Source organism: Sapajus apella, unplaced genomic scaffold, assembly GCF_009761245.1.
Source record: "Sapajus apella isolate SASKATOON/1434 unplaced genomic scaffold, GSC_monkey_1.0 scaffold33, whole genome shotgun sequence".
NCBI lineage: Eukaryota > Metazoa > Chordata > Mammalia > Primates > Cebidae > Sapajus > Sapajus apella.
Genome location: NW_022436973.1, coordinates 16,186,247 through 16,258,335, shown reverse-complemented (window position 1 = coordinate 16,258,335; position 72,089 = coordinate 16,186,247). Strand labels below are relative to the sequence as shown.

At 36.8% G+C, this 72,089-nt stretch overlaps 1 long non-coding RNA gene across 1 annotated transcript; it reads left to right on the top strand.

The window, feature by feature from the left end:
• The first annotated feature begins 30,455 nt into the window (after positions 1-30,455).
• Positions 30,456-50,711, top strand: LOC116562918. Its single transcript, XR_004274134.1, has 2 exons — positions 30,456-30,937; positions 50,145-50,711. It is a non-coding gene; the product is annotated as an uncharacterized LOC116562918 (long non-coding RNA).
• Positions 50,712-72,089: the final 21,378 nt, after the last annotated feature.

The following is a 72,089-nucleotide window of genomic DNA, read 5'->3' as shown; positions in this document are numbered from 1 at the left end:
ATTTAACAGTAAGTCCTAGTTTTGCTCAAATATTCTTTCTATAATCATTTCCATTATTCTAATTCTGTATTATTCCTATGTCATGGAATTGACTTGGCACTATTGTTATGAGAATATGAACTGTACATAAGTTACTGAAGGAAAAGTCATCCATTCACTCTTAAAATGATAAGATGATAAATTTTATGTTATCTGCATTTTACTACAATCAAATTTTTTAACAGTGAAAAAAAGGAGAGGATAACAAATAGTGTCAAATGCTATGACAATGTCTCTAAAGATAAAAATTGAGATATTTGTGGACTTGGCAAAATTGGGGTGCTGGTGAACTTAGAAGAGAGGTTTCATTGTGGCAAGGATGACACAGGTTGAACAGCAATTGCCTGAGCTGTAATTGGAGGAGATTAGCTTGTAGGAATGTTTATATGAGGGGTAGGAGGAAATCAGAGAGAACTGCTTCTTGAATAGTCTTATACTCCTATGAGGAAACATAAAATGTTCCTGAATTAATAGATAACCTAGTTATGTTGATCTCCGTGGCATTGTCATTTTTTCATTCATTCTATAATCTAGTGAGAGAGAGAGAGAAGGAGCCAGTAAATGAGAGTGAGAGCGAGAGTAAGAGAGAGAGAGAGAGAGAGAGACAGAGACAGAGACAGAGAGAGAGAGACTGTGCAAGAGAAGGATAATGGTGAGGAAAACCAGGCATGGCTCCTGCACCTAGCTTCTCAGCATGTAGCAGTCCAGTGAGGAGAATGGAGGGTAAGCAAATGCTTCTGAAACCTAATAATGAAAATGAATACTCAAACAAACAGCACCAGTGATTAATGCTTTGTGAAACAGAGAGAAATATGATTAATAAATCCATAGAATTGCAGCTGGACATATCCAGGCAGACAATGTCAAGTTTGATGGTGCAGGATGAGTAGAAGTTACCTGAAGAAAAGGAAAGTGGAGGAAGTGGATTTAAGACAGAGAGGAGAACATGTCAAAGGGACTGTGAGGGGAGGAAGTATGACAACGTATGAGCCTGAAAGAAAACTCCCATGACTGAAAGAGAAAAAGCCCAGTTCAAGAGCTAGCAAGGTGTGCAGGGGTCTAATGGTACAGGCCTTGCTGATCATCTTACAGAGCACTGACTTCATCCTAAGAGCAAGAGGGTCTGGGAATCTTTCACGTGGGGTGGGGATGGGTGGTTGTTAATGTGGGAAGTATAGAGGGAGGCTGGGCAATAGTGGATGAGATAAGTCAGGAGCATCCAGCAGCAGTCCTGGTGTGAGATAACAGTGGCTAGAACTGGGGTGATATCAGTAGAGATTTGAGAACATGGAAGGGTTCAAGAAATACTTGGAGATGCAAGATAATCAGGGTCTCAAGTTTCCTATGAAGAAGTGAACTTAAAGAGTCCCAACAGGATGAGGAGTAAATTAGGCAGAATCCAGAGGTCACCCAGACTAGACTAGCAGGGTCATCAGACACATGTCATCACATATTTCGGTGTTAGGATGGGATGGGATTTAGGAGAGATGCAGGCAGTTGAGTTGGTACAAGTATAGCCTCCAGGTGAACGAGGTTAATTAAGATCTTTATAATTACAGGAATGGAGGGCTGCACTAGGGCAAGTCAAGGCCCACTTAGTGTCAGATAAGTGGGAATTCTCAATGTTACAAAATTATCATGGCTCTCAAAGAATCCAACATCAGAAAATCTACCATCTAGACCCATTTTCTAACTATTGGCCCTGTGTCATTCATTCATTCTAGTAGTTGTCCATTAATTCATCAATTTATTCACTTATTCACCAAATATTTATTGAGTGCTAATATGTGAAGACTGTGTGCTAGACACTCAGGGAATGAGGAAAAATACACACCGCTGCTGCTTTCATGAGAGTATGGCCAGAATGAGCTAACAAAGGTTTAACATCTGCCTCTCTTCACTCACCTCTCCCCAAATCAAAGAACTGCTTTGCAGTTCATGCCACTTTCCATAAAGTAAATCACTTATTTTAAGTTACCATGATGTCAACACTTCACTAAATTCCTGGAAATTTACCAACTGGTTCTCAGGAACTGCTCCAAGCCAGCTCCAACATCATTGGAACTGACTCTAGTGAGGAAAACAGGAAAGATCAATAACCAAATGGGGAAATAAATATTATGATAGATTATTATTTCATTATTGGCAGAAAGCGAAGGGTGTCAAGGGGTGCTGTGATAGCAAACCACAAAGAGGGAGAAGTGTCTTTATTTAGCCAGGGTGGTGAACTAAGACCTTTTCAGGGGAGAGCATGCAAACAGACCTGAGTGAGATTTGAGGCTATTTTGGTGAACAACATGCCACACTCATCTAGCATGCTGCTGTCACCTTTATTTTCATGAGATCTGGCATCCCTGTGGTGATTAACATAAGGACAGTGTAACAGAATCCAGAAACACCTGGGAATTAATGCCCAATGGAGCAAATGTAAAGCAATGGGAGACAGAACATGTAAAGTGGCTGGCAGATAAATCATTTTTCTCTTCCTCTTCTTTGACAACCTGTTTTAAGATTATGTGTCTCTATTAGGTTCTTCCAGATGACATCTGCTGTAACCCAGCTACCACATTTTTTAAAATCTTTGGAATGCGCCTCCTTGTATTTTTTTTTTCACTTTCCTTGCCTCTGTTTTCCGTTTTTTCTTCATTCTCATTGCACTTGCGCTTCTCAATAAAACATGGAAAGATTAGTTTTTGCTATATAACAAAATACCCCAAAACATAGTGACTTAAAACAGCATGCATTTATTTAGGTCACAATGCTATAGATTGGCCTTCGGGAGGTGGCAGGCTCGCTTGAGTCCAGGAGTTGGAGGCTGCTGTGTGCCTGTGGTGCCACTTCACTCCAGCCTGAGCGACAGAGTGTGTGTGTGTGTGTGCTTGCGTGTGCGTGTGTGTGTGTGTGTATGTGTGTGTGTAAGAAAGATTCTGGGGGAATATACAATCTACTGCTAACAATGATCATTTCAAGATAATGTGATTGGAAGGGAGACATTTTGATTTTTTACCCCGTATATTTTTGCAGAGTCTGAATATTTTACAGGAAGTTACAATGCTCTTGTAACTTAAAAAATGTCTGATGTACCAAGGAAAATGCTGTCAACAGCTATTCAAACTGTTATACCATCACTTAAAACCCTCATTCCAAATGCTGTCAACAACAATTTCCAGGTTTATCGTCGCAGAATATCCTAGAGGCTTAAAAACTTGCGTAGGAAATATTCCGAGAGTGTGTCTGTCTAACAGTTGTCAAAATTTCAAGTTAAATTAATTGATCTTGATACCACTCCTAGGGCTTGCCCACACAATCTTTGCCCATTATAGAACTTTGTTTCCAGTGGTTATAGATGTCATGTGCTAATGATGGCTTCTAGTAAATTCCAATCTAATAAAAGCCTGCTCAGGACCTTACCAAAATGAACTAAAAGTGTGAGTTCCCAAAGGAATTATATTGGTTACTCTTTGGCCTAAAACAACTACAACAAAAAACAATCATGAACTGCAATTGTGCCAGACACCTAGAGTTAATAATAAAAATAGCTTATGAGGATGTACTTATTATTGCTTTATGTAAGTTGCCTGATTTCTCTGCAGTAACGTGAATAAAAGTAACATAATACAACTCTGGGGCCATTTGTGCCTTTAAGTTACCAAACCCCAACATAAATGGAAACAATATGGCCTATTATATTACAGACAAATATTCTGCTTTCATCAAAGCTCACAGGCTCAAACCAAAAGTGAAAATTTGTTTTCAAAGAGCAACATCCCAGTTTTGTTTTGCACAAAATTTCTTTACTCTGAAGCTGATTAGAAGAGCTGTCCAAACCATTTAGAGTTTAAGAACTACTGGGATAATCCCAAGCCCCTAAGGATAAGCCTAGGAGAAAAAACCCTCAATAAATTAATTTCTGAATTAAGTGAAACTCAAAAACATGCCACTTAGAGAAAGACAATTATCACCACAAATGAGGGAGAGTTTAAAATTAAAATATCATATTCTTTCAAATAGAAATGTATTCTTTCAAATAGAAATGTATTCTATCTCCTGAAATTCTACAGTATAAATAAACATATTCTTTAGAAATAAATGTTCGCTGAAATCATATTTTTCCTCCTTTGCAAACAACAGTCATCTCAAGCAAAGAAGCCTTGCTCTATCTCGTTTTCATGCCTTCATTTTTTAACTCTGTTCCCCTTATTTTATCTTTTTGTTATTTTAAGGGAAATCTCAAAGTAAAAACAAGTTGTAATTCCCAAACTCTCAAGTTTTCCCTCTTCTAATCCTGATTTAGAAGCAAGTTTCCCATACAATCTTGCAAACTGAAGTAATTAGCTGGGGGTCCTCAGTAGCTTGGAGACCATTCTAGCGGATTGTTTCAGGCAGAAGAGGCTGAGCATGGAAGAATGCTAAGTTTCTGATGCATTTGTTTCCATCAGGAGTCATAATCACCCCATCACATATGTACCATTCCAGCCTCATTGGCTTCCTCCCTATTGCCAGAATAAGAAATTTAATTTCTGCTCACTTTCTCACTCTTCTCTCCTTTTCCCCATTAACCCAGTTCCCACTCTTCATTTACAGCCAATCTAAAACTGACCAATACTTTTAAGTTTTCTCAAGCTTTTCTGGTCTGGAAATCCCTTCTTGCCTTATCAATCAAAATCTGTAGGCTTCGAGAGGTGCTTAGCTCAATTACATTCACATCATCACTGACTTTCTAACAACAGTATTTTCTCTCCAAAAGTATATTGAAAACTCTTAGCCCCATTAGGTTAATGTCCTAACACTACACATTTTTCTAGTTTTAAGAATTAAGGTATAATTCTTCCTTTTTTGTATACTAATTCTACAAGTTCTGACAAATGACATATGGCATTGTATGTGTATACCACAGTTTATTGACTCCCGAGTTGAAGGACTTTTAAGCTATTTACAAGTTGAGTAACTATGAATATAATAACTTACAAACATTTAAGTAAAGGGTTTTGTGTGAATACAAGTTTTCATTTCATTGCAGTAAATACCTAGGATTAGGATTGCCAAGTCCGGTAGTACATGCATAACTTCTACTGTATTTTCTAATGTACCTGAAATCTGTTTTATGTAACTCAGACAGCTGGGCTTCCTTCCTCTAGTGATCTGAGTAAAATGGTTCAGACCATAACCAGCATATAACCTCAAGAAGTTTAAAGTTCTCCCCTAATGAAAACTTGCATTCAGGAATTTTCACTTTAAAGGGCATCATTGCATCTGATTAGGACCTTTCATGATGTCCTCCTTCACCACCCCACAACTTCACCAATAATAATCTGGATACAAAATTTGCAAGACCTTCCAATTACTTATATTTTCCAGTCACGTAGAAACATGAGTAAGTATCATAAATTTTACTGAAAGTTTATCAGGGCATAAGTTGTGTAGGTGAGTGTTACATTTTACACCCCTCAAAAAACAAACTAAAAAATTTCATCTTAAACATCCCTGTTCTTTCGTGAAATCCCAACTTGGACACTCATCATTTCAAATTCTTTGTTTGTCCCCTTTTATGAGCTTCTCTTGTCAACTTCTCTCCAGCTCTAAAGTGACTTTATTTCTTCTATATGTACGGCAACTCAGCTCTCTCTCTGCTACTCCCAATGGTGCTATGGACTTTACATTCAGATAAAGTCCTCAGCAAAACAGAAAAGTTAAGGTTATTTTCCCTAATTAGAGAGCATCACGACAGTTTCTTTTTAAGTTTTGGTTCTTTGAAAGTTGATTCAATTGTAATTATTAATAATTACAGTTATTAATAATGCTATCCACAACTGAGCCACATGATATATTTTTTTTCACTTCTTGCAAACTTTTTATCTGAACATATGGAACAAGTCGATAACTATCAGTTAGCTAGTATTGTGTAGTAACCATTCTAAAATTTAATGTGTCATAGAAGCAAACATTTCTTTTTGCTCACAGGGTTTCTTAAGGTCAGTTGGGAAGTTCTGGTCTCAGCTTGTTTCACTTGTGTCTATACAGTCAACAGTTCTTGGATAGATAGCTCTGTTGATGGAAGCTGGGCTTCCTCAATACTTGACTGTAAGATGTTTTAACATAGCCTTGGTTAAGACTACAGAGTTCTCATCTATGTTGTCTCCCATTTTCCAACCAAATAGTCTCTTATTTGCAATGCAATGTGGGAGTCCAAGAGAAAGTTGTAAGAATGTGCATGCACCCCTCAGAACTAGAATACCATCACTTCCAAACCATTCTGCTAGCTAAGCAAGTCACAAGACCAGCCCAGATTCCAGGGTAGAGAAATAGACTCCACTTGTCAATGGGGGCTGCTACAGAGTCACATTATGTAGAGGATGCATATATGAAAGACAAAGAATTAGGGACATTTAAAAAATCAATCTACCATACCCACATAAGTAGAATATTCTATTATTTAGAAGATCTAATTTCCCTATAATTCTAAATAAGTGAAAGTTTCACTTTTTTTTAGCTCATGAACACAAATCTAATTAAAGTAAACTTCACATCTAAAAATGTATTTTCCCCAGTGAAAAGTTAAGATCACATGACTGGATTCCTTTCAATTTAATCAATTACCCATAACCTAAAACTTAGTACCTCTATGGGTTTCTGTTGATTGTTTTAGTCGGTACCATTGAATTTATTTAAATAAAGAATATTTAAAGGATTGTGTAGAAAAAGCTTTTAAGGAAACCATTAAATAAAAAGAAAGCTGGGTTACTTTGAACTTAGAACTTCCCTAATACGTTTCCCTTTGGGGAAGGGAAGTGTTGTTATGATGTTATACACGTACACAGTTAAAAGATTTAAATATTCTCCAAATATTTGTTATGAAAAACATCAGTCCCCTACATCCCTCCAGCTACCCCCCAATGCCTTCTTTCAACAGACAAGCATTCCAAACCTTTGACAACTATTCTTTTGGTTTAGACATCCTTATTTCTTTTTTTTTCCCCCATTTATTTATTTTATTGCATTTTAGGTTTTGGGGTACATGTGAAGAACATGCAAAATTGTTGCATAGGTACACACGTGGCAGTGTGATTTGCTGCCTTCCTCCCCATCACCTACATCTGGCATTTCTCCCCATGCTATCTCTCCCCAGCTCCCCACCCCCCATCGTTCCTCCCCTATTTCCCCCCGACTGACTCCAGTGTGTAGTGCTCCCCTCCCTGTGTCCATGTGTTCTCATTGTTCAACACCCGCCTATGAGTGAGAACATGCGGTGTTTGATTTTCTGCTCTTGTGTCAGTTTGCTGAGAATGATGGTTTCCAGGTTCATCCATGCCCCTACAAAGGACCCAAACTCATCGTTTTTGATGGCTGCATAATATTCCACGGTGTATATGTGCCACATTTTCCCTGTCCAGTCTATCGTCGATGGGCATTTGGGTTGGTTCCAGGTCTTTGCTATTGTAAACAGTGCTGCAATGAACATTCATGTTATTTCTTATAATTGCATGTTTCTATTTATCTCTTTGTATTTTCTGTCTTGGGCATCACCTATTGTCTTCCTGATATGAAAAATAATGACTCCTGCATGATCTCTCTTGCATCTTCCAGCTCTCCCATGTAATCCCCACCCGGAAATATATCTTTTCCCTCTCCTCATCCCCTTAGGATAGTTATATTACAATTTGAACTAGAATAATGTATAATTACTGCAATTATTAATAATGCTATCCACAACTGAGCCATATGATATACTATATTTTTTCATTTCTTGCAAACTTTTTAACTGCAATTGTCTGTCTAGTTTATTTTCTTAATTCCACAAGTATTTTTTAAATAATTTAACACCAAATTCTCTACCAGTTACTTAACTCCTCTTTAAATGTTCAGATATACTGTTATCCAATAATTTCATTTTCTCAAATACATTTCTCCCAAGCCTTTCTGGCAAGCTTTCATCAGAAGAGCTGCTGTGAGTCTGGTGAATCAATGTCCATCTGATAATTGTCTTTCTCTTTTCCCAATTTTGAATTCTCTTTTTCTTAAACCGTGCCTTATTTTTTCATGGTTTATTTATTCATTTTGGTATGCACATCCTCTGGTAGCTTCCAAAGAAAAATTTTGGAGGGCTTGAGTTGTCTGGAAATATTCTATACTTACATTCAGCGATGTGTTGTGAAGGTATAGAATTTTAGGTCAAAAAGACATTTCCTTTGGAATTGTAAGCAATGTTTCCATTATCTATAGCTTCCAGTGATATCTATAGCTTCCAGTTCTGGTCATTGGAAGCCTAAGACCATACTCAACCTTTATTCTTTAATTAAAACTTTAAAAAATATATTTGAAGTTTGCAGTATCTCCTCTTCATCCTATGCCTTTGATATTTCTCCATTGTCTTGGCACAGGAATATTTTCAACGATTGCTGAAAATAAATGAAAATTATTCACTTTGCCAGGCTCTTTCAATCAGGAAACTTATCAGCCTCCATTTTGGGAAATTTCTCATATCATTGTTTCTCCTTATACCTGATATTTCCCTAATACCTAATATTTCTTTGCAACATTCTCACTTTTCTTTCTTTTTTTCTTTCTTTTATTATTATTATTTTGCTTTTAGATCTTGTGGAATTATTTCTTTTTTTTTTCTCTTTCTCTCCTATTTCCATTTCTATCTTTACATTCTTTTATTTGTGGAAATATTTTCAACTTTATTTTCCAATACTTTCATGGAGTTTTTAAATCTGTTCTCACATTTTAATTTCTAAGAGTTTTATTTCATTATTTAAAGTTTTCTTCTTAATAATATCTTGTTCTTTTGTTCATAAATACAATCTTTTCCTTTATGACTTTGAGCATATTAATGTAGGTGTTTTAAAAATTTCTTCTTATTGCATAATGTGTTTTCTCCCAAGTAGATTTTCTTGTCTAATTGTTTTGATTTTAATCTTTTATGCTAAAGAATTTCCTAAATGTCTAGTGATCTTTAACAGTCTGCTTATATTTAAACCTAGAACCCTAAAAGCTCTTTAGATGCTCCGAACCAGTGGATGGACTTTGTCAACTCTGAGCTTTACTGTAGAGGTGTCTGAGGGAGGTTTCTGAGATACTCTTTAAAATCAGAGTTCTTAGCTCTTTCTCCTTGGGCTGCTCAAATTCCCCAGAGGAAAACTTCTAATTTCACACCAGGAGGATACAGGCCTTGCTGCCTGCACTCTAGAAACTAGGAAAAAAAGGCTGGAAGTCTCAGAGTTAAATATGCAAATACAAGACCACCACTAACCTGGAAGGATAACCAAACATCATGGTTTGTCATGGACTGGGGACTCTGCTGGGATGTGAGACTTTTAGTGCTAAAACCTGTATGGTCCCAGGCAAACCAAGACAGTCACTTTAGTCTGGACAACATTCTTTAAAGGATCTTTCTCTGGCCCTTCTTTGTTGATGCCTTTTCCCACAGCCAAGGGCACTACCCTAGTTTGTAGACTGCCAAGTTGCCTCAAGCCTGCTTCCAGGGAATGTGTGGGCCTCTTCCTTCAGTCTGTCCTTCTGTGGGTGAACAATTTTAGCCACCTGTGTATGCACCCCTGAAACCAAGAGATATACAAGAGTGGCCATTTGTAGGAGTTTGATAGAGCTTGCACAGGAGGCCTGGGAGTGCATAGGTGTTCATTCAAGGTCCTAACAGCCAAGAAAGAAACCAGGGTGTGAAGGCAAGGAAGGGAGGCCAGGTCCACGGCCGCCATGAGTACTCTTGCTCTAGGCTCTGAAAACGCCGGATGCAGGCCTGGACCTTCCTGTTTTCACCATACCTCCAACCCTCCAGCCCAGAGACCTTTCAGTTACCCTCTCTCACTGCTAAAGTTCTTGTATTTTACCAGAATGCAGAAAGATGATTCCCCAGCTACGTAAAATGGACTGTAGGATCTTGCAATCAAACCTCAAGAGACTTCCAGCCAATCCCCTGTTTTGGACCCACCTTCTTCCCACTTCCAGGGATACCCAATGCTGCCAACTTCTGAGCCTGCTGGAGGTCAGCAGCTGCCAACTGGACTGCGTTTCATCAGTCCGCACTTCAGGCTTATCACTTTGCCTTCTTTGGTTTGCTAAGTCACGTTCTTCTGATTCACCCATTTTCTGGCTTCCAATATTTTATGTTGTAGCTGCATCCCCTGTCCCTTGTAGTAGTAGGCCTTATTCCTTTTTGTCATTGTTTTTAAAATTAGCTTGCTGTTGTATGAATAGGGTTTACAGAGGGACAGAAAATGAATGTGTTCAATCACCCATCTCTATTAGGAAGTTGAAATGTCAAAATATTTAAAATGTAAATAGGAGAAAAAATAAATTTGGGCAAAGATATGGGTGAGAAAATGGGAAACAGTCAATCCTTGTTTGACCCACTAACGAAACAATATCCCAAAATTACATGAGATAACATCTACCAGTTTATTTGCCGCCAAATGCATTGTATCAGACAATCATAAAGCTGCTCTGGAATGGGCAGAGAAAGCAAAGGGAATAAATTTCTTTCCAAGATATTTCCAACCTCACCTAGTGATAAGCTGCGGTGATTGTGCTACTTTACGTATGGATGGAGGATAAGAGCAATTGCAAGCTCTTAAATAACACGTACGTCTAAAAAATGTTTTAATTAAGTGTTTGAGTATGGTATTGAAAAGACGGCCCATAGCTTCACTTTAGCCTAAGTTCCTGGGTAGAGAAGACAGTTGGCAGCACATTCAGGGCTAGAATCCTCATGAGTGTGGTGGGACAGAGGATCAACAATGCACTCACTACAGTCAGCACCTTGCATCATAAAGGCAGGCCCTGGCCAAAGGGAGTGGCAGGTATTGCCCTCAAGGCCAAGCCAAGCCTTCACTGGCTCAAGGAGAAGGAATGGTATTGACAATATGCCTAGTATGGATTCATGTAGTGCATTCTTTCACTGAAAATTTTTAAATCTCATCTTACGTGCAACAAATGAAGTACCAGAGAGGTTAAGTAATTTACTCACGGTAGCTAGTCAGTGGTTGAACTGGTTATCCCATCTGATTTTGTCTAGTGCTTTGCAACTCTCCACATAAAAATCATACTGAATCTAGACAGGGGCAGGGGATTTTACTATGGTTTTCCAGGAAGCAAGGTGAGGGGCCTTTGGACACAGCTTTTCTTCATCTGGGTACAGTGCACTGGGTCTGCCTTTGGCAACATGGTCTAGACAGTAGAGTGTGTCTCTGGCAGATGGCTTCTCTTTATTAGGCAGTGCGCTTGGCTTCCCTCACATGCAGGACCCAGCTGACTTCTGGATTTCAAATCTTCTCCCTGGGGATGACCAGACAATCACTATCCTATAATTTTAGGGAGAATAGACCCAAACTATGAAATGTACTGACATTTCCTGGCTCTTGGCACTCTGCACTTTGTGTTGCTGTTGTGGTAATTGTAGAATGGATATGTCTATTTCATATCAGGGGCCTCAACCAATTGAGATCAGCTGGATGGTAAAAGTAGGGGATCTTTTCCTTCCTGGGTTTAGAATTTTTTTTTTTTAATCATTTTGAACTACTTTGAATCCAATATTCTTCCACAAAGCTCGCCGAGTTAGGCTTTTTAAGAAAAGACAAATAGAAGTCATCTTAAGTACAAGAAGACTTAATAAAGTATTTGAAAGAAAATGCCCGTGGACATATGAACTGTCATCTCAGGCATTCATCCAGGCCTTGTTAAGAGTACAAGAATTGAGAATAGCTTCAGGTCTTCTGTAACACAGCTCAGGGGCTACAAAGTCAGGCAAGCCTCCAGAAAAGAGGACAACTGCGCAGCCACTGACACTTGGCAACACAGGCTGGTGAGTGCACTGGCCCAGCCAGTAAAGGACACAAGGCCTGATAGCGTCCCCTCCCAGGCCCTTGAGTGCAGATAACAGCCTGACACAGTTCCTCTCTGTCTCTGCTTCTTTCTGTTGGTCTTTCTCATCTGCTTCCTCTTCAAAATAATTTACTTCATTTTTAACTGTATTTAAACAGAAAATTGTTTCTCTGCTTACAACATTTCTCACACCAAATTTGTGTGTGTGTGTGTGTGTGTGTGTGTGTGTGTGTTTTCTCACCAACATCCAATTCTCCAGCTCTCTCCAGACACCAACAGGGAGCCCTACAATTTAATTCAATTCTGACATTAACTACCCAGAGTTAATGCAGACCCCACAAATCAAGGACTAGGTCCCACGAGACTTCCCCCAAATTCAGGTGCCAATCACAAGTAATGGGTCCCCAGCTCATCCATACTTCTGTCTGACTTGGCTACTAATAGAGAATTTTTGTAATAAGGGCTAATAGAACTCAGGGAAATACTTGATTTACTGTTTTTTATAATGTTTACTATAAATGATACAAAAGAACAACCAGATGGGGAAGGTCACAGACTGAGGTCAAGCGCAGGCATTTCTGTGCCTATAAAGCTGGAGTGCACCACCCTCCCTCCCAGCATGGCGGCACATCAACAACCTGGATGCCCCTTGAAACCCTTTGCTTAGGGTTATTATGGAGCCTCCTTTACATAGACATGATTGAGTAAATCATTGGCTCCATGGTGATTAACTCAATCATCTCCAGCCCCTCTCCTTTGCTTGGAGGTCAGGAGTGAGGTTGAAATTTCCAACCCTTTAATCACATAGTTGGTTCCTGGGGTGACTAGTTCTCAATCTTAAGATTCACCTCATTAGAACAAAAGTTGCTTCTGTCACCCAGGGTTACAAGGATTTTAGGAATTCTATGTCAGGAAATGGGGACAGAGACTATGTATATATTTCCTATTATGTCATAGTAATTATTTTATTTTTAATTTTATAAATTAAAAGTTATTAAATATGATTTTTAAATAGTAAAAATGTCCATATAGTTATTATCCAGAATTAGCAACTGTTAATATTTTATTATATTTGCTTTCAGAAATAAATATAACATTACAAACATGGTCTCTTTCAGTCAGAAATCCCCCGGGTTTTTTCTAACTCTTTCCCCAGTTGGAAAACAGGTTAATAGTGGATTTCTTTCCACTCCATGTTTTACACCATAAACAATAAATACAATAGGATATGGAATATATGTGTTTATTATTTACATAAATAGTATCAAAGTATATCTTGCCTCTTCTCATTTTAAGTTACATTTTGGAGATCTAGCAATTTGATTTTCATATATTTATACATTTACGTACATACACATAACGGTCATTTCTTTTGGTTTCTATATAGTATTTCACTATATAAACAAGTTACATTTCATTTATTTTCTCATTAATGGACATTTAGATTGCTTTAATTTTTCTGAATGTATAGTTGTTGCAATAAATATTCTCCTAACATCTGCTTATGCATATATGGAATCATGTATCTACTATGAACTTGCAGAAGTGGAATTGTTAAGTCAAATGCCAAGCACATTTTCAATTTTATTCTACCAAATTGCTCTCTAAAATGGGTGTCTCATTTGACATTCTCAGAGTAATGCTTGGAAGTTTCATTGTTTTCAGTACTTTGCCAAGACTCAGTTTTAGCAGATTAAAAAAAAAAATTCCCCATCAGATGGATGAATTTAGCATTTCTTTGTCTTTCCTTTTTTTTAATTATTGAATTTTTCTGAAAACTAATCAGGTTGAATTTCTTTTGAACTGTTGATTGGCCATTTGAGTTTCATTTTCTGCTTTTTTCTTAATTTTTAGTATGTTTGCTCATTTGCACAAGCAGCCAATATGTATACATCATCTACCGTTGCCAGGCCCTCTTCTATGCATTATGAGTGCAGGTGGGTGGTGAACAAGAGGGACAAACACCGCGGCTCCCTTAGAGCTTGTATTCTGGAGAACTGGGAGAGGCAAGAAATAAACTAATAAAAGAACTAAGAAATTTCAAAAAACATCCATGAGAATTTGAGACAATGAAGAAAATTAACATGAAATGTGATAGTAACAGAGAAGGGGCAGTGAATTCTAGTGGATGATCCACCAGGGAGTAGCTTTCTGAGGAGGATACAATTAAGTGGAAATTTGAATGACAAGAAGGAACCAGATACCTACAAGCTGAGAGTGGAGATGGAGCAGAGGAAGCCGCAAGTGCAAATGCCCGCCGCAAGTGCAAATGCCCTTCGCAAAGGTGATGTCTTCTAAGGGTAGAATGAAGCCCTTGGTAGTTGCATTCCGGGAAGAAAAAGGGAAGCAAGTAAGGGGTTATTTAAGAACCCAGATGATGCAGGGACTTTCATTTCATGCCAAGACTTTGATGTTAATCTAAGAGCAACGTAAGCCTTTGGAGGAAGCAGGGGTGCATGATGTAGTCTGATTCACTTTTTAGAAATGTTCCTCTACCTGCTGGGTAGAAAATGAGTTGGAAGGAAGAATTAAAACAGTTAAGAGGCCATTGAAATGTTCCAGGATAGACATGATGGAGACTTGGATGAAGCTGTTAGCAGAAGAGATGAGGAGAAGTGGACAGATTTAGGATATACCTTGGAGAAAGAGGTTACAGTACTTTGCGATAGATTGATTGGAGAACAGAAGTGGCGAGAACCAGAATAATCAAAAATGGTTCCACCACCCACTCACTTGTTAAAGTCACAGAAGAAAAACCACAGTGTGTAAGAGAAGGCGGTTAGGGCTTCATTCATTAGTTCATTAATTTCACACTGCTTCTACGGGCTGGATGATTCAAAGTGGTATCAGGCAATGCTTCTGTCATCAAGGAGCTTTCAATCTAGTGGGGCAGGATGTGGTGAGCAGACAAGTAAATTTATTATAGGAATGTGTGTCAAAGTCAAAATAAAGTACAGAGACATATCTCTAAATTAAATGTTTTATCTGAGAATCACAGAATTGCAATTTGGGGTATACATACAGACCAGGTGGTCTTCAGTACCCCGGAAGAACAAAGAGAAAATTGGGGGTTTTATTAGAAAGAGAAATGTTACACACTGTTTTGAAGGAAAGCTCATTGGCACTAGGGAATCTTTTGGGAGGTGGCAAGTTCTGAAAGGTAAGTGATGGTGATAGGTAAAACTAGTCTTAGACTCATGGCAGGTAGTTCCAGCAGCTACAAGGTAAAACTGGTCTTAGAGCTACAGCAGGCTGTTTCAGCAGCTGGGCCTGTGGAAAATAAAATTTTTGGATCAGGTGCTATGTGTCTTATGTGCTTTTAATTCCTGGCCCCTCAACTGTGATTTTGTTGGGTATGACAAGAATGGCCCAATTTGTATAATCAACTTCCACATGTGTTATAAGAGAAACATTCTAGATGCTTCTGAATGCCCAGAGCTGGTGGAATTTGGAAAGGCAAAACATCATGCCATATAAGAAGCACCATCAAAACCATGGTGGAGATCAGGAGAATTAGGAATAGATTTGAAGGACAGTCTATATACCAGTCTATCTCAAATAAAGTGTTACTAGAAAACCCTGAATAGGTATTTGACTCCAATAAGAACTCCATACAGAGTGCTAATTTTATTTTACTTCAAAATATTTTCTCTTTGTCATTTTCCTGTCAATTCTCATATGATTATTGCAACATAATTCCTAATACAAGCACTGTGGTAGATTACTTGACAAATTGTCCCAATTTTTCACCCCTTCCTATATCCACACCACGTGAGCATGCAGCTGGCTGTGCTCTTTGTCCCCACAAAATTAATAGATTGAAATTCTAACCCCTAAGGTGGTGTTATTAGGAGGGGAGGCCTTTGGGGAGGTAACTAGGGTATGAGAGCAGAGCCCTCAGGGATGGGATTAGTGGCCTTCTAAAAACAGGTAAAAGGAGTTCAGTCAGGCTATAACTGCCTGAGGGGTTCTTCCTGCCCACTACATAAGGAAAGACCAGGCATTGTAGTAGAGAAAGAGTTGAATAGACAGGAGGCTGGCAACGCCACATGGGAGATGGAGTTCGTACTCAAATAATCTTGTTCAAAGTTCATAGGTTAGGGATTTTTCAAAGGCATTTTGGTGGAAGGGGTGGAGGCGGCCAGGTAACAGGTGCTTGCTGCTGATGCGTTGTGGAGGAGGTGAAATCACAGGAGTTTGAAGCTGTCCTCCTGATGACTGAATGGCTTCTAGGGTAGAGCCGTAGGAGCTGGGTTGGCAGTCCAGGTGGAACCACGATGTCAGGCATGCAAAAAATGTGAAAACGTATCTCAAAAGGTCAACCTTCAATAGCAGTGATATTCACAGGTGTAGTTACCGAAGATGCGTATCTTATAACCTCAGTAATAATGGCTGATAATTGTTTATGTCTGCATCCTAACAGGACTCAGACTCCACTTCTTCCCCCAGTTTGATGGCTTCCCATTTGCTTTATAAAAGCAAGGCCTATTATTATTTATACTACAGCCTAAATGTCTTCCAAATTTAGGTTGGCCCAATAGCCGAGGAATAATTAAGGGAAGGCAAGATAGGGGTTGGGTTAGCTTAACTTACTGTTATAATTTTCTCACTGATATAGGTTTTGCAAAGGTTGTTTCAACCCCTTTTACCATAGGAGGACATGGTGAGAAGACAACCTCTCTGAACTAAAAGGTGGGCCTTCGGCAGACACGGAGTCTTTTAGTACCTTGATCTTGGACTTCCCACCCTCCAGACCTGTGAGAAATAAATTTCTGTTGTTTATAAGCCACCTAGACTACAGTATTTTGCTGTAACACCCACACAGACTAACATGCAGCACCTCCCATCAGAAGGTGGAGTCTATTTCTCCATGTTTTGAATTTGGGCAGGGCCATGAGACTAGTTTGAACCAATATAGTGTAAGGAAGGGATGGTGTGCCAGGTCTAAGCCCAGGCCTCCAGAGAACTTGTATACGTTTTCTGTCTTTTGAAAGCCTGCCTTTGCCATGAGAACAAGTCTAGGTTAGCTTGCTGTAAGATGAGAGGCTGGCCATGAGAAACAGCAATAAAGTCATCCCAGCCAAGATCCTGGACATGTCAAAGAGCATAGCAACAATCAATAAAGCTACCTGGCTGGCCAGCAGCTAACCAAAATGAGTAAGTGAGACCCACCAGGTCTACCTCAGATCGGCAGAACCACCCAGTTGACCTGAAGATTCCAGAGAAATAATAAATGGTTGATGTTTTATGTTACTAAACATAAAAGTATCTTACTATGCAGCAATAGCTAACTGAAGGATTTGGGAAAAATAATCAAAGTATTATGGGAACATAATGGAAAATGAGAATAAAATGCTGTGTCATAAAAGTCAAAAAGCCCTCTATTCCCAGCTCTATTGTTAACTGACTGATACCCTTCAGCAATTTATGTAAGCTTTTGGATTTTGGTTTTCATATCTGTGGTTTAGATAAGATAAGGGTATTTCTGACTAATGATGGAAAAGTAAAAACATTTTTATTTCAATTCCCTCTTGAAACATATCAAAAAGAATAATAAACAGGAAGAAAATGTTCAAAGTATACAAGAAAGCTAAAACATATCCATGCAAAAATGTGTACACAGATGTATACTATTTATAATAGCGAAAAAATGGAAACAACTCAAATGCCTATCAAAAAATGAATAGATGAATAAAATGTGCTATATTCACACAATGGAGGATTATTTGGTAATAAAAGTAAAGCACTGATACACGCTACAATGTAGATGATCCTTGAAAACATGCTAAGTGAAAAAAAAACAGACACACACACACACACACACACACACACACAACATATTGTATGATTCCAGTTATACAAAATGTTCAGAATAAGCAAAGATGCAGAGACAGTAAACTAGTGGTTACCAGAAACCAGGGGGAAGAGGGAATGGGGAGTAGCTGCCAACAGGTATAAGGTTTTGCGGGGCCTAACAAAAATGTTCTGGAATTGGATAGCAGTGATGGCTGTACAACATTGTAAATATTCTGTAAAACACTGCTGAATTGTACATCTTAAAAGGGTGGATTTTATAACATGCAAATTGTTTCAATTTCTTAAAATATATAAAAAAAGAAAGAAAAAGGGGCTACAACCTCAAATCATGGAAATAAAGTTGCCCCAAAATGAAATCTGCACAAAAATGGCCATGCCGTTACCAGTCTTAAAGTGATATACAAGAACTCTGGTTGCAATGCTGAAAAGTGATTGTCAATTTCAAATGACAGCTTGGAATTAAGAAATATTGTTGTGAACCATACCAATTTCTTGAAAGATGTAAGCAGAGATATACATTAAAGGCCCAAGGGAAAATCATATGTATTAAGAGGATGTCAGAAACAACGGATTTTATTAGAGCCAGACTGTCACAGAGCATTCCTGAATTACTCCCTTACAAATTATGCAGCATATAGCTGTACTCATTCGAAATGTGTACTAATTAGGTACCAGATTGAACTTGTTGATAGACATCACCAAATAAAAATAAGGTAAGGATATAATGTAAGTAAAAGGTAGAGGAGGAAATTATGGATATACAACAAGAGGAGTCCCAGAGAAACTTATAAGTCTTCATATTTTCAAAGAAATGGCATGCACCACGATGACTCCAAAAAAAAAGAAAGAAAAATGAGAAAACATCACCCCTTTTGGGGGATGGCATCAAACAAAAGATAAGAATTCAAACAACAACCTTGTAAGACAAAGTACATGAAAAATCAACCTGCAGAGCCTAAGGAAAAAACAGAATGACAATATAAAAGCATTCCTGACATAAAGGGCCCATTAGTAATAACAGGTATTGAAACATCACTCTGGAAAGTGTAATCAGGATCATGATGGATAGGTCTGAAAAAATCGCACAAAACAAAAATGGAAAAGAACCATGAAAATTATAAAGTAATTGATAGTTACAGAAGACACACAAAGGGAACTATGGGGAACTATGTTTCGGTGGACTCTGTTGGTTTCCAATTGCTTCTGTGATAAATTATTACAAACTTAGTTTAATAGAATATAAGTTAATTATCTTGTAGTTCTGGAGGCTGGACATCTGAAATGGATTTTACTGGGCTAAAATCAAGGAGGCAGCAGGGCTGCTTTCCTTCTAGAGGCTCCAGGGGAGAATAATTTCCTGCCGCTTCTGGCTTCTAGGAGCTGCCTGAATTGCTTGCCTGGGATCCCTTCATCTTCAAAGCCAGCAATGTAGCATCTTCAGATTTCTCCCTGATCCTGCTCTCATCTCTTGTTTTTTGTTTTTTGGTTTTTTTTTAAGGCCACTGTGATTACACATCCTAGATTAATCTAAGACAACCTCACTATTTCAGGATCCTTAACTGCATCTACTAAGTCCCTTTTCCATGTAACGTTACAGATGCAGAGATTTTAGGGATTAAGATGTGGCTATCTTTGGGGAGAGGGGGCATCAGTCTGCCACCCATGGACACTGATATGATTTGGCTCTGTCCCCACCCAAATCCCACCTTGAATTGTAATAATCCTCACGTTTCAAGGGTAGGGGGCAGGTGAAGATAATTGAATCATGGGGGCAGTTCCTCCATACTGTTCTCATGGTAGTGCATAAGCCTCAAAAGATATGATGATTTTACAAAAAGTTCCCCTGCAGAAGCTCTGTTGTCTGCCACCATGTAAAATGTACCTTTGCCTTCCTTCATGATTTTGAGACCTCCCAGCCTTATGGAACTGCGAGTCCATTAAACCTCTTTCCTTTATAAATTATCCAGTTTCAAGTATGTCTTTATTAGCAGCATGAAAATGAGCTAATACAGACACCAACATATATCCTGGTGAAATTACAGAGGTTCAAGGATAAAAAGTTTATATGGGAATCATAGACAGAAAAAGGAAGTGATACACATGGGGAAAAAGCTAGCTTCTGTCTCCCTCCAGAAATAATAAGTACCAAAAGATTAGACTAATATTTATAAACTACTGAGAAGAAAAAAGTGTGACTAAGAATTTTATACTCCCTAAATTTCCCTTCACATGTAAAGATAAAACAAATTTTTCAAGTATATAAGCTGTCATGCCTATGAGTTCTTTTTGGAAAAAAAGAAATTCCTGAGGATTAAGTTCAGTCAATTCAGAGTTGAATAAACATGAAGAAGTCAGGAATAGAAATTTAAATAAAATGATAGATATTAAATCTTGAATGCATTTAAGCATGAAACTAAGATGAAATTGCTATTGACATTATGATTGCCAAATAGATTATAAATATAAAATTTTTAAATGTCATCTCCTAAACTCTGGAGATAAAGTCATGTTTTCTACACTAATTTTCTCATTTTTGAAAACAAAGAATCAATAGATACTGAAAAAGTTGGAAAAATGTGGCTCGTAATTGAGGAAAGTTCTAAAGATGTTCAAGCCAATGCTCTCAAGTGTTGATGGCAAATGCTTATTATTTTTAGTTCCACAGAATCTCCTATTAAACAACAGCTTCCTAAATCAGAAGGGGCTTGGCAAGAATACTAATAAACAACAGCCAAGTCACCACTATCCCATATATCAATAGCCCTCTATGGATTACAAAATGCCTTGGTGCCCATGATTGAAGTTTGGATCTGGTGACACCTTGGTAATCGTGCCTTACATCTTCCATTTGCCCTCAAGATAAAGATCTTCTCTCTTCCTCTCTCATCCTGCTCTCCTCCCCAGAAGTCAGACCTATGCTGGCTGCATTGGTGGAACTGCTGTGCCCTCTGACTTTGTTTGCTCTGGGTCAATTGGGATCCCCAAAAAATTGGAGGGAGAGAAGAGACAGATTATCCTGGGCTAGCTCTGTCCCTCTACTGAATGTCACCATTCCTTGCAAGGCAGCCAGCTCTACAGGAGTCTCTCCTTCTATGTTTTGGGAACCACTCACTTCCTGCCTCATTTGGCCTGCAACCAGCTTCACCCTCTATTGTGATCCCTCATACCCACACTTTTGTAAACAACCCCTTTGTTAACAAAACTTGTTGGAATTATCCTATTGTGAGAATATCATTTGGTTTATGTTGGGACACTGATTAATACAGTTTTCTTATGTCCGTTTTAAATTGAGCTAGCCAAGGGTGAAATAAGTTATGTGATTCTAGACCCAAGAGTCATTCTTCTATGTTGTCTTGCTTCCTAGCCTAGGATTAAACTTGGTCCGGAGCTATCAGCAAAAGAAATGGTTGGGCACGTGTTCATGATCCTTTGGCAGGAAAAAATTTTAATTAATCTCTGGGGTAAGGGATTCCATCTCTAACTAGTCTGGTTAAGTTAGAAATAAGCTTGCAATGAATTATACATGTAGCTTCAAAATTTCATTTTAAATCTAACTGACTGATAATACACAGTGGACCCTTGAACAACATGGGTTTGAACTGTGCAGATCCACTTCTATCCATACTTTTTAAATGAGGGTTCTACTGAGCATGCCTGCCTCTTCTGCTTCCCCTTTCATCTCCTTCATCTCTTCCTCCTCTGCCATCCCAGATAGAGCAAGATCTATTCCTCCTCTTCTTTGTCCTCTTCATCCTATTCAGTGTGAAGATGATGAGAATTAAGGCCTTTATAATGACCCAGTACCACTTAATGGATAGTAAATGTATTTTATGTTCCTTAGGATTTTTTAAACAACATTTTCCTTTCTCTAGCTTACTTTATTGTAAGACTACAGTAGATAATACACATAACATAGAAAATACTTGTCAATCAACTGTTTGTGTTATTAGTAAGGCTTCTAATCAACAGCAGACTATTAGTAGTTAAGTTCTGAGGGAGCCTAAAGTCATACACAGGTTTTAGACTGTCCAGGGGGTCGGTTCCCCTAACCCCTGCTTTGTCCATGGGTTGGAAAGAATAAAAATTAGTTGTCTCTCCCATCAGTCCTTTCCTATGTCCTTTGCATTTAATGCCTTCTTGTAGCTCATCAGCAACAGCCTGGGTTCTTTCCACTTGTACCCTCGTCTGAAGTCTACCCTCAGTTCCTAGGCATTCAATAAGCCCATCACTCAGTTGCTGTGAAGGTTAGATGCCAAATAGCTTCCAGCTGCTTGGAACCCCCAAGTAACCCCCAGAGGGCTACTTTCAGTGTAGAAGGGATGTCTTGCCAGGAAAGTTATATCTTCCCTCTACACAACCAGGGACAAACTTACAGTCAATGACTGAGTGATATGGGGACATAAATCTATGATAGGGCTTATGCTTTAGAGCTTCCCCTCACCCCGTCATGGGATCTTCCTGAGGCTAGACCTACCTGAGACCACATTCTTGCAATCCTTCCCCATCCCCCTTAATCCCCCTGGGGACTCACCCTGAAGAGTGCTTCCTCAGTACATCACACACACAGGGATGCCTGTCCTAGGCTCTGCTTTGAGTCTGGACTTCATGTGCTGTGATTTGATAGTCTCTGTACTAACTCCATCTTCTCTTCCCTTGTTTTTCAAACATTTAACATCCCTTATTGTGTGTGAGTCATTGCTTTTACGTAGCCAAGCATCAGGAAGTTGTGGGTAAGACTACTAGCACTCACTTTAATTATTTCTTTAGAAGCTATTCTGGGTCTGAACATCATTACACCCAACTTCAAAACAGTCTTGACTCATATTGCATCCAGTCAATTTCACAGTTCAGCAAAAGTAGGAATAAAACAGAATTTCCATGCTTTCTCCAATAAGGATCTTTAAATAAATACCATATTCATAAAACTCTCCCAAGATTCCATTGTACACAAATACCAAGTACAACTTGTAGTTGCATTTAAAAAAGAAGTTAACATCAACTCATAACTCTATCATATCTATTCCTGAAAAGAGAAACAATACTTGAGATTAAGAAAATAAAACAGAATTAGGTTGGTTAGTTAGTTAGTTAGCTTGTGTTATTAAAGTTAACTTTATGTTGCTCCCAAGATGAATCACTTATTCACCCTCTACTGTAACAGGAAAACTGATAAAAATTTGTTATCTATGGTACTTACGCACCTTGTTATTTTAAAGAAGAGAGAGTTTAGGAACTAAGAAATGGCTTATTTTTAAACATCTTTTTAACAGTGGTGAGCTTTTGAGCTAACCATAAAACTGCTATACAACAAAGATGCTCATTAAGATAACAAGGGTAGGATGAGAAAAGTGAAACTGTGAAATACATTCTCCCTATTATCTGTACATGAGTCTTTACCAAAATCGTCATGACAGCAAACCAACAGAATAGACAGTAGGTGGTGCTGTTGCTATGTGTAATACCAGCAAAAGACAAGATGACGCATGGGGGAAAATATTTGCCAGAAAGAGCACAGGACAAAAACATACCCCTAACTTCTGAATTCTCCAAAAGATGGCAAGTGTCATTTCTTTGTCTCTCTTGTCTGAGCTCCACCACTTATCATTGAACTGAAGTGTTCAATTTTTGTGTTCCAGGCCAAAGCTATGGCCAACGTGGCATTTTCATTTGAAGGTTGCAAGGATTCGATAGATCTCTGACATTACTAAGCTGATCCGAAAAGACATCCACATGCAGAGAAGATAAATATACTCACTGGAACAGAGGTCTCTGAAAATAGAGGATGTTAAAAAACTCCTCGGAATACATCTGATTTCTGTAACATTTGGTAGAATTATTCCACAGTTATCTTTTGGGAAAGAAATGACAACTATTTGGGAATAGTTCTTGAAGTTTGTTATATTGCCTGGCTCTGTGTCCCCACTCAAATCTCATCTTGAATTGTAATCCGAATTGCAATCCCCACATGTTGGAGGAGAGACCTCGTGGGAGGTGATTAGATTATGGGGGCAGTCCCTTCATGCTGTTTTAATGATAGTGAGTGAATTCTCTCAAGATCTGATGGTTTTATAAGGGGCTTTTTTTCCTCCTTTCACTCTGCACTTTTCTCTCCTGCCACCATGTGAAGAAGAACAAGTTTGCTTCTCCTTCTGCCATAATTGTAAGCTTCCTTACAATTAGGCCTCCCCAGCCATGTGGAACTACAAGTCAATTAAATCTCTTTTCTTTGTAAATTACCCAGTCTTGGATATTTCTTCATAGCAGCATGAGAACAGACTAATAGAGTTTATAAAGTAAAAAAAAAAAAAATTGCAATACATTTTCATAAAATTCAAAATAGTTTTCAAAAAGAGCATTAGCTACTCTAAAGGAAAATAAATATCAAAGTCTCTTTAAAGTATTGCTTTAGGCGTGGAAAAGTTATTTTTTTCTTTTTTATTTGTGATGAGATTTATCATCCTAGTGTTAGTTTAGTCAAATCAGACTTCATGGTTTGGAAAGATGTCCAGCTGTGAAAAGGAAGTCACCTTGGGATTAAAATTTGACACAAATGATCAACCAAATTAAGAATATTTTACCATACTGGACATGCATTTTCAGACTGATTTGTGGAGACAAATTGTTTCTGATTCCAATGGTCACACAGGAAGATACTGGCCTCTTCAAACTAATCCATTAAGCATCTCCAATTATTGCTACCCTTTGAAGAGTTTCAATCAAAGAAAAATAAGTTGCCTCGTAGGGCAAAGTGAGAAATAAGAAGCAACAAAAATGATGCCTCAGCTGGGCATGGTGACTCACACCTCTAAACCCAGCTACTCTAGAGGCTAAGGCAGGAAGATAGCTTGAAGCCAGAAGCTGAGACCAGTCTAGGTAACCCAGCGAGATGCCATCTCTAAAAAAAATTTTTTAAATAAATGAATAGCTTGGCATGATAGTGTGCAACTGTAGTCCCAGCTACTGGATAGGTTAAGGCAAAAGGGTTGCTCGAGCCCAGGAATTCGAGGCTGCAGTAAGCTATGATTGCACCACTGCACTCCAGACTGGGTGACACAGTGAGACTCTGTCTCTTAAAAAAAATGTAAAAAAAATAAAAACAATGCTTTATAAAGCTTATAAATTTCTTTCTATGCACCTGATAGTCTAGGCAACCTTTTAACATAGGCAAAATCACTAATAATGCCAGCTTACGTTGATTGAGTACTTAAGGCAGTTTTCCAGCACTTTAAACCTATTAAATCGTTTAATCTTATAATGGCCCTGTGAGGCAGGTACTATTATTGTCCCCTTTTTCCAACAAAAGACACTGAATAGAGAAAAATTAAGTTGCTTCCCAAGGATATACAACAAGTAAGCTAGCTGGAATTGAAACTCAGGTAGTTTGAAAAACTCACACAATCATTGCATCATCATTTTTAGAGGTAAAAATGGACATTAAAGTTTATATAGCAAGCTATTAAAGGCGGAACTGAATTTAGAACCAAGGCATTGATGATTTATGGCCTGATGGTCTTCCTTGAATTATATTTCATTTTTCTTTTGGTAATTCCTGACTTGCCAAAAATTACATTCCTCTTGAATAGAAATGCCATCTAGACTTGTCTACACACAGACTGTGGTAGGCTGGTCTACCACAGATACTTCTCTGCACTTGACCACTGTGCTATTTGGAATTTTATGCCTACCCATCTCTGTAGGCTCCAGAATAAATGGAGTCAGCCTGCTCTTCCAAGACTCTTCCCAGATACAAATTCTCATCTGAGAAATCTATAGTGACCAATTTAATGCTGACCTCAAAGAAGGAGGGGAAAAGAGAGGTCTTCAGACTTTAAGTTTCCAGACCTATCTCCATTTTGGCAAAAAAAGGGAGATTACCAGATGCCTTCAGTTTTCTTTCTTGCTCATTTTTCATGTCAATCATAGATTGAGTTAGGCTCTTGTATCTGGAGCCACGCGGGCTGAATGAGCAGCCCCTACCTGGGACCTACCAGGCCACTGGCTGTGAGAAGAGAATGATGTGAAACCAGAGTGGTTCTTAGAGCTTTTGCTCAGAACCGGCTTCTGACATTTCTGACCACATTTCATTGGCCAAAGCAAGTCATGTGGCCAAGCCTGATGTCAATGGAAAAGGAAAGTTTAATGCTTTATAAGGGCGGAGAGTCCCCTAATATTGGAAACGATAATATAATGATCAGACTTACTGAATTACATTATATTAGGTGTAAGGAGGCTGCTATCTAAATAAATTAATAGGGTGAAATTACAAGCAAGTTCGAGACGCTTCAACTAACTCTAGAAAAGAAATATTAAAGGAGTCTAAACACTGAAGCTCTTCTCAACCTTTCTCAGCAGTGGCACAGTGAAAAAAATAAAAAGTCATTTCAGGTCATGGTAGTTGACTTGAAAGGACAGGAAACATAGCCCAGGGAGCTGCTGATTCCAAAGTGGAATCGCTCCTCCATCAGCAGCTGTAAAGCACGGGCCAGGTCGCACAGCTCCTTACTTAGTAACATTGCCAAAATTCCAGGCTTCATTTATAACTCACTGCATTGCAGTTCTTTTGGAGTACATTACCAGGACTTCATAAAGATTGATTGAGTTCTAGGAAGCCATCGGATTGAAAGTCCAGATGTACATAAATCAAGTTATAACATCATTTAATTCACAGTGTGTCTACCTAAGTCATTTTGGGGTGGAAGTGAAAAGACTTATAGCAAATCTTATGGGATTTGATGATCTGAAAAGTAAGAGATATTAAATGGGTGATTTAGCTGCAGGAATCAACTGCAGTGGTTTTAAATTGACTGAAGCCTTCATTGCTACTGGTTTAAAATGAATTTTAAATAATTTGAAATATATTTTGGGAGCTATTTAGGGTGAAGAGTTAAATGTGATTTTTGGCAGTCAAAAAGAAGATCTGATTTATATTCAGAAAAAACTCATCCGTCAATAAAAATACATGTCAGCAAACCTCTTTATATCTTAAAGCACTGTTCTCTACCAGAGCTAGTTCTAAATCTAAAAGCTTTTACATACATATGTTCTATGATAAGAACCCAAAGTTCTTGTACTTGATTAAAACAATTTCTGTGATCTTTTTATTCTTGAGCCACAAATCAATCTACAATTGAAATCACACTGGTTTTTGTGTGGAAGGACATGAGAAACCACAATTCCAATCCGCGCCCTCATGGTCTCACACTAGCCAGACACCTGGAGTTCAAAATCCGTAGAGTAGGTAAAATTTGCTATAATCTCTGAGCCCAACTCATTCTGTACCATTTTTTTTGTTTGTTTGAATTCTTATTTTATTTTATTTTTTTTCAGTTAGAGCCTCCCTCCGTCTCCCAGGATGTCTCCAGCGATCATCCCACCTCAGCCTCCTGAGTAGCTGGGACTACAAGCATGACCCACCACGCTCGGCTAATTTTTTTACTTTTTATGCAGACCAGGGTCTCACTATGTTTCCCAGGCTGGTCTCAAACTCCTGGGCTCAAGTGATTCCCCAGTTTTGGCATCCCAAAGTGCTGGGATTACAGGCTCCCGACACAGGGCCAGGCCTTGAATTTCACAATGCTTCTTTCTTTCTTTCTTTTTTGTTTTTTAAAGATGGGATTTCACCATGATGGCCAGGCTGGTCTTGAACTCCTGATCTCAGGTGATCCACCCACCTCGGCCTCCCAAAGTGCTAGGATTACAGGAGTGAGCCACTGTGCCCAGCCTCATGATGTTTCTTAATGCCTCAATTCCCCTTTTCTTTTTTCCCTACCTTTTCATCTTTTCCTATCTTTTTCTTTCAAAATCTATTCTTTAAAAGAAGTTATTTTTAATTAAAATTTACCATCACATACCTTAAAGGCTGAGGAAATTTAACCTATTAGCAAAGGCCATTGTATGCAAATACCAATAGAAAACAAAGTTTTGGCCAAAGGAAGGATGATCTAAAGGGAAATTAGAGACAATTGAAAGTGAAAGTGGAAATATAGTCCTCTCTTTTTAAAATCACACAGTGGAGCAAATTTAAAAACAAATACTCAAAAGGACAGTTCATTCATATGGATGTTACATTTCTGTCCGCTCCTCTGACAATTTTACAGGCATTTTTGATGGAACAAATTCTTAAAGGAACAGAGTTTTCTCCCCAGTGACCTCTAAACATTTGCTCTTCATTATGAAAGACTGAACTCAATATTTTTTTCAATTAATAGTAATATTTATTTAATTTTAATTAATATTCCTGAGAAATGTTGACTCTACATTTGATTTTAAACGTTGTATGTGAATTTACTTTCATACAATCTTTAAAAATGGTAATTAGAAAAATCTGGATTCTTTCCCTGCCTTTGTTGCTTTTCCAGCAGTTCTGTGAAATTAGGGAGTTGAATTTGAGATAGTATTTAACGGTGTTCAATTCTGAAATTCTTTTTTGGTTCTTTTAGTTGAGAACAAGCTTCTTTAGTTGAGAACAATTACCGCCAAATTTATCTCTTTGTTAAATAGGAGCACGTGTGTATTACTTAAGCATAAAGCTAGGTACACTGCATTAACCAACACAATGCCGTCTTCTACTGGCTATTAAAAATTACTGTTTAATTTAATATGCAGAAAACTACCCAATGATTTCTAAAACTAGAGCTTAACTTTAATAAATGCGCTGTTAATTACTATATTTTATAATCTAAATTTAGTGTCTAAAATGTAGATTATAATACATTTAATTTAATATCTAAAATGTATTATAATCTCCCTTCCCCGTTACAATTATCTACACTTCCCTTTCATTCTTTTCCTATAGGTGTGTTGTTTTTGCATGTCATCTAAATTACTCTTCTCATTTCGTTTGATTTTTGCTTCCAGTTCACCCAGCTAATACACTCTTTAAAAATGTGTCATAACCGTTATTCATTGTATTTTATGTGTATTTCATTCGATATTTATTTGAAGAATAATGCATGGACTTGACAATAAAAATTCAGACTACAAAAAGGGGCACAAAATAAAAATGTAAAATCTTTCTCTCTCCCCACATCTGTCTTACTTTCCAAAGAGGACTATGTTTAACATTTTTTGGTTTTGGTTCTTGTGATGATTAGTGTGGAAATTCTAAACCGGTGCTGTTCAATAGAAACATAATGTGAACCACGTTGAATCTGTCTAGTAGCCACATTTTAAAAAGTAAAAAGAAGCAGGTGAAAATAATTTTAATGATACATTTTATGTTATGCCATTTATCCACAATGTAATTATTTCATATGTAGTCTACATGAAAAAATGAATATTTGAAATTATATGTTACCTCTTAACTGTATTTTATACTTATAGCACATATTAATCCAGACTAGCTACATTTCAAGTGTTCGATAGCCACATGTGGCTAGTGGCTGTCATATTAGACAGTGAAGATCTAGATAATATGCTAATACATCAAATTTTTTGTCTGGCAATTTTAAACAGTATCTGCTAATTTCCTGCCAAAAAGATGAAGAATTTAACATCTTGTACTACGCATTCTATCTTACAAATCTCATTAAATATGTATTTTTAGGTTTCCCATTAGTCTTCTTTATTATTTTGAAAACTATACCTACTCTTCTTTTCTTGCACTAATATTAGAAAATATCCTTGGAATTCCAGCTATGCAAGGTGTAGAAACTAATATTCCCCTCACTTCTCTCCATCTCTCCCACTATGCCTCCAAACTTTTGTCAAGCTATAGCACTACTTTTAAATTGTTAAGGTTCATAACCTTTTTATTCTGTTCTATCACTTCAACAAATTCAATTTTCTTGTCTTGTTTTAGATCTCTAGATATGTAAAACATGTGACAGCATTTGAAATATTATGAGTTTGGCAACTTCATTGTACAACCAAGCAGTGTGATTGAACCCTTTGGAAGTACTATCTCCCACTCTCAATCTGTGCTACTTAAAGAAGAATGTTCTGAATATTAAGCACAAATAAATTCTCATTTCCCCTATTCCATCAATTTGTCAGAATTGTGCTTCAGTTTAGTTTGTTTCATATGAAGATCATAGCTCATTATTCAACGTTGTGGTTTTTCTCGAATTCTCTTATTACCTTTCATTTACCTTGTTAACTAAGATATATACTGGCCATTTTATTTTTAGATCATCATGGTTTTTCATCATATCACTTAGTATAGGAAAGTGACTCTCTTCTTAGAGACTATCTCTGGTAGCTCACTAAGTTCCTTTTCTAATTTGAATTTATTGCCTTGTATGTCTGTTGCTGAGCTATGATTCTGGGATTTAAATTCATTACTCTATTGGCTAAATTTGCAGTTTCTTACATGCCAAGTATTTCTCTTTCAGCCAAACAAAATATTTTATTAAATTATATTCTTTAGTAACTTTTAAAAAAAACATGCATGAGAAATAAGCTTTCTGAAGTTTTGCATGTTTGAAAACGGCTTTACTTTCCTTTCACACTGGACTGGCACATTTTAATTTTCCAATAAACATCAGATTTCCATTATAGCCTTTCAAGCTATAAATGCACATTAGTGTGTCTTTACCCTATGGAAATTAAAATCCAAGTGAACCAGTAATTACACAGTTATGGAACAAAATAAATCCTTGGGCTTCTCCCCATTGAAGTCCCTGCAATGAAGCAATATTCCATACTTTACCTTTAGCCACTATTTTGAACCAGTTGGGAAATCAAAAGTTGCATTATACAAGCCTTCCTGGTAGATACTTGGAAGAATTACAACACTCTTCAGCATGTTTAGAAATGTCCATATTTCTGCCCACATTTTACAAAGACATAATTGCATGGTGGGTGCCTTGCGACTTTTGAAATAAATACATTCTGTGAACGAAGAGAAATGCAAACATGTTGGCAAAACTGATTATTTTCATTGTGGATTTCATGCTTGCTTTGGCCACTTTTGTTATCTTTTCCTTAATGACTGCCACTTGTATTTTCATCTTGGTCATTTTCTATATTTTCAAAGTGGAGATGGAAAAAAACTGTGACTTCAACAAGGGCCACATCTGGGTGCTGGATTCTAGTGATGCTACTGGGGAGCCCTTGGCAGGTGGCACAGAGAAAGTCAGCTCCAAGCTGCTTCCTGTCCATTTTCCAGCTGTAGGAGAAGGATCTTTCCTGACCCGGGAGAGTGGTCTCCTCTTCTAAAGAGCAAGGAGCTCTCTGCGGTGGAGAAGGCATGTGAAGACTTCCCAGAACGCTGCACCCAACTGACTGAGAGGTCCTTTTTAAGGTGAGACACATAGAGTATGTTTCTGTTTGTCTTTAAATCTTGCCATTAATTCACTCTACAACATATGTAGAGGGTCGAGAGGGATGAGGAATAACTTAGATAAATTTTGATTCAGATGAGCAGAAGAATAGGTCCTGCATGTGAGTCACTGGTAAAGTCAGGTATTCCAGGGAAGAACTAAGGGGAAGGGGTAAGGAAGAGGATTGTGGAAAAGAGACACGATGTGAACCTTGGATGTGATAAAACGGAAGGGTACCAAGGCAAACTTTCACTTTTGCCTTGTGTAAGCTTTTAGATATTGAAGAAAACTCTACACTCCACTGTGCTAACATTCACTGGGGATGGGCGATGGCTGGACCCCAACAAATATTTCTTGTGTGGTCTTGGCCATTTGTCCCGGAGTTCTCTTGTTTATTTCCTGTGTGTTCCTAATGTAAAGGATTAGGGTTGATGGCAATGATTTGATAAGAAAGAAAATTTAAAAATCCTTTATGATTTTGAACACCTGAAGCTGGCCCTCAACTTCCACTATACTCCTGTCTTGTGCCTGGCTTCAGAGGAGCTGCTGGCCCTGCAAGGTGTTTACATTTGTATAACCTGTCACGTTCCTCCAGCCCCACTTGAGTTATTTTTGCATCCAAAGCTGTCTCTCCCTTACCCTCTAATGTGAGTTCCAGAAAGGTAAGTTTAATACTCCTAACTTAAAAATTCGGCTAAGTGAAAATTCATCTCTAAGACTTGCTATTTAACAGTGATTCAACCAGGGAAACTGCGTAACTTTTGGCTCTATTTTTTAGATTACGCTAGCCCACTTTTAAAATTCAAAAGGATCTTGAACGTCATCTAGTATACTTCTCATGCAACATTATGAAGTATCTTCTATAAGAAGCTTGTCCAACCTGTCCTGGGCCCAGAGGCTGCATGTGGCCCAGGATGACTTTGAATGTGGTCAAACACAAATTCATAAACTTTCTTAAAACATTTTGAGTTTTCTTTTTTTTGCATTTTTTATTATTATTATTATTATTTTTTTCCCCATTTATTTATTTTATTGCATTTTAGGTTTTGGGGTACATGTGAAGAACATGCAAAATTGTTGCATAGGGACACACGTGGCAGTGTGATTTGCTGCCTTCCTCCCCATCACCTACATCTGGCATTTCTCCCCCTGCTGTCCCTCCCCAGCTCCCCACCCCCCACCGTCCCTCCCCTATTTCCCCCCAACTGACCCCAGTGTGTAGTGCTCCCCTCCCTGTGTCCATGTGCTCTCATCGTTCAACACCCGCCTATGAGTGAGAACATGCGGTGTTTGATCTTCTGCTCCTCTGTCAGTTTGCTGAGAATGATGGTTTCCAGGTTCATCCATGTCCCCACAAAGGACCCAAACTCATCGTTTTTGATGGCTGCATAATATTCCATGGTGTATATGGGCCACATTTTCCCTATCCAGTCTATCGTCGATGGGCATTTGGGTTGGTTCCAGGTCCTTGCTATTGTAAACAGTGCTGCAATGAACATTCGTGTACAGGTGTCCTTATAGTAGAACGATTTGTAATCCTTTGGATATATACCCAGTAATGGGATTGCTGGGTCAAATGGAATTTCTATTTCTATGTCCTTGAGGAATCGCCACACTGTCTTCCACAATGGTTGAACTAATTTACACTCCCACCAACAGTGGAAAAGTGTTCCTACTTCTCCACATCCTCTCCAGCATCTGCTGTCTCCAGATTTTTTAATGTTCGCCATTCTTACCGGCGTGAGATGGTATCTCAATGTAGTTTTGATTTGCATTTCTGTTATGACAAGTGATGATGAGCATTTTTTCATATGTTTGTTGGCCTCACGTATGTCTTCTTTTGTAAAGTGTCTGTTCATATCTTTGGTTCTGTTTATGTGGTGAATTACGTTTATAGACTTGCGTATGTTGAACCAGCCTTGCATTTTTTTTTTTTTTTTTTAGCTCATCAGCTAGCATTAGTGTTAGTGTGTTTTGTGCTAGCATTAGTGTATTTTATGTGCTGGTGTTAGTGTATTTTATGGGCTAACATTAGTGTTAATGTATTTTATGTGTGGTCCAAGACAATTCTTTTTCCAATGTGGCCCAGGGAAGTCAAAAGACTAGCTATACCATTCTTCTATAATATCTCTGAAAGATAGTTGTCCAACTTCTGCTTAAACATTCTGCATGAGATGCAATCTTTTCCCTCACAAGGCAGTGTGTTGTTAAGAAGTTCTTTGTAACATACAGTGGAAATCTGAGTCCCCACAACTTCCATCGCTTTGTCCTATTTTTACTCTGTTAAGCGACTCAGAAAACAGCTGACTATGTACAATGACTTCACTGGAACTGGAATCACAAACTCTAAGAAGAAAGATCAGCTTCTCCTTTTATAAATTTCCTGCTTTTTACTCAAAGCATTGAACAATGTTGTCTTTTTCATTGCAAATGAAACCCATGTAAGATCATAATAGTAAGATAAATCTAGAATGTATTGTGTATATTATTAGAAAATTCTTGATTTGTCTTTTCTGACTTCTTGTACATATTTGTTAATCAGGAATTTTGAAATCCATTTCTTCAAAGCTTTCTTAAGCCTGGGAGTGTTGCCAATTTGCATGGAAGAACAACATTTTATTAGTGCATTCATAACTATTAAAATGTAATTCTAATGCACTGACCCAATTTCACAGCACATCAAAAATTTAATTCAACTCAAAATGACTGTCACAAATGTCTGATAATTTTCCAGTGGATGTTCTTTGTAAGGTCAGATAAATTTGAGTATTTTAGAAAATTGTCAGTACAATTTTTTGTGAATAATGAAACAGGAATACCCTGAGTAGCAAGCAATCCTAATCTTTACCGAATGAAGCTCCTTTCATCAAAGGTAGCTGAGAGTGGAGAAAATTGGGAAAGAGTTCAGCCATCCCATTTCTGGTGGCAATGGATTCAGCTAAAGGGATCCTGGGGCTGGAGTAAGGAAGTCCATGTTTAGGATCCCCAGGGCTTTGTTAGTAGGATTAGGAGAGTCAAAGTGTTAGAAACCAAAGATTTTCTGGCTTTGTGGATGGGTGAGGGTGAGCAAGCTTCTGGACCACAAAGAGAAAACTCAAGTCCTGGAATGCATATCTATAGTCCCTTTTTTGTTTCTGCCTCTGGTGACATTTCTGATAATATAAAGTTGGCCCTCTCTATCAGTGGGTTCCACATTTATTAATTCAACCAACCATCTATGAAAAAATATTCAAAAAAAATTTTAAAGAATACAATAAACAATACTGCTTTAAAAATACAGTATAACAACTACTTACATAGCATTTACACTTTATTAGCTATCGTAAGTAATCTAGCGATTAAAGTATAAAGGAGGATGTGCATAGATTAAATGCAAATACTCTGCCATTATGTTTAAGGAACTAAGGTATCCTCAGATTTTGGCAACACTGGGGATCCTGGAGCCAATCTCCCATGAATGCAGAGGGATAACAGTAAAAGCCTGTGGATCTGGGAGTCCCTTTAAGATCTGGACTACACCACTTACTGGCAGTTTATTTGTATCAAGTCACTGCCTCCTTCAGCCCCTTTTTCTTCATTTGAAAAGAAAGGCATATGAAACTAATGCCTTGAAAGGCCCCTTAAGGCCTAAAATACTATAAATTTTATTTTAAAAATGAGTTTAAAAGTAAGATGCTGGCCAGGCACAGTGGCTCATGTCGGTAATCCCAGCACTTTGGGAGGCCGAGGTGGGCAGATCATGAGGTCAGGAGTTCGAGACCAACCTGGCCAACATGGTGAAACCCCGTCTCTACTAAAAATACAAAACTTAGCTGGGTATGGTGGCACTCACCTGTAATCCCAGATACTTGGGAGGCTGAAACAGGAGAATTGCTTAAACCCAGGAGGCAGAGGTTGTAGTGAGTCGAGATTGCGCCACTGCACTCCAGCCTGGCTAACAGAGCAAGACTCTGTCTTGGGGAAAAGAAAAAAAAGTAAGATGTCTGGTCAGCCAAGATGGCAATTTACACAGATGGTTTCTCAGCATTTGTCAATATACTTTGCTAATAAGTGGGAGATATGTGAGTTGTGGGAATCCCCAAGGGACAAGATGAGAGTTTTTAGGGCCACTTACAGGATTGAGGGCAAAATTCTAGAGTAAATTTTCTTGGGGACCAGACATTTATCTTCGTGTCCCCCTTGTGCCGCCTGCTCACAATTAAAGCACAACATGATCTGCACACCTGCATCCCTCAGGTATCCATTGTCCCAATAGTTTGGACAGCCCATCTAAATGTCTAAACCCATCCATTTTTGTTCTATGTGCAAGCAAAGCATCTGTTTTATACTCAGTATTAATCACTTAGATTATTTTGCCTCCCAATATATCAATTTGTTCAACTATAAAATGAATATACGGTGTAAATACTATCAAATAGTCCCACCTGGGTTAACATTATTTTAAGGGTATATTGAGTAGCTGCTCTTTGCTATTACCTCTACTAGGCGGTTTGGCAAAACAAAAACACATAACACATAGATGTAGCCTTCAAAAGAGTTCTCATATTATTTTCGTTTGAAAGCATCCATGAACTAAATGTGAATTAGAAACTTCAGGCAAAGTAATTAACTAAACAAATAAAATGTAATATTTTTTTCAAAAGTTAAAGTTTCAATAAAGTTCCAGAGTTTGCTAGCTCTAATTTTATTTATTTTTAATATCCTGTGTTTTGAATGAGAAAATCTAATTGTTTTGCATTGCAAATCATCCTTTTTGTCTTATAAGTCAGAATTTGTTAAAAGTAAATGGACTATTTGTCAGTGGTTTCACAGGTATGATACCAAAAACACAGGCAAAAAAAGGAATTTTTTCAAAATTAAAAACTTTTTATCAAAGGACACAAATAATAGAGTGAGAAGGCAACCCAGAGAATGGGAGAAAAGATTTGCAAATCATGTGTCTAACAAAGGGTTAATACACAAAATATGTAAAGAACTCCTACAACTCAACAACAACAAATTTGAAAACCCAATTAAAAAGTGGGCAAAGAATTTAAATAGATATTTCTTCAAAGAAGATATACAAATGACCTATATGACATGAAAAGATGTTCAATAAAAACCACGATGAGATATTTTCTCACACCCATTAGAGTGGTTATTATTTTTAAAGAGTAGAGAAAATCAGTTCTGTTGAGAATGTGGAGAAATTGGAACTCTTGTGTAGCAGTCATCAGAGTATAAAATGGTGCAGCCACTATGGAAAACAGCATGGCAGTTCCACAAAAGTAAAAAGTAGGTATGTGATTCAGCAATTCCACTTCTTGATATATACCAAAAAGAATTGAAAACAGAGTCTCAAACACATATTGTACACCAAAGTTGATAGCAACATTACTCACAATAGCCAAAAGGTAGAAGTAATTGAAATGTCTATTGATGAATGAATGTATAAACAAAATGTAGTGTATACATCCAATGAAATATTATTCAGCCTTAAAGTAGGAAATTCTTACACATGCCGCAACATGGATAAATCTTGAAGACTTTAAGTTACATGAAATAAGCCAGTCACAGAAAGACAAATACGTCCATGTAATTTCACTTATATGAGGTACTCAGAGTTGTCAAATTCACACAGACAGAAAGTAGAATAGTGGTTGCTAGAGACTGGGGTGGGGGGAATGGGAGATTGTTGTTTGATGGGCACAGGATTTCTGTTTCGTCCAGAGAAAAAGAGTTCTGTGGAGCGACAGTGGTAATAGTAGCACAACAACATGAATGTACTTACTGCCCCTGAACCGTACACTTTGAAAATAGCTAAGATGATAAATTTCACAATCTGTATATTTGAGTACAATAAAAAGGCCGGGCGCGGTGGCTCAAACCTGTAATCCCAGCACTTTGGGAGGCTGAGGCGGGTGGATCACGAGGTCAAGAGATCGAGACCATCCTGGTCAACACGGTGAAACCCCGTCTCTACTAAAAATACAAAAAATTAGCTGGGCATGGTGGTGCGTGCCTGTAATCCCAGCTACTCAGGAGGCTGAGGCAGGAGAATTGCCTGAACCCAGGAGGCGGAGGTTGCGGTGAGCCGAGATCGCGCCATTGCACTCCAGCCTGGGTAACAAGAGCGAAACTCCGTCTCAAAAAAAAAAAATAAATAAATAATAAAAATAAAAAAAATAAAAAAACTGTAAGAAGAAGAAAGTAGATAAATTATATCTTGGCTTTTTTTTGTTTTTTGAGACAAGGACTCACATTGTCACCCACCCTGGAGTGCAGTGGTGCGATCGCAGCTCACTGCAACCTCCCAGGTTCAAGCTATCTTCTGCCTCAGCTCCACCAGTAGCTGGCACTACGGTGTGCACCACCACACCCGCTAATTTTTGTATTTTTTTCTTTTGTGGAGACAAGGTTTTACCGTGTTGCCCAAGCTAATCTTTAATTCCTGAACTCAAGCGATCTGCCTGCCTCGGCCTCCCAAAGGGCTGGAATTACAGGCATGAGCCACTGTGCCTGGCCCTGGTATTTTTTTTTAATCATTATAAAATGTCACTTTTATTGCTACAATGCTGTTATATACTGGACAGGTCTCCAAAATGACTTTAAAGAGGATTATTTAAAAATCTCAATAATCCAGCCAGCTATGTTGGCATCTATAAAATTATTTTTCTTTAAAAAAGTTACTTTTTTGGAAAACCAGTTACCTTGAGGCCCTCAGAGCACAATTTCCACCCAATAATTATGGTTTTGACCATCTCCTCACATTTTTTCCATTTTTTGTGTTGGGTTTATCTCATTATATATATATTATATATGTAGATATAAATATATCTATCTGCCTATATATATCTGTTATATCTGTCTGTATATAGATAGACATAATTATCTATCTATATAATTCTAGATGATATCTAGATAATTATCTAGAATATAATTATAATTTATATCTATAATTATATTCTCTATAATACAATTATATAGAGAATTGTATTATACAGACAGATATAACAGGTATCTATCTATATAGGTAGATAGACATATTTATATCTACATATATAATATATATAATGAGATTAACCCAGTGGAAAAAATTGGGGGAGGTGGACAAAACCACAATTATTGGGTGGAAATTGTGCTCTGAGGGCCTCCAGGTAACTGGTTTTCAAAAAAAGTAACTTTTTTTAAAGAAAAAGCATAGTTTTATAGTCAGGCAAAAAATAAATTATATACATATAATTTTATTTATAATTCAATTATATATTGAATTGATAACAGCAGGGCCCTCATGACCAAATCACCTCTTCTTAGGCTCCACCTCCAAGCACTGTTGCCATGGGGGAGTAAGTTTCCAATATGTGAATCTTGACACATTAAAACTATAGTATATTTCCATTGATTAGCTTTTCATAATTCAATTATACATAGAATTATATATATTATATATTCAATTATATAATTGAATTATATATAGCATATATATCCAATTTTATATAGAATTATATATAGAATTTGTTTTTTTGCCTGATTATAAAAACTAGGCTATGGGGAATAATGCTCTTCACAGGGGTATTTTGTATAGGTAAACTATCCAGATTATTTGGCTTTTAAAAATTGGATAGAACATATATGCCCAAGCTCAACCTTGGCTGCATAACAAAATTACCTAGCAAGCTATTTAAAAATAATAATTTTTTTGGTTCTAGGGTAAAGCCCTGACATGAAGATTTTAAAAACATATCCAGATGATTGCAACATGTGGCTAGAATGGGAAACTACTGCCCTAGGTTCTCAATCATTGAGTTATATTAGTCTGATCATTTGGTTTGTTCTTAGCACTGATAAATATCTTATCTTAGTTTATTTTGTGTTGCTATAACAGAATAATTGAGACTGAGTAATTTATAAAAAATTGTTTATTTGGCTCATGGTTCTGGAGGCTGAAAAGTCCAAGAGCATGGTGCCAGCATCTTGTGAGAGGCTTCATGCTACATCATTCCTTGGCAGAAGGCAGAAGGGCAAAAGAGTATAAAAGCAAGAGAGAGATGTGGCCAAACTTGCTTTTTAAACCAATTTACTCCCGCAGTAATGACATCAATCCATTCATAAGAGCAGAGCCCTCACGACCAAATCACCTCTTGTTAGGCCTCACCTCCAAACACTGTTGCCATGGGGGATTAAGTCTTTAGTACATGAATCTTGAGAGATACATTAAAGGCACAGTATATTTCCATTAATTAGCTAGCTTTTCATAATGAAGAACTGAATATTAGTAAGCCAAACCATGAAATCCTACAAATAAGTATGATATGTTCTTAGATAAATTAAAAACAATTTATAACAATTCAATAGCACATTTATCAGATTTGCTTTCACTCTTGAACAAGGTGAGTCAATAATTCACTTGATGCTTAATGGCAGTTAATTCTTAAGAAGGTCATTCAACTACAGAGACACAACAATGAACTGAAAGCCTCACTTGAAGATTCTTATCAAAAGATACCAAAGTAAAGACAACAGAAAACAGCTGCAGAATATTTACTATGTGATTGTTCTAATGGGAGACTCATGAACTAGGTGACAATCATATTCTCAAGAGATTCAGGTTCATGATTTCCACTGGGTGTTAGGCCATCATGCTCTCAATTTCCAAGCCTGAGTTCTTCCCAAAGCCCATTTATTCTTCATATTCCCTCATGCATGCTGAAATTCCTAGCATCAAACTAAAGTCATGTTTTACTTCTTCTCTTGGAGCTATAGAAGTAGACTTCATTTGAAGTCTTGGCCCTATGCCCTACACGTTGTTGCCAGAATAATCTTGGCAAAATGTATGCTCAAAGACTTGTAGTAGCTCTCATTCACCTAAAATAGAGTGATTGTGAATAACTTAATCTGGTATTCTTAGCTTTCTGCACACTATCTTTTCAGCCTTATTACCAACGATTTCACTGCACATTGCTGAGATTCAGCTGACCTAAACTAAATGTGGCTAGTCTGGGCTCTAAGCTGCAGGTTGGGCCCAATGCCTGGTCCTTTTCCTTGAACTGGCAGCTCTGTGAGACATGATCTTCTCTTTGTGATGGATGGCTGCAGCACAAGAAGGACATAGGGACACATGTTGACTTTTGTAGTGTAGGCTTGGAGTTGGCACATTGTCACTTTGGATTATGTTCCATGGGCAAAAGAAAGTCACATGATTGAGCCCAAAATTAGTGGGGCAAAAAAGTGCACTCCTATGGAAGTCATGGAGGGGAGTGGTGAACACATATTTGCTGAACAATAATGTAATATACCCATAAAACATAACAGAATAAAATTTTTCATAATTAATAACATTACTAATATAATTAAATAGTTCTTATTTTATGTAAAATAAAATGCAGGCTTAACATTGCCTGGGTAAAGTTTTACATAGGATTTGAAGTCCATGTGCTTAACTTTTTTTTTTTTTTTTTTTTGATTACGTCCATTAAACAGAGATCAGGTCCATTTGCTGGAAAGAGGTGATTGGAAACTGAGTTCTTTCTATTGCCATTTTCAAGGCTGGAAATTGTTCTATGCTATGTTCTTTAAGTTTCTTCCTCTACCTCCATCATCCCTGATAATGGCTAAGCTCTTCCAGAAGTGCACACAGATGAGGCCAAATGTAGTACTTGGTAGAGAAAAGAGGGGCTTTGGCACAGGTAAAATAAGTCTACTACAGACTGGCTCTGAACTTGGCCAAGTCATATAAATTCACAAGTCTATACAGTTATTTAGTAAAACTTGCCTGAACTGACTAATGGGTTGCTGTGTTGATTAAGTGAGATACTATCAGAAAACACAATTCAAAATATTAATTATAAAATAGATATCATTTATAAAACCAAAGTCACACGTCACTGAAAGACGGTGATGCATTCTGAGAAATGTATTGTTTGGTGATTTCATCATTGCGTGCAAACACCATAGAATGCACTACACAAACCTATGTGGTATAGCCTACTACTATAGGCTGAGAAATGTATTGTTTGGTGATTTCATCATTGCGTGCAAACATCATAGAATGCACTACACAAACCTATGTGGTATAGCCTACTACACACCTAGCCTATATGACATAATCTATTGCTCTTGGGTTGTAAACCAGCACATGTTACTGTACTCAATACTGCAGGCAAGTATAACACAGAGATATCTAAACATAAATAAACCTAGAAAGCACACAGTAGAAATCCGGTTCAAAAGATAAGAAATGGTATTCTTATAGAGAGCACTTACCATGAATGGAGCTTGCAGGATGGGAAGTTGCTCTGGCTGAGTCAGTGAGGCAGTGGTGAGTGAATGTGAAGGCCTAGGACATTACTGTACACGATAGATTTTATACACGCTATACACTTACGCCACACTAAATTTATTAAAAATATTTTTCTTACTTCAGTAATACCCTAAGCTTATTATACATTAAAATTTTTTAATTCTTAAAACTATTCAACTCTTTTAAAAATAACTTTGCTTAAAACACAAACACAGCATGCAATTGTATAAAAATATTTTCCTTATATCCATGTTTTTTGAAAAAAATCCTATTTATGTTTATTTTTATGTTGTTGAAAACTACTACATAAACAATACATTTGCCTAGACCTACACAGGGTCAGGATCATCAATATCACTGTTTCCCACCTACACACTGGAAAATATTCAGGGGCAATAACACGCATGGAGCTGTCATATTCTATGGTAACTATGTCTACTTCTGGATATTTCCTGAAGAACTTGCCTGAAGATGTTTTACAATTTTTTTTTTAATAAGTCAAAGGAGCATGCTCTAACAATAAAAAGTATAATGGCCAGTTGCAGTGGCTCACACCTGTAATCCCAGCACTTTAGGAAGCTGAGGTGGGTGGATCACGAGGTCAGGAGTTTGAGACCAGCTTGACCAAAATGGTGAAACCTGTCTTTATTAAAAATGCAAAAATTAGCCAGGCATGGCGGCACATGCCTGTAATCCCAGATACTCAGGAGGTTTGAGGCAGAAGAATCACTTGAACCTGGGAGGCGGAGATTGCAGTAAACCAAGATGGTGCCACTGCTCTTTAACCTGAGAGACAGGGGAAGACTCTGTCTCAAAAAAAAAAAAAAAAAATTACACTGTAGTAAATACATAAATCAGTAACATATTTTTTATTATTATACATTTCTACATACTGTATACAATTGTATGTGCTGTGCTTTTATATGACTGACAGCACAGTAGCTTTGTTTACACCAGCATCACCACAAACGACATAAGTAATTCACTGTGCTGTGACATTGTGATGGTTAGGATGTCATTAGACAATAGGAAGTTTTAAGCTCCATTTTGATCTTATGAGACCACCATCATATATGCTGTTGTTAACTAAAACATTGTTATGCAGTTTTGAAGTTACATAACTGCAATTTGTCTAGACTACAGTTTCTATAGATTCTAGTTTTCCTCTACTGTGTTTACTTAATTTATTTTGTCTTTAGCTAGTAGCCAACTGTCATTAAGAATAAAGTAAAAATTTTCATTTATAAGTAGCTAATGGCATTCCTATATTAATTCTTGTCCTTAGAGACCATTGACTGAAGTAGATTATAATAAATATGATCCATTAGCTAATCATGTAAACTCAGTTTCAATCATTTGGGACACAATAATTGTTTCAAAATTTCCATTGCATAATATCACCTAATAGATATTGACCACAAAGGAAATGTGTCATTGAAGCAAGTAATTTTTTCCTCATTTTTATTATATGTAATAATTATCTCAATAAATATCTCAAGACTTACTAAAATTCAATCAAGCAGCACTGTTTAAATACTTAAGAATTGCTAAAATTCTCCATTTCACTTTATGTGTGAACGGTTTGCTGCAAAACAAAGCAAATGATTGAGACATACGTCCTGGATTTATTTTTCATCTTGAATTTTGATCTCTAGCAATTTTATTTAATAACATCTTTGTGAAACACCATGATTTCATGTCATTGGTAGTTTCGACAAGTTCAAAAGAGCCAATCACAGATTTGTTTTAAAACAAGACTATGTTTCTGAAGTAAGCCTGCCAAATTTAGGCAATGTATTTGGAGAGACTTTATTCCTAGGTGTTATGTTTCTTACAGCTAGATTCATTTAATTGGAGTGTGCTTACAGTATGATCGAGGAAAATTAATATAAACATAACTGTTGTGGAATCATTGAACTGTGTTTATATATCACAAATCTCAGAGATATAAATTAATCATGAACAGCTATAAAATCAATGAACAGCTATATATAAAATCCATCTTTCTGAAATGTATTAGTGTTTTATCGACACTAATATAAAATACAAATGTGAATAAATATAAATTTCCTCCAACACTTTTGTCTTTAGTTTCAAAAGTATAGTCTTTTGCAAAGTTCATAAATTTCTATGTAAACATTTTCAATTATCCTAGGGTGGCTTTAGTTTGAAAAGTATAGTCTTTGGCAAAGTTCATAAACTGCTATGTAAACATTTTCAATTATCCTAGGGTGGAGACCATCTTGAAACTTCAAAGTGAACATACTGACATATGTCACAGAACAGCACATTAGTAAAAGCCCCCAAATGAATTGTCACACAGCAGACTTCATTCCATCTTTTTTAAGTGATAAAATAGTCTTCCTGTTAACGAAAAATGCTCCAGGCCCTGACAACGCCTGGGCTGCATGAGTCGGGGAAAGGGTAGCACGAAGACAAAAGGTTCTAATTCTGAGCAGTAGCATGTGGAGTGCCCATTGCCAAAGGGTTTCAATTCCTCAGGTCTCTGTGGTCTTGACAACGTGACTGTAAAACTAACTCCTCCCCACAGAGGGTGGTGGCGTGTGTTTCGCCACCTTTGAATCTGGGCTGACCTTTGGACTTGGTGAGGCCAATAAAAATTTGAGCCGGGGTGTCAAGGAACCCAGCTTGTCCTGGGTCTCAAGGGACTGGCACTTCTGCTCCCTTTTTGTTGGAGTCCTGCCAGCATCTTGGGAACAAGTTCTAGAAGATGGATGGGAGCACACGAAGAGCAGAGTACACCATCCCAGGGGAGGCCAGCCTGGACCAGCTACAGCCACCTGTCTCCCAAACATGGAGAGAGACACCCGAGTTTAGCAGAGCTGCATACCTGACCCACGGCAAATCACAGATTCTGTGACATATGTCGGTATGTGTGAGAGAGCCCAGGTGAGATCATAAGAACCATCCAGCTGACCCATAAACTTATAAGCAGTAATATAAACTTATCATTCTTAGCTACTGCTTTTGAGTTGTGCCAACTCATGCTAGGGGTGCAGCATTTTTTAGAATATCTCAGTGTTTTCTAAAACAAATTTAATTTCCCCCCCTACAGAAACTGTTATTTTCATGATAGATTTGCCCAAACTTACAGTGGTTTTGTAGTTGTGAGATAAATTCGTTGGCTTAAGCACATTTATAGAAACCTCTATAAAATGTGTTTGAATTAAGGAGCCAAATCAATTTCTTGTCTTGTTGTCCTATACCTTAGACCAGCTAACTAGTAAATAAGTACATAGCAAAAAGTAAATAGTGAAAAAGGTATAAGTAAAAAGGAGTAAAAGTAAAGTAGCAAAATACTTTGTTCAAACAGCACTGCCAGTACCACAAGCGGAAGAGTCCAAATGAAAAAAAAAAAAAAATGAATATTAGTTTGCAGATTTAAAAGCTAGTTCAATTGAACATATAGTACTGAAAACAGAAAAGATGCCAGGATTACAGAACTAAGTCTAAATATAACTCTGCTCTCAAGCAGGTCAAGATATAAATTAAAATGAATAAAAAATTGTCACAAATGGCATAAAAAAGCAGCATATTGTATAAAGTATGGATAATATAGAGAAATTCTGAAAAGGTAAAACTTTCAAAGCTTAAACAAATCCACACCAAATATTAATACAAATTAGAAGGTATGATACTAATGTCAGAGAAGTTTGAATTAAAGGAAGGGTCTAAAAGAGTTTAAACACATAAAGATGAAATATTTATAACAGACATTTACCAAAATGATAAGATAGCAATAAATGACATAGCAAAAAAAATGACAAAACCATAAATTTCAAGGAATGCTAGGAAAAAATAGATGAGAAAAAAAAATTGAAATTCTGAACAAAATAATTGAAGCTAAAGTAATAATATATTAAATTCTGTAGTCTTATAGAATATACTTCAATTTAATCACTTATAAAGTGATTGGCTATACATTAGGGGAAAAGAAGAAATAATACAGACTACATTCTTGATGCACACACACAAACACACAGAAAATGTAAAAAATAATAATCAAAATCAGGGACAAAACTACAACAACCCTGAAATTTGTAATCTTTTTCCCACAAATGTCTAAGATCAAAGAAATAATCAAAATTATAATTGCAGAGTATTTAGAAATTATTATAATTAAAACACTAAATATTAGAAATAAAAAGCAAAGAAAAATACATAGGCTTGCATATCTATATAACTAGCAGGAAAGAGTAAAAGTAAAAGGAATTTAGCTACTCAAGACCAAAAGTTAGAAAATAACAAAATAAACCTAAAAAAGGAAGAAAATAATAAAGATAAAAGTGAACTTAATTAGGAAACAGAAAGTGGGTAAATAGATTGAAAATAAGCAACTAAGGGAAGAATAGTAACTATAACTTGCTAACAAAACTAGTCACCAAAAGGAGAAAACACAATATTAAAATTTGAAAATGAAAAATAACCAAAAACAGAGGAACTTAAAACTACCCCAAAAAAGTATGTTGCACTCTACAAATAAATTGGAAAATTTTAGTGATATTGAGCATTGTATTGCAAAACAGAATTCCCAACATTGACCCCAGTCAGATATGGCATAATTACACATTCACTTCCTAGAAGCAATCACAAGGAATTGACACCACTTACCTCTGAGGGAAAGAAACGTGCAGAGGAAGGAGAGAAGTTCCTTTTTCATTTCATTCCTTTCTTTCTAAACTGCCTGAATACCCTTATTTGATTTTTTTTTTAAAATATGAGCTTAATGGGAAATTAGATTATATATTTATTTGTAGTAAGGCAAATGGAAAAAAAAAAATAAAGGCTCAATCATGTGTAGAACACAAAGGCTGATGATGAAGGAGTCAAGCCAGAGTGATGGTGGGTGGAGATTGGAAGAAACAGACCCAGAGACCTTGTGTTGGGCAACATCTGTTTCTACACCTGCCTGGGTACCCCACAGATCATCATTCATAGTTCTAAAGTATACCATATAAAATCTGCAGTTTCTTTATAAAATCTGGGTTTTGCTCATAGCTTTCCCCAACAGATAAGAATGTTTTCATTTAATTTCATTTAAAATTTATTACTTCATGAAAGTGAGATTTGTTTTTCGATATTTACTTAGATTTATTTTGGAACAAAATATCCAGCTATTTAACAAAATTGAGGATTCAAACTATTTGCTTTGGTGCTATTTTTGGACATGCATATTACACCAACAGAATAGTTGCTGATGCAAACCTGTCTCTTTTTTCTAGACAAGGAGATTAGAAAGAGCAGGTTTCTCCTTTAGAAAGAAGCCAGTAAGTTGGAATACATTTTGTTTTGTTTCTTGTATTTGAAAGTGCAGTTTAAACAAGCCAAATAGATACCATATGGCTTTCAGTAATTTGACATTGAAGAACAATGCATGATTTGTATTCTATTTCTAGCTACTGCACAGTGAGTGTGCTGCAATACCATGGGTTTTAATCCCTCTCTGCCTTTGCCCTTGCTGTCTCTTTGGGGCAGGACATTTATTTATTCACTAATTCATCTCCTTTCCTTTTTATCCAGTGAACTACAAAACAGATGGGAGCTAAATAAGTAAATAAATAAATAAGTTCAAACTAAAATTTCTCCTTTTTAGTGACCTCACTGAAGCTGCATCATTGTCTAGGGTAAATACCTAAGGTTCGTCGTCTGACGAACCAAGAAGATTAAAAACACGAACACACAGTGGGAGGGACTTTAGGAGGGGAGGTTTAATAGCTAAAAGAAAGAGAAACGAGAACAGCTCTCTCCCATGTCAGAGAGAGGGGCTCCCAAAAGCAACAGCCAACCAGCCTGTGGCATATTGCATCAGATTTTATAGGCAGGCTTGGTGAGGCGGTGTCTGATTTACTAGGGCCCACAGATTGGTTGGACCAGGTGTGACGTTTACATAGCACACAGGGAAGGCTGACCACCCCACTCTAATCTTATTATGCAAATGTGCTTTCCACTAGGCTGGTGCCATCTTGCCTGTTCCTTACTGTACACGTGGCTGGTAAAAGAAGGGAACATGCAGCCGCCATTTTGAACATACTTAGTCCCAGGTAGTCATTTCCTATTGGCACAGCTCCTGGCATTCACCTGTGCAAGCTTCCAGCTTGCTTTCTACGTCTGCAGCTTGATTTTACAGGCTGCTCATTGTTAGAAAAGAAAATAATTTGGGGGCTGCTTTTCATTAGAAGGAAAACCTTACCAAGGACTCCTGTACCCTCACTATCTGCCTAATTTTTCTGAATTCCTGTATCATCACCACCTCTGTGAGTTCATATTGTTTTGTTCACATTTTGTATTGTGATAGTATATATAGCCCTGTGTTACCTACTAAACCCCAGGCTTCACAAGGTCAGGCCTGTCTTTCATTGTTTCAGAAATCTGTAACACCTGGCATGTTATAGATTATTTTTAAATGTTAAGAGAATTGCATTAAAAATTAAATACTTAAATATTTTTAGATCAAAGCCTCAAGGTGAATATCTTTGTTAAGGGAATAATGTTCTATTATGAGTGGTAATTAGATTTTCCCATTAAGTTTGATTGAAGGAAGCCAGTTTCACAACTATAGTAATGACTATACGATCACAGCTGAAAAAAGCCAGTTTCAGATACCACAGGTCACCGCATATTTTATCTAGCGCATGGATATATGTGATCACATTTGGGTTCCCAGTAAGTAATGAGAGAAACAGAACCATTTAATGTTGCAAAATAAAGAACCGTCCTACAGCCATGCTGATCTGTTTGCCTGTCCTGATCATTAAAGCAGCTTTCTTTGATCACCAATAGTTATAAGGAATTCCCTACAAGTACATAGTACTTAAAATAATATTTTAATAATCTACTTCCACATGAATTTTCAGTCCTCGTGGATAGCTAACAAAATGATCCCTTCTTCTCTAAAATTGCTTCGTGTGTTCATTTATCTTTTCAATCAGTAGTCGTTTATTAGGTGCATGTCAATTTAGTAGACATTATGCTAGAGACACATACACAGCATAGGCAAATGTTTCAAAAAGTGAAAATACTTTTTGCATTCATCTCATCCTCACTGCACTGCCTTGAACCCACACAAGAAATGTTGTTATCAGTGGCTTATCTGTGAAAGAAAAATCTGCAGTTTCCTGGGTTTTGCTCATAGCTTCCCCCAACAGATAAGAATGTAAGAATGTTTTATTTCATTTAGTTTCATTTTAAATGTATTACTTCATGAAAGTGAGATAAAATTTGCCTCATTATCATAAGAAATATGGAAACGAATACTGGACATTTTCTAAGCACATGCATGATACAGTGAACTCACTGCTTCCACTAGGTGTTTCTCAACGATAGAGGAATTAGTGAGGCTCGTCCATCAGTGCCTGCCATGGGGAGGATGAGGGGCAGGGCTCGGGCCTCACATTTTTAGGAGGTCTCATCCCATTTCACATACAGTCACATGCAGCCACAGCAGGAAGTTGAGAGGTTGAAAGACAATACCACTTGAGGCTGAGTGCGGTGGCTCACACCTGTAATCCTAGCACTTTGGGGGCCAAGGTGGGTGGATTGCCTGAGCTCAGGAGTTCGAGCCCAGCCTGGTTAACATGATGAAACCCCATCTCTACTAAAATACAGAAAAAAAAAAAAATAGCCAAGTGTGGTGTGGTGGGTGCCTGTATTCCCAGCTACTTGGAAGGCTGAGGCAGGAGAGTACTTGAACCCAGGAGGCGAAAGTTGCAGTGAGCCAAGATTGAGCCACTGCATTCCAGCCTGGGCAACAGAGTGAGAGATTCTACCTCAAAAAAAAAAAAAAAAAAAAAAAAAAGAAAGAAAGAAAGATAATACCACTTGAATACTTAAAAATAAACACTAAAAACATATCCAAATGTTTAACTCAGTTTGGGCACTTTTTCATTCTGTTTCTTCATTTTGGTCACTTCTTAATTTTGTTTAAGGCTCTCACTAAATTATTTGAATCATGATCCTGGCTGTATTCTTATTTTCTCATTTTTCTCAATGTTAGAGAATGGTAGAATTCCATGTTCTTCCTTCTTCCCAACTTGGTACCATAATAAATACACTCTTCCTCTCGCCAAATTCATGCCATTTATCAATTTTGCAAGTGTAACTACAAGAAGATTTCATTTTAATTTTATTCATTTTATTCTAGAAAGGAGACTGAAACTCTGGAGGGTTTATAAAAATATTTACAAAGCTATGAAATATGTGCTTAAGTAAGCTAATTTCACCAGTTCTTTTTATACTTTTCAAAATTTGAAGTGGAAAAATGTAATAACGTACTATATTCTCACAAAAAAAAATCCTATGAAAGGAAGAACTCAAAAATCTGTTCTCTAATCCTTTGCCCTGAGGTCACTGCTGTTCAGAGTTCTTTCCAAGTTTTTCTTAGACTTATTGTGAAACATGTACGTGCTTATCTTATAAAAATGGTATCAAGCACAGGTCTTGTCCCTCCTTGTCTGATACCTGGGGAGATTTGGGCAGGTGGAGAGACTGGCATTTGAGCACCTGATAAGGAAGTGGTTGGGGTTTGTGGCTCTGAGTTGGTTGATTTGCATTTGAAAGGTCTGCTAGCAGGAGAGTTGTTCACTTACTGTCTCTAAGAATTAGTGAACCCCGTGAGGCAGGAGCAAGGCCCTGGATGTCAAGACTTAAGAATACAGAAAATCAAAAGCACACAGTTAATACGCCCTCATACCTGCTTTTTTAATTTAAAGAAACACAGAGAATTTGCTTACATGTTTCAAGCTAACAAACATTTATTCGTGCGGCATAAATAATATATGAACAGACTTTTATGAGTAATATAACATCTGCAGCTCTTAGAAAATAAAACATAGTTAATTGGGAATGACATGAATTATGTAATCATTACTTTTATGTTTTGTTCTTTCTAGGGCATTCAAACTGTCACCTTCACATGAATGGCAATGAAAGTCTCATAAAGAAGCAGAAATACCCAGGAGGCATAAAGAGTCATCATGCTTCAAAAGTACATGTGTTAGGACTTCACGACCTCAGGAAAAGTAGACCCCATAACTCTTAAAAGCTCAACCTTGGAGAGGAGAAATATACTATTTGTTGACACAGCACTGAAACTTGTTGAAATGTCTTTGGAGCTTGAGATGTCGAGAGCCATCAAAATGTTCTCAAGAATTAAATTGAAAAATGTTTCTTCAAAATATCTTAGCCAACCAAATACAAACATTTTTGTCATTGTGACAAAAAACTGGCCAATTGCCCTTGCTAGTCTCAGCACAGCCCAAGAGGCGCATCCTTCATTAGCCAACTGGAAAACAGTGTGCAGTCTACGCTTCTGACCAGATGGGCGTCTCTCGTCACCATAACATCATGTAAACACTTTATTTATTATACTGACCATACTTTGTATTGCACTTGCATTGGTTATTTGTAAAGCTTTTCCTATTTCATCAATAGATTATCCTTAAATTTTAGCAACTGCATTTTAGTCACTCTGTATTTTTAATAGTGCCTACCTAAGTGCCATAAATATTAATAAGCATTTTTTCTGAATCAATAATCACCCCCCAAAAATGTATAGCCATAGTTGTAAATACTGTACAATCCAAAGAAAAGTGGAAATTAATGAAGGACCAATTTTGAGGAAGACTTAGAGTTCTCAAAAATTCAGCAAGTATGTTCTTTAAGTTTTTAAAAATTTAACAAAGTCAACAAGTATGTCAACAAGTATTCAACAAGTTGGTTATAAACATTTGTTTATAACTTTACACATGGTTAATGCCTTCAGAGCAGTTAGTCAGCAGCAAGATTCTCATTTTTAAACCTTTACCCCTTTGTTCATTCTAAGGAAAGATGAAGAACATGTTGCTGTCAGAAAAATTGGTCCAGGAGTATGTGAGGAGCCATTAGGAAGGGAGAAATAGGGAAATGTGGACCCAAGCAGCGTAGGGTTTCCCAGAAAACTGGGTTAGACACAAGGGCGTACATGCAGGAAAAAGTAAAACCAAGAAGGTGTGTTAATCTAAACAATGCTGTGAGCAAATGAGACTCAGTTCTCAGGGGACACTCTGAGAAACTGCACAGAATACGCCTCAAAATTGCCCACCAGAAGGACAAATGAGAGGAGAGATGAACCATTGGCTCTCTTGTACCATGGGTCATGTTGGTCCAGAAGGTGTACACGACCTTGCACTTTAAAGATTGCACCTGCTGCAGAATGGCTGAGTAGTTTGCAGAAGACATCTTCAGAGATGACAACAGAGAAGCAAGAGATAAGTGCTGCACCTGATGCAAGGTGCTGGCAGTGACAGTATCACAACACTGGTGTCTGTAAAAATGTGGCCAAGAGGATATAAGCTATAGCACAAGAGTAGTTCAACATCAACTCTCGGAAGCACATGAGTCTGATGCAAATCTATTGTTCTTGAAATAATAAGGACAGGACCATATTCATCCCTTCTAGACCGCAGTCAGAGAAAGGGGCACCTGTAGAGAGAAAAGATCTGGTGAAACTAGTTGGGGAGTGGAAGAAGCCAGGTGATATGATTTGGCTGTGTCCCAACCCAAAATCTCATTTTGAATTGTAATTCCCATGTGTTGGGGGTGGTACCTGGTGGGAGGTAATTTAATCATGTGGGCGGTTCCCTCATGCTGCTCTTAGGATGGTGAATGAGTTCTCACAAGATCTGATGGTTTTATAAGGGGCTTTCCCCCTTTTTGCTCTTCACTTCTTGCTGCAGCCATGTGAAGAAGGACGTGTTTGCTTCCCCTTCTGTCAAGATCCTAAGTTTCCTGAGACCTACCCAGCCATGCTGAACTTAACTAAACCTCTTTACTTTATAAATTACTCATTCTGGGTTTGTCCTTATAGCAGAGTGAGAACAGACTAATATACCAGGGCACTGAAGAAGCCTAAGACCAGACTGCACCTCTCTGGGCTTTAAACATAGACCAACATCTGGATGAACGTTTTTCTTTTTCTTCTGTGCACATTTTTTGTATTTCGCTGCTATTTTAAATTGCCAGCTCTGACAGAACAATGCCATCTCCCAGACCCTTTTTATCTACACGTAAATTAAGTTACTTTATTGCTTTAGTTTCTCTGAGTTTTGTACATCTTGGGAAGAGCTCTCAGCTTCTCCTGCTTACAACCTTAGTTTAGGCTGCTCCAAAAGCCAATCCTGAGAAAAGGATGTAGATACAGGTATTTTCTTTTTTTAGAGACAGGAGTCTTGCTATGTTGCCCAGGCTGGGCTAGAACTCCTGGCTTCAAGCAATCCTCCCACCTTAACCTCCTGAGTGTCTGGGACCACAGATGCATGTCACCATGCCCCAGGTAGTTTGAGAGGTGATCCCAAGAAGTGTAGCAAGGTAGTGAAGTGTGTAGTAGAAAAGGGAATGAAACGTGTGTGCATGAGGTAGCAGGTTACTACCACCTCAGTCTTTCTGGGAGTGTGACCCACAGAGTGTTAGGGAAGCTGCGCTGTTTATGCACCAGCTCCAGTTTCTCATTGGTTGAACATTGCTGCTGCGGAAATTAAACCCATGGCACTTCTAGGCTGTCATGCATATAGGCAGAGCAAACTCCTCTAGTGCCAAGAAAGTCCCATAGGCAGAGAAGCAGGAAGAGAGGCATGGATAGTTGAGGTAGAGAGACATGGGTGTGTTGTACAGCTGCAGTGAATCCAGACATTTGGCTGAAGGATGTGTACAGCTGCAGTGAATCCAGACATTTGGCTGAAGGATGTAGATTGGGGCATCAATAGCTTCTACTTTACATTCTGAGATTATTTTGCAAAGGGAAAAATCCTGAAACACGGAGAAACAATAGCAACAGCCTTCTTCTGGCATCTAGAAGGAAAGAAGATAAGTTAATTAGTAAAGGGTTAGAGGCAATTAAAATGAATTCTGAAACTGAGACTATCTGTTGAACTTTGCAGACAAAAACTTTAAACTGAAATTGGGTCCCCTTAATGAAAATCCCCTTTGCTGCTTCTGAAGAATAAATGAGGAAAGAAACCCACATGTTTATTGCTTTCACCTATAAACCAAGAACCTCGCTGAACTATGTTAAATAGTAACTGGCTCTGTTTCTGTGAAGACCACATGGGGACTGATGGGTATCGTAAAATTTTCTCTTACTAGTTATCGCTCTGGTTCATTACCAACGTGGAGCCACTTAAAGATGAGTGCTTTCTGATAGAAAAGTTGGATGACAAGATATGAAAATAGGTCTTAAATGCAGTGGATTTCACCAGGGCAAGAAGTGTGGGCAGAGCAAAGAGAGGCTAGTAAGGAAATACTCTCAGTGGTATCATAGATTTTAAAAATTCACCCCAATTCTTCATTTTCTCTTAATTAAATGATAAATGCATACCTCTGCCTCATGGACTGAGTGGACTGCCCCACCCCTTCTAGATTTGGCTTTGTAACTTGCTTTGGAAAAGAAGTTGTTAGTAGACATGGCATAATCTGTATGTTGGCTTTTTTTCTTGGCAATTGTGGTCATCCATGAGACAAACACGTCCCAGGGGCTGCTATGTCTTCTCCTTCTGTCTAGGCCCTGGAAGGAAATGTAGAGTGAACTGAAACCCATCACAGCCAAGAGCTTCAGTCTTGGAACATAAATATGGAAATAAAGATGCCCAATCAAGCATATTGTAAATCAGTCAATAGCAGTCAACTCAGGAACCCAAGTATGAGAGTAGATGCTGATTATTGTAACCACTAAATTTGTGGGTGAATCTGTGAGGTAGCATTATAGCTGAAATAGTTGACTGATGTTAAGTGGTAGATTTTTTTTCTTGTCTGTAATTAGGGTGATAACCATAACAGGGGAATAAAGACTGTTGCTAAGATCAAGGATTTAACTGAGGAAACTAAAAAAACATGAAATGATTAGGAAAGAGCCAATGGGAAGAGCTCCCTGGAGGGAATCTGTAGAGAATTCTGGGTCAAGTGACTACTGCCCCAGAGACAAAATTCTGCCTACTCTCCAGTGATTGTGGATGATCTGAGCAGGTGAAGATGATAGAGCTCTCCAAAATAATGTTCGTCTGTATTTATTATTTTATGTTTTTTATAATTAAACATTACAGAATGTTTGCAAATACTTAACACTCGGGTTTCTAATAGGTGAGCTTTCCTGAGTATATGGGGGAGGTTCTCAAGTGAAAAGATATTTTGATACTATTTAAAATACCTAAACAAATCAGAGCTCCTTTATGCTGATGCATCGCTGAAGAAAAACTTATTCCAAATAGTTGTACTATGAAGATAATATGTATGTAACATTGTAGACCTTTTGGAGAGAGAAGGATATGACTTCAAATCTTTTCAAGTACAATAGAAAACTATTTAAATAATAAAGATTTAGGAGAGTCATATAAGTGCTTTTGAATGTTTGCTTATTGATTTTAAACATACTTTAAATTAGAAAATCAACATTATTATTATTTTTGAGACAGAGCCTTGCTCTGTCACCCAGGCTAGAGGGCAGTGGCATAATCTCGGCTCACTGCAACCTCCACCACCTGGATTCAAGCAATTTTTCTGCCTCAGCCTCCTGAGTAGCTGGGACTACAGGTGCCCACCACCATGCCCTGCTAACTTTTTTGTATTTTTAGTAGAGATGGGGTTTTGACATGTTGGTCAGGCTGGTCTCGAACTCCTGACCTCAGGTGATCTGCCTGCCTTGGCCTCCCAAAGTGCTAGGATTACAGGAGTGAGCCACTGTGCACAGCTTAGAAAATTAACATTATTGAAGAACTTGAGATGAAAGTCAAAGATCTAGGCTTTGCACCCCCATATTTCCTAATTTGATAGCAAGCCTTACTGGTTTGTGGGGAGGGATTTCTGTCAAAATTTTAATGAATAAATAATCCCTTTGACATTTATAATCCATTCCAGAACATTAAAAAGATGAAAACCTTCCTAAATAATTACATGAGGCTTGAAGAATGCTAATAACATGCCCAATAAAGATTGCAGCAGTAAAGAGAATAGACATCAAGTGCAATGCAAATAAAAATAATGAATAAAATATTTTCAAATTTACTGTAGCAACATCTTAAAGTATTAATAATGCATGGCAATCAAGGAAGGTTTATTTTAGAAATACAAGAATGTTGTAGTAATAGGAAATGCATGTATGCTTAAAGCGTTGTATTAAAAGAATAAATAAGCAAACCATATACAACCTCAACAGTTGTTGGAAAAGTATTCGACAGACTATATTAGCCACCCCTATCTAAAAAATTAAAAACTCTCAGGGAATTGGGTAAAAGAGGACATTTCCTAAATTTGACAGATTGTCTTCAGGAAAACTTTCAAATACCAATAATAAAATGTTAGACTTATTCCTATTAAAATCAGACACAAGGCAATAATGCCACAAAATCCTCATTATTCAAAATACTCCTGAGGGTCCTATAAAAAAGAGATAAAAACATTGATAAATACTAAAAAAAAATTCAATCCTTTCACATTAAAATTGAAAATAATGAAATTAAAACACATTCAAGAAACAAGAGATTTGCAAAGTGTCTAGAAATAACACATACAAAAACCATAGACTTTTCAATATAATGATGAGACATCAGTAAAAAGATTCCCTTCAAAATATAACAAAAGCATAGTATCCGTTTCCCCACAAAATCTTAAAGTTATTAAACAGTCACATTTAAGGTCAGAAAAATAAACCTAAACATAAGAAAGTGAGTAACATGGCTTGAATTGGGCAGCCTCAAATTTATAAGTGTTAATTTTTTTCTTAAATTAATCTACCTTTTCAGCATTATTCCTATTAAAACTCTAAGGGTAATTTTAAATGAAGCTATTCTAGTGATTCAAAATGTTATCTCTAAGAGTGAATGCATAAGAACAGCCAGAAATATTGTACTACAGATAGCATTTATATGAGTAGGAAAGGAATAAATAAATGATATTTAAATATGTGGTACATACCATTATTATTCCATTTACACTTTACACAGTTGAGGAAACAGAACTATAGGGAAGTTAAATAGCTGCCAAAGGTCACATAGCTGCAAAGTGGTGAAACCAAGATGCAAACTCAGAGCCAATGCTATCCACTTACCTACCAGCAGGCTACACTGCCTCTGGCAAAAATATGTATGTATGAATACATATATTGGACAAAGGGTTGGCATCCATCACATTCAAAGAGTTCTCATCAATCAATACGAAAAATAAACAACTCTATAGAAATAAAAATGGAAATAGTGTCTATAAGCAATTTTCAAAAGAATAAAAAAATGATGAGTAAATGTATGAAAAAATGTTCAAACTTACAATCAGGGAAATGCAATTTAAAAATAACAAATATTTTAAAGTTTACAAAAATTTTAAAAGCACTCTGATATTTAATGTTTAATGAGGAAATAGGAAAATAGCTTTCTACTTCACAATGTTGAAAATTAATTTGGCATTACCAGTCAAATTAAAAATAAACTTTAATTTAGCCATTAGCCTACTAAAATACTCACTTATATGCAAAAGTACATGTAAAAATGATTTTTATTTCTAAAAGTGACCAATGGAAATAACCTCAATCAATAGAATGGAATATTATGCAGTCACAAAATTAAACAAATATTGACATGGAAAAAGTGTCAATTTGAAGTTATTAAATTTTTTAAAAGCACATGTAAAAAAATTACATATAATGTAATCCTCTTTTCTATTTTATATGCATGGATGTGTGCACATGTGTGTGAATCTACTTCTAAATGCATTGTAAAAGTTCTCTATGAACACCAAAGTATTCATAGAGAATTCTTTGAGTACTCTCTATGTGAGAATACCTAGAGTACTCTCATTTATTTGTATGCGTGTGTGTGTATATGTATAAACACATATTTATATTCTTATTATACCAAAGTATTATCCACAGAGAAGAGAAATCAGAAAAGAAAAAAGGTTTCAATGAAGAATGAAGATGGACTTTTATTTTAGAAAAGAGAAAAGATTTCAATGAAAAATGAAAATGGGCTTTTACTTTTACTCTATATATTTCTATAAGTTTTGAATTTTTAAAATAACAATGTATACTTGTATAATTTATCAAAGGAAAATAGATCTGACAAAAGTTGTTTCCACAAATGAAAAGAGTTCATGAAACAAAAATGTTATGTTTGATCAATATTTAACTATCAAATTACCATTTATAGATTCTGGTAACTATTATCATCAATTAAAATCTTGCTACTCAAAGTGAGGCCCTTGGACCAGCAGCAACAGCATTATCTGGGAGCTACTTAGAAATGCAGAATGGCAGGTCCCCACCTCAAACTAGCAGAATTTGGAATTTAATAAGATCTCCAGGTGATTCTTATGCACATTCAAGTTGTGAGACATGCTCTAAATATTAAGCATTTTTTCTTCTTCTTCAATCACTGACAAAGAAACCATTTAAAAAGTAAAATATTATCTCATTAAATTTATTTTTTAACATATGAAAAAATACTAGGAAGTGTTTTCAAATATCAAAGATAATATGTGTAGATAATCCTTTCATGATATTAAACAATATTTTTAAATGTTCAAATGTTAAACACAAAATTAGAATTTTTCCATAATTTGGGAAGCAGGACAAATGAGTTTAAAAAAAATTACGTATTTTAAGAAGGGCAAGGTGATCTTTGCAGATTGTAGTTTTCCCTCTTGCATCTAAAATCAGTATGTTTCTGCTTCCTGAATAAAAAGCCAACCAAGCACCAGCTGTCTGGATTTCCCCATCCCCAGGTGAACTTACACAGTGCATCAAGAAACAATATGGAGAATTAGACACATGGTTCATACCCCATGACCAGAGACTCTACAGAAGGTTCAGCTTCCTGCTTTCACACAAAAATCAAGTTTATCCCCTTCACACCTTCACAACCTCTCACATGAATCTCGCCCAAATTCCTGCTTAGCATTCCCGAAAGGAAGACGCCCGCTGGACCAGGTGTGACTTCACCTTTAATTATTCTGTACTGCATCTGCATGTGGTTTTCCTCATTATGCTGCCATTAACATGAGGAAAGGGCTTCTGTTGCCTGAGCAACCAGAACTAGCACGTGCACATGCCTACTGACTGCAACCCTACTTGTAGTTTTTCTATTATATGTTTGGATTGTCTCACTTTTATGGTGAAAAGAATGCAATTCTTTCCCCAATTCTGCCCTTTTTCTTCTTTTAGGCTCTCTCTACAGTGTCTGGCTGATTTGTCTAATTTCTCTTGAATATATTACCTTAACTTCTCTTGTTGTCATGAGATTACACTGATCCTTACCATCCTCCTAATCAGACTCTCCCTTTGAATTGCTCCTCTGCTAAAGACAGCCGTCTCAATATTTTGCTTACCTTTTACATGGGTCGCTCTAAAATATTATATTCGCCATAAAATTGATTCAATTTGCAAAGATTCCTTATCTATCCTTATTTCCTTCCTTTTTACTCTTGCTGTAGTTATTTTGCTACTGAAATACAAGGCTAATAGAAAAATGATAACCGCTATTACTGTAATTCCTGGTAGTGAGTCACATAAAAATATTATATACACAATCTCTTTTTCTAAAGTGGTGATTCTTAACCTTGGCTGGATGTTGGAATCTTATGGGTAGGTCTAATAAATACTAATGCTTGGATTCCATCCACAGATATTCTGATGTAATTAGTCTCGGGTTCTGCCTGGGCAGAGAATTTTCGAAACCTTTCTGGATGATTCTAGTGTGCAACCAAAGTTGGGAAGCATGAAGGCTGGTAGCTTTTCAAGCTAGCCCTTTCCATTTTGTTATTCCTTGGCATTTATGATGGTAAATTACAAATGCACACTTCCCTTAAGGGTCTTATGCCGGTTTTTCCTATTTGCTCTCTAAACCATTATTCTTTCCTTGCTGTGGGTCATGCATTTTGGGGGGCGGATACCCATAGGCTGTTTCCCAGGCTCAGGAGATAGCTGTTCCCAAAGAGCTTCGCCCAATATCCAGTGGGAGGCTCTTCCGGGAACCTGGAGGGTGGGAGAAAGGGTGTCTCTTCCTCTTTCTGTGTGGTGGCTCTAGCTGTGTCCTCCTGTGCCTCCACTTCCTGCCAGACAGACTTACTATGGCTTCATTTTCTTAGGTATAACCTGGCCCTGACTTCTTTTGATTTCCATTAAGGACTATTAGTAATTTCCTACTGTATGTAAACTCTAGAGTGTCTCACCATTCCATCTGGCAACTCAGTTCCTCCAACACCTATATGACCATTTCCCAGTAAATTTTCATCTGCGTTAAATACCTTAGAATGGTTTCTGTTTTCATGGTAGGGCCCTGCTTGACACAGTTTTCAACCTACCATTTAGTCTCCCAGATGTTCTATATCTCTGATGTTCCCCCCACTAGAGCCCACTTTTATCCTCATGGTTCAGATGTCAGCCTAATGACGCCAGGTCTATGTCACATTGCAGGATACATACATCACACATTGACCCAAGATCTGTTGTTCAGAGTTACCACTTTAACAGTGGAGATATAAAAGAAACTTCCCTTTCCAGAAAAATTACGTATCACGAATACTGCGTTCAGAAATAGAATGATATATCCCTCACCAGACCTAATGAGTTCTCCAAGCCCTTTTTAATCCCAAGAAGCATCAACATCATTTCAGAGCTTTCAGAAAACCAAGAATCCTGAGGCCTCACTCTAGACGTGTATTTTTAAACATTGAAATATAAGATAATTCATATTCTGTAAGATTTATCTACAGTCATACATCACTTACCAACAATGATACTGTTAGTCCATTCTCACACTGCTAATAAAGACATACCCAAGACTGAGTAATTTATAAAGAAAGACATTTAATTGATTCACAGTTCAACTTCCTGGGGAAGCCTCAGGAAATTTATAATACTGGTGGAAGGGGAAGCAAACATGCCCTTCCTCACATGGTGGCAGCAGCAAGAATGAGAACCGAGAGAAAGGGGAAGCCTCTTATAAAACCATCAGATCTCATGAAAATTCACTCCCTATCACAAGAACAGAATAGGGGAAACCACCCCATGATTCAATTATCTTTACCTGGTCCTGCCCTGGACATGTGGGGATCATTACAATTCAACATGAGATTTTGGGTGGGGACACAGCCAAACCATATCAGATACATTCTGAGAAATGTATCTTAGGTGATTTTGTAGGTGCAAATATCATAGAGTGTATTCACACAAACCTGGATGGCATAACCTATATACCTAGGCTATGAGGTATAGCCTATTGCCCTTAGGCTACAAACCTGTACAACATGTTACTATATTCTATACTGTATAATATAGACAATTATAACACAGTGGTAAGTATTAGTGAATCTAAATATAGAAAAGGTACATTAAAAAGATGGTATATAAAACAGAACATGGTACACTTATAAAGTGCACTTACTATGAATGAAGCTTGCAGGACTGGAAGTTTATCTAGGTGAGTCAACAAGAGAGTGGTGAGTGAATGCGAAGGCCTATGACATTCCGGTACGTATACTGCTGTAGGCTTTAGAAACACTGTACGTTAAGGTTACACTAAACTTATAAAAATATTTTTGTTTCTTTAATAATAAATTAACCTTAACTTAGTGTAACCTTTACTTTATACCTTTTGAATTTTGTTTAACTTTTTGACTCTGTTGTAATAACACTTGGCTTAAAACACAAGCACATCGTACAAAAATATTTTCTTTATACCTTTATTCTATAAGCTTTCTTCTATTTTTAAAATTATTGTTTGCTTTATAAACTCTTTTGTTAAAAACTAAGGCACAAATATACATGTTAGCCTAGTACTACACAGGGTCAGGATCGTCAAGATGTCACCAGGTGATAGGAATTTTCAGCTCCATTGTAATCATATGGAACACCATTGTGTATACACTCTGTCATTGAACAAAACTTTGTTATGCAACACATGACTGTATTTAAAGTGTATGATGCAGTGGAGTTTCTTGTATATTCACCATATTGTACGGTCATCACTACTACCTAATTCCAGAATGTTTTCATCACTTCAAAAAATAAATCCTGGACCCATTAGCAGTCATTCTTCGTTTGCTCCTTTCCTAATCCTTAGACAACCATCAATCTCTTGTCTCTGGATTTGTCTACTCTGAACATTTTGTATACATTCATGTAATTTCATATAGATGAAATATAATATTTGGCTTTTGTCACTTAAAATAATATTTCTATGATTTACTTATGTTGTGGCATGTATCAGTACTTTAATCCTTTTTATAGCTAATAGTCTATTTTATGGATATACCACATTTTGTTTGTTCATTCATTAATTGATGGGCATTTGGGTTGTTTCCCTTTTTGCTATCATGAATAATGCTGCTATGAACACTCATATAGAAGTTTTTGTGTGAACATATGTTTTCAATTTTCCTGGATATATATATGCCTGGGAGTGGTAACTGTTAGAGAATATGATAGCTCTCTGTTTAAATTTTTGAGAAACTGCAATACTGTTTTCCAAAATGGCTGTGCTATTATACATTCCCATCAGTGATGTCTGTGTTTCAACTTTTCCACATCCTCACCAGCACCTGGTATTGTCCATGTTTTTGATTATAGCCACCCTCATGAGTATGAAGTAGTATTTCAATGTAACTCTGACTTGCATTTCCCTCATGACTAATAATGTCGAGATTTTTTTCATGTGTTATTGGTGATTTTTATATATTTCTTTGGAGAAGTGCCTATTCAAATCTTTTGTTTATTTTTTAATTGAGTCATTTGTCTTTTATTGATGAGTTATAAGAGTTCTTTAAATATTTTGGATACTATAACTTTATCAGATATATGATTTGCAAATGTTTTCTCCCAATCTGTGGATTTTTACTTCTTGATATTATTCTTTATAACACAAAGGTTTTTAATAATGATGTCTTGTTTTTATATTTTCTCTTTGGTTACTTGTACTTAGGTATTATATTTAAGAGGTATTATGCCTAATCCAAAGTGACAAAGACTTACTGCTATGTTTTTGGCTAAGAATTTTATATTTTTACTTTTCATATTTAGGTCTTTGGTCCATTTTGAGTTAATTTTTTTTGTATAAGATGTGAGGTAGAGGTCTCACTTTATTAATTTGCATGTAGATATCCAGTTGTCCCTGTATCATTTACTGAAAAGACTATTCTTTTCCCCATTAAATGGTCATGCAATCTTGTTAAAATTCAATTGACTGTAAGTGTATTGGTTTATTTCTGTACTCTCATTAGATTCCATTGACCTATATGTCTATCCTTATGCCAGTACCACACTGTTTTGTTTACTGTAGTTTTGTAGTAAATTTTGAACTCTGAAGTGCTAGTTCTCCAACTTCACTTTGGCTCAGCTCTTCTTACTGCATCCTTTCAATTTTGATATGGATTTTATGATCAGCTATGTCAACTTCTGCAAGAAAGACAGCTAGGATTTTGATAAGGATTGTGTTGAATCTGTAGTCCAATTTTTGGAGTACTACCATGTTAACATTGTCTTCTGGTCCATGCATGTGGGATAGCTTACCATTTATTTGGTCTTCTTCAATTTCTGTCAACAATGATTTGTGGTTTTCAGTTAAAAGTCTTGCACTTCTTTTGTTAGACATTTTCCAAATATTTATTCTTCTTAATTATATAATTTTCATAATTAATAAAATTCTAAAATTTTCTTAATTTCATTTTTGTGGCCATACACTTTAAAACTTGCCTTTTAACAAGACTTCCAGATGATTCTTATGAACATTAAGTTTGTAAAGTGCTGCTCTATTGACAAACAACTCACATGACATTCCACACAGCACTGGCAAATTCTGTCATAACTCCACTAGCTCTCCAACAAGAAATGCCTTGAGGCAGCATAGTTACTTACAGAAAATAGCATAAAAACCAAGGATACTACTTAATGCAATGAATTAAATGTTTTTAAATAAGAGGAAGCAATAAAATTCTAAAGGGTTTTCTGTTTTAATTTTCATACAATGAAAAACTAGTATTAAATATTTAATTAGGAGAAAACTACAATGCTGACTTTTGTCTGAATTATGTAGATAAATGAGTCATTTGAAACAATTATTTTGGTAATTGTCAATTCTCCATTTCATTTTCAATGCATTTTTTATTCTTCTTTCAATAATAGCAACAATTATACTGTTAAACCTTATAATGAACGTGTTTCCTAAATGCTGTTCTACTTTCTGTCTCCGGATCTGACACCAATTACCTTTCTGATTTTGGACAAACCACTTAATATTTGTAACTTACAATTTCTTCAGCTGAATAATAAAAGAATTGGACTACATTTCTCCAACATATCTCTCTTTTGGTTTTATGTTAGAGAATGCTAAATTTTCATCATATCCAAACATACTATATAATTTTATGAACAGTTACAGAGTCAGTCATAAGCAATATACAGTACGATTCTGAACAAAGGCTGTGAAGTCTCATTTTTTTATACATAGTTATAGAAACGGATCAAATTCAACACAGCATTTATAGTCATGACAATATATTCTCTTAACTTGCAAGATAGTTTTAGGAAACAATGCATTATTCCTTAAATTTAATGCATATGGGATTTAGTTACATGTAAGACTCTTCTCCCCAGCCAGATTAACCCTGTTCTGTATAATTTAATACCCATCTTCCCCCCAAATTTCATACTAACAATTTCATAAGAATCAGTGTGTGAATTACTACATTGGCATAAAAGGCTGCTAATGTGATTGATACCTTTCAAGATGTTGTGAACGTTTTTGTAAAAAGCCACCAAACTGGAGGCATTTAACAATGTTCATCTTCCTATGGCATCACTAGCCTAGATGTACTTTGCAATTTTAATAAAGCCTTGTCTTACTTCAGGCTTCCAAGAAGTAGAGCACGAGGCAGGGATTCTTTCTTGTGTGGTGATTTATTGAAGAAGTGGTCTCAGAGGAAACTGGTAAGAGGCTGAGGAAAACAGGAGAGGGAAGGGGAAGGGGGCTGAGCAGAAATGGGGATCCAACTGGAATCAGACCTTTGCCCGATTACCAGAGCAGCTCTAGGTGTGAATGGTGAAGTGCTGTTCTATTGACGAACTCAACTCAAGCGACAAGCGACATTCCACGCAACACCGCCAAATTCTGTCCCATAACTCTGCTAGTTCTTCAACAAGAAGTGACTTGAGGCAGCACAGTTACAGAAAACAGAGCACAGTGACTTAAATGTTTTTAGATAAGAGAAAACAATGAGATGCTATAGGGTTTTAATTTCTGTGCAGTGAAAAACTAGTATTAAATATTTATTAATTAGGAGGAAATGACAATGCTGACTTCTGTCTGAATTGTAGACAAAATTGAGTTGTCCCACCATGAGGCAAGGGGCTTGCCTTTTGCATCCCTGCACTACTCATTTGATGGTAGCGGGTTGTAACTTCCCAGACATCTCCTGGTAGGTGGGCCCCACTGGCCAAGGGCATTTCCCGGGAGAGTGAACAGCTGTGAGCCACTAGCAGTAGTACCCACAGCAGCAGGGGGAAAACACACTGGTCAGGTAAAGGGCCAGCATCTACGAAGGTCCAGTTCCACAATTAGTGGAGAAATACTTAATAACATTATTTTAAAAAATAATGAGGCCGTATGACTTTGATACTTTTCCTCTAGCAGAGTGTCTACAGAGAAGCAAGTTTTTAACTGAGTTTTTATTTCTGTTGCATCTCTAGCCAAATCCATGTTGATGTTTGATAGATTTTTTTTTTTAAAGACAGAGTTTCACCATGTTGGCCAGGCTGGTCTCAAACTCCTGACCTCAAGTGATCACCCGCCTCCGCCTCTCAAAGTGTTGGGATTACAGGCGTAAGCCAACATGCCTAGCCAGGTTTTATTTCATAAAGAACAGCACGATATTACAAAATTTCATGCATTTGGGGCAAATTTTATTTTATTATTTTCATTTCAGTGAATCACAAGATATTCAACACAAAATGAGATTTCACAAAAATAAAAAATTCATTTTGGATTCAATATCCACCTCCATCAACCATATTCATTCTTCCAATCTCACAGACTAGAAATTTGGAGTATGTGGCTTCTCTACCTCACACAATTTACTCTAACTTCAATATATACTCACAAATGACTGACTTTTCAATGTATCTATGATTGCCATGTATAATATATAATACAATGCATAAAATAATACAATAATTCTATGTCACAATCACACCTAAACTGGTAAGTTTATACGTTTATAAGCTGAGAGGTTTTGCTGATCTTGGCTGAGCTCAGCTGGGCAGGTCTTCTGCTCTTGGCTGAGGTTCATTCACACACAAGGAGCTGCCAGTTGGTTGATCTAGAATGGCCTCAGCTGGTATGTCAGGCTCTGTTTCCTCACCTGCCAGCAGGCAAGCCAGTTCCAAGAAAGAGAAAGGTGAAACATGGAGGTCATTAATTGAGCCCATCATATGAAATGCATCTGCCACACCATCACAGTCTGATATAAACTCTGACCTGGATGCTTGCAAGCTCTTACCTTCTTTCCTTTCATTCACTGTACTGCCTTACAAACCTATTTTCCAGAGATCAGCTAGAGAAATCCTTTTAAATCCTAAGTATAATGCCACCATTCCTCTGCTCAAACTCCTGCAATGACCTACCGCTAGAGAGGAGATGCAGTGGTCTTTCCTATGGTCTTCAAGACCATATGGGAGGTGGCACTGTCTTACTACCATAGCCTCCTACCATTGCCCCAACATGCACACTGAGTTCTAGCCACAGCATCTGCTTCCTCTTTATTGATCTGCCAAGGACACGAATGACTCAGAATCTCGAACTTATTCTTCCCTCAGAATCCACTGAGCCTCTTCTTCTCAAACAGCAACTTCTCCAAGATGCCTTCTCTGGCCAGCTTATATGAACTAAAACCTCCATCCAGCACTCTATGTCACCCTTGCCATGGTTTATTTTTCTTCATAACACTTATCAATTTGTGAATTATTATATATGCATTTCTGTCTGTATGTATCTCTCTCCCCTTCCAGTATGTGAACTCCATGACACTGGAGAGTGTATTTATTTTGTTAACTGCTATAACCTCAGTGTCTAGAACAGTGCCTGGCACACACTAGGTGTTTAATAATGATTTGTTAATCTAAGCCAATTAATAAATATCCTTTTGTCTATGAGATGATGTTTAAAATTGTTCAATGATTCATAAATGCCTGTAAGAAATGAATGTTAGTGAATTACTGTGATGCCAATGAAAGTTAAATGATGCAATGAAGACAAATATGTAAATATTATTATTGTCTGCCATCACCTTCATCTGCTGTCTTGGCTCTATATCATGCTTAGATATTTTCCAGATGCAATTGAATTGATGCAACTAATGGAAACTAGAACAGAAGTTCATATTGCCCTATTATATTACACTATTGGGCTCATCTTTCAGTATCACCAGGTGCATAAGGATAATTTCAAAAGTAATGCAAGAGAAAAAAATATGATCGCAGCTTAACACAATGTAAATTTATTATTTGTACTATTTTTCTAAATGGTTTGCCTAAAAGATTGAAAGACGTTTTAAATTAATTAAAATACTTGAGGATAATAACATAAAAAGAGTTTCCTTTCCAACTTGTTTATAAAAGGAAATCTACACTGTTTTGAACATCAGTTATCTTAAACTTCTAACATGTTAGCACAGGAAAAGAAACAAAATTCTAAGCGCAGTAACCACTTTACTGCGTGGTCCTGTGAAATGAAGGCAATGTTATGCGTGTTACTGAAAAGCTGGACAGAGTGATGGGAAAACTGACTAAAAGTATGCAAAACCAATCAGATTGTGTCTCTAGAGTATTTCTCATCTCAAGTTTAGTTGTTTACTAATTTGATAACACTTGACCTATCTTTACTAGTGAGAAAATAAACAAACGTATAAGCCAACTCCCAGAATATGGTTATACAGAGGTGTAGCCTATGACTTTGAATGTATTTGTCTGAATAGCTTGAAAGAAAATAAAAATAAAATCTTGTTATAGTGCAAGAAATGACAGTCATTAAACTAAGATGAAGCAAGTGTCATGAAGTATGAAAATATGGTACTTGAATTCTATTTATTAGAAAGTCTTCACAGAGTTGAGCATGTTCTTTTAACAAATTCAATTACTGATTTAAATATTTATTATACTTAATTATTGCAGCCATGAAATGAGGTGTTAGCTGAGGCTGCATTTAATCAAAATATTTAATCAGCTTGAGGCTAGTAAACCATTTGTTTTTTTTCATGAAGATTTAACTTCTAGAACAGTTTCATTTATATATTTTAGGTGTAGCCCTAGATTCTGCTTTTCATAGTGTACAAATAATTTTAGAATGACATTTAGAAAGGTTATTTTAACTGCTTTTCTAGAGAAGTAAATAAGGGAGTAAAGTTTTGGCTTTTTCCATAATTGAAATAAATGTACAATGAGCAGTAACTTCCTGATGTCACTGCTTTTTTGTTTAATCAACATAATGATGTAGATTTACTCTGCATATACATGGAGGAGTAAAAGAAGTTTGGGAAGAAGTAACTATCTATTAATATAGCCTATATAATAGTTATTTTTGCAAATCAACTATAATTTCTGAATGGATATTCAGACCATATTACATTGCATAGAAGAGGCAGACACCAGAAGATTTATTAAACAAATATGCCAAACGTTGGTGAATATTTAGTTAGGTACCAAAAGGATGTTGTATAAATTAGGATGCTTTTGGCCATAAGAGACTCATCTCAAAAATGGCTTGAAAATATGGGGAATTATTATCTCACTTAGTCTGAAGTTAAAAGTAGGGCAATTCCAAATTAATTCAAGTTAATTAAAGCCCCAAGTTCTTGGAATTTGCTCTGCTAGTCTTAGCTCGTTGGCTTTTGTCCTGAAGTTTGTCACTTTGTGACCAGAAGATGATTGCAGTATTTTCTAAGTATAAAGCATGAAGGTGTAAACCAGATTGTCTCAGTAAAACCAATGATACATGGCCACCTTTCCCTTAGTTGACAAATACTTGTCTTCCAGATACTTTGAATCAGATTGGGCATTTTAATTAAGATCCAGTGTGACCAAAGGCAATAATCAAACAAATGATACAATAATTATTCAGAGCTGAAAACACAAGTCTGAATATTGGAAGAGGTTCCTGGTTTCCAGGCAGAACTGGTAAGCAAAGATATCCACCTAAACACATCCTGGTTATATTCTAAAATTTAAAGAATAAATGTGAAAAGATTACAAAGTTTAAGGAAGAAATAACAACTTACACATAAAACAAAAAGGAAAAACTATCTGTTGGCAGATTTATCACCCGCTAGATAAGAGCAGAATAACCATTCACTAGGAGAAAATAAGAGAACCTGGAAGGTAGTGGAATAACATTTATAGAGTACTCAAGAAAAAAAAAGTACCAGAAATTCAATACACAGCTATCATTTGCCGACAAATGATACATGGTAAAATAAAGATTAAAATACGGATATTTGCAGACTCACAAGGAGAAGCTAGCCTTCTTGTAATCAACTGAGGAAAATCCTAGCAACAAAACCCTAACAAAAACAAACCAGCCAGGTGCAGTGGTGTGGGCCTATAGTCTCAGCTACTTAAGAGGCTGAGGTAAGAGGATCACTGGAGCCCAGGGGTTCTGGACTGTACTGCACTATGCTGATCAGGTGTTCGCACTAAGTTTGCCACCATCAGTATGGTGACCTCCCAGGTGGGAAATGGAGGAGGTGAAAACTCCTGTGCTGAACAGTAGTGGGATTGTACCTGTGAGGAACCACTGCACTCCAACCTGGGCAAGATAGCAAGACCCCATCTTTAAAAAACAAACAAACAAAAAAAATGATTCAGACAAATGTCAAGATAGAGAGATTAAAAGAAGAAAGTATTGAAGGCCCTTCAACATAAATTGGATCAGATAACAAAAATAATAGCAAAGTTCTTTCCATTCTGTATACTTAATTCCTTACCATAATTTTAGGAAGTGGATGTATTAATTATCTTTTGCTATATAACAAATTACTCCCAAAACTTAGTGGTTTAAAACAACAAATATTATTTCTCAATTTCTGGGGGTCAAGAATTTGGAAGTAGTGGCTCTGGCTCAGGGTATCATTTAAGGTGGTAGTCAGGATGTCAGTCAGGCCTGTAGGCATCTGAAGGATCTGCTTCCTTAATGGCCTACTCACATCGCTGTTGGCTGAGGGCTCAGTTTTTCACCACATGAGCCTCTTGGTAGGACTGCCTGAGTGTCCTTATGGCATGACAGCTGGCTTCCCCCAGACCAGAGTGAATGTTCTGAGAGAGAGAGAGAGAGACAGAGAGAGAGAGAGAGTTAGAAAGCACAATGTCTTTCATGACTTCAACTCATGTCATAAGCTGTCATTTCCATTGTATCCTATTCACCAGAAGCAAGAGACTAAATTCGGCAAACAGAAAAGTGGAGGAGTATGAGGCTCCAGTTTTTCGTGGAAGAGTTTAAGAACGTATGGACATTTTGAACAACCACAGTATAATTCTTCTTTTCACTGAAGCACAAAAAACGTATGTAACTTGTCCAAGTTTACATGGTTAGCAAGCAACATCTTTGAGAAAAAAAAAAATCCATGTAGTCCGATACAAGCACCTAAGGTCGTAACCACAATGTGAAACTAACTGCCTTTCAATGAAAACAGAAAGAAAGATTCCCTTCAAATGTGTCATGCACATTGACATGGAGCATTTATACTGCCAGTGATAGTACCATAGTTGCCTGGAATTAGAAGTTCTAACTTATCTTGGCCAAACTCAAGACTTAGGGCTGGGTAAAAGGTTGGAAGGATATAAGATCATTCTCAAGATCTCATCCAGGAGAAGAAAACAAAATGGGGAAGTAGAAGACAAAATGTTTTTTTTTTTGGTTGGAAAAGCATTGGGAGAATCAAGCATCTAGAAATGGGTAGAAAGAGTTATTTTACTTTTATTTAAAAAAAAATAGATGTTTGACTATTAATGCCTGAAAATGAAAGGTGATTATTAATGGGATAAAAAAAAAGGTCATCAGATTCCCCAGGTTAATAAGGAGGGTCTTGAAGACCAAACTGATAAAAATGTTTTTTAAAAAGATGTCATAGTAGAATAATCTAGATAATAAGCAATCAATGAGACTAAAAAATTAAATCAAGTATATCATTTGTTACATTAAATATTATTATACTAGATTATCTCGTTTAAAAACAGAGAAAGTCAAATTGGATTAAATAAGAACAAAAAGCTAATTATATAGTATTTATAAGAAACATTCTTATAAACAAATTGATAATGACAGATTAAAAATAAGAGATTTGAGACCAACAAAAAGAAATAAATATTAAACATGGAGAAAGTAAAGGTTATGGACATTACCCAAGAAAAAGGATGACATAGTAACAATGGCAAAGGTTAGTAAACAGACGACATAAATCTATTTGTACAAACAATGTGGCCACAAAATACATTAATTAAAAATTACTAGAAATATAAGAAGAGTTTGATTAAAATACACTTATTACAACAGATTTAATGTATTATAAAAATTAGACTGAGGCAGTAAATTGAAGTATAATCAAATATTTAGGAAAATCAAATAATACAACAGATTACATATATTTATTTTCCAGATCATATACTTTATGCCCGTGAAATAGTTCTTAAAATCAATTATGTATTTAACCATATACACACAAAAAAAACCAACTTTTCTAAAAAATCGAGATTTAATAGTCATATTATCTGATCATAGGCTGTCGAAGATAAATGATTTAAAGGTAGCCTAAAGTTTTAAGTATTTGCAAATTAAGAAACATTCTCTCCACATCAAAGAGAAAATCACAATTAATGTTACTAATTCTCTAGGAAGCAATTCAAAGAACACTAATTAAAAACCTATGAAATGCAGATGAAATGGTGTTCGGGGGAGAATGTATAGCCTTAAATGCTTACATTGATAAAGTAAATAAAAGAAAAACATAGTGTTTATCCTAAGAAATTAGGAAAAAAGCAAATAAAGTGAAATATACTACTAAGAAATAATAAAGAGAAAACTGCTGAATTTAATGAAATAGAAAACAATAAAATATACTAAAAAGGATAAAAATGATTTAAAAATCTGCTCTTTTAAAGAATCTGTAAAACAGAAAGTCTTCATGATTCAGATTTAAAAAAAAAAGTGTGTGTGTGTATTATTAAGAATAAGAAAAGAGAGAGCTATAACTTCACAATCAGAGAAGTTTCAAAGAATTAGTTATATGGCAAAAATTTGAAAACTGAGAGGACACAGAAGATTGTGTAACAAATTACAAATATGAAAACTGGCCTTATTCCGAAGTAGAAAATAGGAATAGATCAAGTTCCATGCAAGAGTTTGGAAAGACAATTTACCCATTTAGAGGGTAAAATGTACCCTCTAAAGAGCAAGCTGGGCGTGGTGGCTCATGCTTGTAGCTCTAGCTACTTAAGAGGCTGAGGCAGAAAGATCACTTGAGCCCAGAAGTTCCAGGCGGCAGTGAGCTATGAGTGTGCCACTGCACTCCAGGAAAAAAAAAGAAAAAAAGGGCAGAAAGAAGACAAGGCAAGGCCAGATTTTATAGCTGTATTCTGTCTATCCTTGAAGAATAAATAATTTGTATTTTAAATATTCTGGACAACAGAAGGAGAAGGAAAGTTCTTAGGAACAGGTAAGAGAATTCAGAAGAACCAAGATTCAATAGCCTACAAAGAATGAAAATATGCTAAGTAACAAGACAGCTTTTGAGATATGCATTTCAAATTCACAAAAACTCCCCCATGCGAGCTTAAAGAGGCT